Raw genomic sequence first — 72089 nt, forward strand, 5'->3', positions numbered from 1 at the left:
AACACGTAATTTAAACATGAAAAACAATTAGAAATATTTGGAGAGAGAGACGTTTTAGGGATCGGACACGCACAACACGTCAAGGGTCCATCTTATGACGATAATAATCTGATATAAAACCGGAAAAAACTTTTTTGTGTCGCTACACGCTCGGTGAGCGCATACTTCACCCTGCGCAGCAGTGCAGTCGGCACCGGTTTGGATGGAGCTGTGACAGACGGCTGGTGCTTCTGTAACAATATAACCTGCCTATATAACTTCATGTGTTGATACAACCATGCTCCTCTACAGCTGAGGCTGTGAAGAGCCACCCCTTCCCGTCGCTGCAGTAGCTCTGGAGTTGTGTGTATTTTTTTTTTTTTTTTTTTTTCATGTTTCATATCGAACTATTCTGGCTTTACTTCTTAAACGGTTCTTTAATCAACCAAGGATAGGCCTACTTAATTCACTACATCTGTTTATTCCCTCCACGCCTTTGACCTGTCCCAGTCACACCACTACTGACAGAAGAGAATAAAATATTTTTTCTGGACTCCACTTCACCCAAAATGAATTTGATCCGTGATCTCTCTTTTTTTCTCTCTCTCCCTCTTTCCTCGTTTGCGTCATGGCCACAGGTGAGCAGGATGCACCTACCTCCTAATATGGTGGTCAGGATCTCCTTATATGGCTATTCATGTATGGAGATCTATGCTAATTGCTGATCACCGGGGGCGTGTTGTTAGGTTACGATGGGTTGGCATTCATGAAGTTACACACGTGTTTACGATCAAATCTGAGTTTCCCGCACCGTTCATGAATCCGGAGTAGAGTTTTAGTAACGTGAGCTTTTATGTGCAAATCTACACACAGATTTACTCACGTTTCATGAATGAGACCCACTTAACATAATAAAAAGTAATTACCATTTCTGTTCAGTGTTCACTCATACAATGGGTTTTACTTTGAAATTTGTAAGCCTTTCCATTCCATATTGGGTTTATTCTGGGTTGTTTCATACATTTCAATAGCGAGGGGCGCCGGCCTAATGAGTGTGTATGTGGGCTCTTAAACTTTTGGCTTCCATGTGACTTCATGCTGGTCTCTAATTGGTCACTTCAAGATTCTCCTCCGGGCGCAGCTCTCTGCGCCCGTGGCCAATCAGCGCGTTTGGGTCATTTTTTCATCCAATCGGATTGATTCATGATACCTGACCTGTCAATCAAAGTCACTCCCCTGGCAGCGGAGCCGTGCCTGTCACTCAAACAGTTACAGACGCATCCACGTGCACACGGAGCAGACAGACAACAACAACAAGACAGGAGACAATGGCGGCCGCAGCAAAAGAAAAATCAGTTGATTCTTTACGAAATAATCCTTTCACGAGGCGTTCGCTGGAGTAAAAAGGATAAAGGAGCTTGGACCGGAGCAACCTGACTTCAAAATCCTGCAGCAGGCAAGTGACTGTGGATGGAGTTACAGAACGCTTCTCCCGTCTGTGTCATGCCAAACACAGTTGGCTGAATGTGAAGTCAGCAATGCTATTTATTTATCTTATTTATCTGACGCCCCCCCAATTTATTATAGCATGTGCGCATCGCGGGGCCGCACGGAGAGGCAGCCTCTCGGGAATTACGTTAATTGCAACAAAATACCGGAGTTTTCTGTGCAAAGCACCAGTCAATTTAAGCACATGAAAAACAACCAAACCCGGATGTTGTCATGAAATATATATATAAAAACAAAACCAGGTGCCCCAGACAGGACGTGAAGAGGAACACAGATGTCACCCGATGCATGCAGCAACCACGTAATGTTACAGCTGATCACCGGCAGCATTATCAGGGGGCTATTGCACAAAAGTAGAATAAAGAAATCCAGGATAACTGAGCAAGCGCGGCTTGACCTAGTCTGGTCGGAGCATCTTGGCTTAATTGGTTGCACTAACGCCGAGCCAGGCTGAGGAGCAGCGGCTTTGTCAAGCCAGGTGGAACTTATTCTCTCGTCAGTAGACCACAGACATTGATCACAGATTCACTGATGAGAGGACAGGTGTGGCCACTTTCCTCCAATCAACAGGAACTTAGTGCTGACGTCAGGTGACTCACCTCTTAAAAAAAAAAAAAAAAGCACCGCTGTCATAAAGCTCAGAGAGAGCGCAGCGGACAACTGCGGACTGATTGAATAATCCAAAACTATAATCACAACTCAAGTTCCTTTCACAAATGAACAGTTGTGCACTTTGCCTAAATGATGAGCAGTGGAAGTTGATTCATTGTCCAAATTCCTTATAATTTTAAGTACATAACAAGTAATACAAGTTTATACAGCAAAAGTGACCAAAAGTTCAACAGGTGAAAATGAATTACCGGTAAATATAAAAACATTATGCAGTCTGCTGCTTCAATAAATTGCTGATAACAATGTTCACATGAGGTGTATAAATTATTTGGAAGGTGGTTGCTCACAGTCACTCAATTTTATTCTCATTTTCTTACCTCAACCAATATTTAGGCCAATATATTAACATTTTATTTAAAAAAAAATAAAAATAAATCTATATGCCATTTTTGCTACATTGCTTTTTATGAGAAGCCAGTAATATATAGCTACTAGTGGTCATAAAATATCATAGATGGACACAGATTTGTAAATGTATTTAGTTTGTTTATAAATCAGGCCAATATGAACATAAGGACATGGAATAACTGTCTGAAACACGTTGATTTCTGATCAGAGTGGCTGCTGACTTCACAGATAAAGACAACAGAATCAACTAAGCCTGGCTGTTAGCCTGGTCTGGAGCAGGCTAGCTGCAGAGAATGAATCACCATGGTAACTTGACCAGGATAGATTTGAGCTGCTTTCATGCAACCGACTTGAGGCCAAATTAAGCCAGGATAACCAACATATCCCAGCTTAATCCCTTATCTAGGTTTTGTGCAATACCCCTCAGATCTTGATCACGTGATTAACCTCCGGGTACCGAAACTTGGCACCGAAAGACGAGGCATGTTTTGATACTCGGTACTACCGAAGCGTTTCGGTCGGTGCCACAAAAGAACCGAAGTTCGGTACCCAGCCCTAGTGGTGAACATGCGGGTTACACCCCGCCTTTCCGAAGCCCCACCTTTCCGACAATAGACTTCCATTCATCGTAATAGCGGGGTTTTCTATTTTTTCTAAAGACCCCGCTATTCCGAAAAGGCTATTGGGGGAAACCCCCCCACTCCGAACGGACAGACGGACCTAATCAGAAAGGAAACGGAGGCTGTGCAGTGCGCAGTGTGCATTGATCCTTTTTTCCTTTTTGGGGTCAAACGGATCATGTGCATAATTAACTGCAAAACAAGCAAATACTTCATATTAATGACATAATGTTCATTATGCTTCTGGCCTGTCTAGTCAACTCCTTTCTTCATTGCCTAAGCCCAACCAAAGCATCTCCCTCAGTCAGCTGTCAGCACGAGCGGCGGCTGCAACAGCCTCGCGCCCCTGTGAGCTCAAGCCGGGTTCAGCCGCTCTCGAGCGGGGGGGGGGGGGGGGGGGGGAGTGCATTTCTATTATTGTGTGGAGATCTCCAACAACGGAGTCGGGGAGAAAGCAAGTGGGACAGATCTGCCCAGTCCCTGAGCAGCGCACGTTTCACAGACAAGCCACAAAGCAGAATGTAAACAACGTCACGCGGTTCAGCACCTTGGACATTGGACAGCTGCGGGGGGGAGGGTGTCGGAACAGCGGTGTTTCGAAGTGGGGGTATTTCGGAACAGCGGGGTGTCGAAGTGAAGGTGTGTCGGAATGGAGAGCTGTCCCCGAACATGCGCTAACATGTTTGATGCGTTTCTAGTGATGCACCACGCATCCATGAAATAGCGCCGACAGATTTTGTCCAGTGGACCAGTTGCGAGCCGTTGCCCTCGCTGTTGTGTTTCACTGAGAAGCAACACGGTGACATGAATGAAGCAGGCAGCTCCACTAACTTCACACTCTCGTCACTTCTCTTATTTGTCTGTTATGACGGTTGCTGCAGCTTCAAGGCTCATTACCGCCACCTGGATTGGAGTGTGGACTCGACTTAAAAAAAAAAAAAAATTATATTCACTCAGACGAATACATACCGTTACACCCCTAATATTTAATGACCCCTTTCATTCATTTCTTCTTCCTTGGTAGTGTTGTCACGATACCAACATTTTGGTACCGGTATCGGTACCAACATGTTTTTCTATACACACACCTATTGTTTCCCATATGTAGTGCCACAGAATCAAGACCAAACCACAAATTGACTCTGCTTTTTTTTTTTTTCCATCAACGCAATATCGTTCCGTTAATTCATCTCCGTGTAGCGCTCTTTCATTGTGTTCACACACACACACACACAGAGAGAGAGAGAATGCATGTCAGTGATCCGCAGTAAAAATGAAACTTATCAAGCAGCAGTGTTTGCATTAATTAACGAGTCTGTAGCGGCCCGTCTCTCTCGGTGATGTCACCGCATTGTAATTAGTATAGTACCCTTTTAAATGCCTCAGTACCCCGGTACCAATTTAGTACTGGTATACAAACCTATTCCCTATTCGAACAACCAGGGTGCGATTTGCCCAACACAGTCTCACCCCTTTGCGTCAAACGGTTGACGCTTGGTCAAGGCCCCTTACGTCAATATACTGACGTGGAGGGGGTACCCTCGAGGTCGTTTCTCGACGAATAGGGCCACTCATAGACTTGAATGCAAATCCCTCATCGTCGGATTTTGACGAAGGGGGGCAGGACCGTTTCTCCCTCACTCCCAGTGCGTCAACAGCCTGACGAACGGTCACTGTCCCTCCTCGTCACATGCCTGATGGTACAGACACACCAACTCCGGCGGCGACGGATCCGGCCACAACGGACCGGCGAGCGCTGCAGCGAGTGGGCAGGACTATGTGACGTTTATGTGACGTAGTGCCGAGCTTGAGTTTCGCCCTGCCGTTTCCAACATGGCGGCCGGGTCACAAACGATCTCATTTTACAGTTAAACAACACACTAAAGTATGTTTCTGAAAACATTTGAGGCGGGAAATGTGTAGTGCAGTAACAGAATCTGGATTTATATTTGATCAACACCGCCCAGTTTGATAGTTTGAACGAAGTTTCTGGAGCCGGCCGCATTGCGTTGGACGGACCTCATTTGCATAAAGTTCAATCTATCGAACTTTATGCAAATTCACATACGGCGACGGGGCCGTCAACTCCTCCTGCTGTATCCATCTGCCCCGCCCGGCCGGAGCTCCTGCTCCACATAGACATGAATGGAATCCGTTGACTGAACGTCGGTTGACGGAGTTGGTGTGTCTGTACCATTACTCATTAGGTGCCCGTTTTTCGTCAGGTTTTGACGCGCTCGGCTTTCAGTTGATTCCAATGCAGTTCCCTTCGCGGCGATATGTGACGCTCAGAGCAAGTGATCCAGCCGACCCGGCTGCGGCACTGACGGACGCTGTGAGCAGAGAATAACTTTTTTTTTTTTTTTTTTTTTTTTTAACTTTTCCTTAAATCTTTATTGAACCTGATGCTGCTGTGTCTGACGTAGCTTTCGGCAAGGACGTCCTTTCGGTTATTTATTTATTTATTTAGTGATCATGGTGTTTGGTGCAGAATAATCAATCAATAAATAAATAAATTACGTCCTTGTCGGAAGCTGCGTCAGACCAGGAGGGGGGGGGTTGTGGATTCTACAGGTGAAGACCACTTCCGCGTTCAAAAAGCTGCTCTGTTTAATCAATATTCTGAAGAAAGATCTGATTATTAGCCATAACGCTGTAACCATCCAAGGAAGACTGTGTAACAATATTATGTGCTTCTGCTGAGTCCAAAAGCCCTTTGTAATATCAACTTTATTTTAAGAAAACACGCTTTGTTTCCAATGTCATATCACGGAGAAGCACTACATTACCCATTATCCTCATATTTATCAGCGACGTGTCTGATTGGTTGAGCTTGCTGTTGCCAGCAAATGAAAAAATAAAACAAATTGAGCTTATATTATTTTCTTAGTAACTAAAAGGTCTTAACATCTTTTTTGTTTTCAACATTGAATAAAAAAAGGGTGCTATATTGTTAAAATTCAACAATAAAGTGCATAAAAGTTGGCTTGACTTCTTTCTTTTTTTCTTTTTTTTCATAATTTTCACCAGCATCTTTCTGGTCCACATCACATCATATTTATTGTAATTTTTAATTCAATGAGTGACATTTTATTTTTTATCTGAAAAACATTATTATGAATTCAAGGGTCAGAGGTCACTGATTAGTGTTAAATTTAACCTTTTTGACCCTGTTTCCTTGAATAAATCACTAAGACTTTGATGCGGGAAGCTGAGATTTTGATTTGATTTTGTTCAGAGCACTAGGGACAAAGTTTCTGTAGAATTTCAGACCTGTCGGACGTCCAGAAGGGTCACAGCTGACTGTCCAGGCTCGTTTCTCGGCCTTCAAAGCCTAGATTTAGAAGCCTTTTGTCTAATAACGTCTACATCCTTGGGGTTATAAGGCTGAAAGTTTCATGTATTTGTCCGGGGGCCTAAGGCCATCCACCGTGTGCAATTTCAAACCCGTGCGACCTTCACAAGTGTCAAAGGTCACTGATTTGTGACCTTTTTGACCCTGTTTCCTTGAATAAAACACCAAGACTTTGATGCGGGAAGCTGAGATTTTGATAGGTTGTCCAGAATGTCTAGTAGATTGTGTGTGCAAAAGATTCAGAGCTCTGTGACATTCAGAAGGGTCACAAATAGCCAAAAAGCAATGCTCCTTTCTCTGACCTCATATTAAAGGAGAAATGCAATTCTTTAATAGCTTCCAGATGCTTTGGCCTATCAGGCTGAATTTTTAGCTAAAGGAGCTGGTGTACGATCAGGAAGTAGGGGAGCTGTGCATAAAGCCAATTGGTAAGTGTCAAAGGTCACAGGGGTCAAACATCAAAGTGAATCCAGCCATTCCTGCTTTTTCTCAACAAAACATACACGCTTTAAGTTATCATCATGAAATATTAATAGGTTGTATATCAGAGAGTCCTCTATCAGAATATTTTGGTCCCGTTGCTCTAGGGGCCCCAGGGGGCCCCGGGGGGCCACTTGGCTTTCCCATGCTCCCACAGAGTTGGGTCTCGGGGTGATGGATAAGGGCCTCACCATGAGTCCACAGGCCAAGTTTCAAGTGATTTGGTCGGTTTCTATGGAAACGGCGGCCTCAAGGATACAGAGGAATGCGACTGTTTGAAGCCCCGCCTCTCGAAAAGTAATGGCTCGATCAGGACCAAACACACATCTACGCGTTCGTCTTGGGCCCCCGAACCATATATTACGAAATCAGAACTGTACGACTTTTGGAAATGTGTTTTGTCTATTTCGGCTTTTCTGACTAAGAGGGTCTCTCAAGCTTTAAGTCTGACAGACTCTGAGTCAGAGTTCCCGCATCAAAGTCTTAGTGATTTATTCAAGGAAACAGGGTCAAAAAGGTTAAATTTAACACTAATCAGTGACCTCTGACCCTTGAATTCATAATAATGTTTTTCAGATAAAAAATAAAATGTCACTCATTGAATTAAAAATTACAATAAATATGATGTGATGTGGACCAGAAAGATGCTGGTGAAAATTATGAAAAAAAAGAAAAAAAGAAAGAAGTCAAGCCAACTTTTATGCACTTTATTGTTGAATTTTAACAATATAGCACCCTTTTTTTATTCAATGTTGAAAACAAAAAAGATGTTAAGACCTTTTAGTTACTAAGAAAATAATATAAGCTCAATTTGTTTTATTTTTTCATTTGCTGGCAACAGCAAGCTCAACCAATCAGACACGTCGCTGATAAATATGAGGATTATGGGTAATGTAGTGCTTCTCCGTGATATGACATTGGAAACAAAGCGTGTTTTCTTAAAATAAAGTTGATATTACAAAGGGCTTTTGGACTCAGCAGAAGCACATAATATTGTTACACAGTCTTCCTTGGATGGTTACAGCGTTATGGCTAATAATCAGATCTTTCTTCAGAATATTGATTAAACAGAGCAGCTTTTTGAACGCGGAAGTGGTCTTCACCTGTAGAATCCACAACCCCCCCCCCCCCTCCTGGTCTGACGCAGCTTCCGACAAGGACGTAATTTATTTATTTATTTATTGATTGATTATTCTGCACCAAACACCATGATCACTAAATAAATAAATAAATAACCGAAAGGACGTCCTTGCCGAAAGTTACGTCAGACACAGCAGCATCAGGTTCAATAAAGATTTAAGGAAAAGTTAAAAAAAAAAAAAAAAAAAAAAGTTATTCTCTGCTCACAGCGTCCGTCAGTGCCGCAGCCGGGTCGGCTGGATCACTTGCTCTGAGCGTCACATATCGCCGCGAAGGGAACTGCATTGGAATCAACTGAAAGCCGAGCGCGTCAAAACCTGACGAAAAACGGGCACCTAATGAGTCAGGCATGTGACGAGGAGGGACAGTGACCGTTCGTCAGGCTGTTGACGCACTGGGAGTGAGGGAGAAACGGTCCCGCCCCCCTTCGTCAAAATCCGACGATGAGGGATTTGCATTCAAGTCTATGAGTGGCCCTATTCGTCGAGAAACGACCTCGAGGGTACCCCCTCCACGTCAGTATATTGACGTAAGGGGCCTTGACCAAGCGTCAACCGTTTGACGCAAAGGGGTGAGACTGTGTTGATTTGCCGGTGGGGATGGTGGGGATTGTGGGGATTTTCCCCCCCTCTGGTTTACACGTCCTACCCTCCGCTGAATTATTTTTATCCTCGGTGGGGACAAAAATTATCCCCCCCACCCAAAGTATTTTCACCATTACATCGTAATAATTAACAACCAACACAGCATGAAAAGTGGGATTTTCGTCCCCGTAAACGCCCGCAGATTTCCCTAATTACCGGCAATTAACGACAATTTATGGACTGCAAACGTCGCGTTCGTCCGTGCCACATACTGACGGAAACGAACCACTGGTGGAGGGGCTAATTAGCATATGAATCGCGGCGAAACAGCGCCGGGTCAGAAGGTGTTAATGGCTCTAATCAGCATATGAACAGCAGCAGCCAGGCGGGGCTTGAATGGCCTCACTCAGTATTGGTTGAAACCACTACTCTTAAACCAGAAAAATGACTCGGGATTGGTTGATATATATACTTTTAAACTAGGAAAATGACTCGTGATTGGTTGATATGTATACTTTTAAACTAGGAAAATGACTTGTGATTGGTTCATATGTATACTTTTAAACTAGGAAAATGACTTGTGATTGGTTCATATGTATACTTTTAAACTAGAAAAATGACTCGCGATTGGTTGACATATAGGCTACTTTTAAATTAGGAAAATGACTCCTAATTGGTTGAAATATTGTTATCCTATGGACATGAATTTATTGAGCAAAGAAAAATTGCCAGCAACATGTTTATTCACAGAAAGAGCTTTATTGGCATAAATAATAATAAAAAATGTATGTATACATAGCACAAAACACAACACACAGCATTCTCCTCCATGATCATACGGCACAGCTCTGTTTGCTGCGTCTGGGATGTAGGTAACAGATGACACTCTTTTTTAATTTTGTCCATGTTGTAAACATCTGTGGTGTGTTGCCCTGTATTTAGGATTTGCCTCTGAATGTGAGGCTGCAGAGCTCCAGAGACCTTTTCACAGCTTCCGCCTGCGCTGCAAGTATAACACAGATACACTTAGGCACAGCATTAACATGCATCCCCTTACATTGAACAGTAAGCAGAAAGTACTAAACGTTACTTACACACAATAGTGTCTTTATCGGCATCAGGCACAGTGGTCACGAGGTCAGTCTGTGAAAACAAAATGTACGGTTAAGATGAGTATCTGTTTACGTTTTTCCTTATGCAGCAGAATGAACACATAGCCTATTCTTTAAATCTTACCCTTGCTCTGGTTTGTAGCTCCTCCAAGTTGCCTCAGAGTTGTGAAGACGGCGTACTGCATCCTGTAAATACACAGAAACACAGTTTGATAAAGCAACACACTGGTTCAGGCTACTTTTAGCTTGGGCTACGGAAAGAAAGCTTTACTTTGAGGCTACTTAGCTTAGCCAGCAGGCACCGAACATATTCTTACCGCAATTTGGGGATTGCATCCGTCTTTTCCTCTTAGAGTTGGGCTCCTCTGGCCTGTTTTTCATCTCCAAGGCATGAAGGCAGTCAGTCCGAGTCTGTGTCGGCGGTAGTTATCTGACGAGACAGCCCACTAACAGCGTTCAAAAGCACTCTCCTCTCGTCGGTCTGCCGACTTGCTGTGGAAAGGTGTTCGCGTCCACGCAGAGGAGTTGAGGGGGAGGCGAAGTATGTCTATGGTTAAGACGCTGTCCAGCCATTGTAGTCAACGAATCAGCAAAGTTAGAAAAAGTTGTGAAGAAGTCTGTTTACTCCTTGTAGCCTCGCATCACCAGGCTCTTCAGACAAGCGAAGAACTCCTTGCAAGTACTTCCGTGTTAGTCCCGCCCATGACCTCACGTGATTGGATGAGTCTCGTCGGGTCCTCCAATCACAGGGGAGTTCATTGTTATATGGAAGAACTCGCGAGATGTGGTTTGCCCATCTCTCAACACTCATTCCAAAATATATGTTCAAAGTTGTATTCATTTAGACAAACCTGGGAAAAGTCCCATTTAAATTGTCTAGTTAAAATGTGGTTGCTTTTCACTGTTGTGGTTGTTGTATTAATCTTTTTTACATAACATTGTAGTAGATAACACATTTTACATAATTTTTAAAAACCTGTTTAGATGATGATTAAAGTCAATTTGTTTGTTTTTTCTCTGAATATATTTCTTTTAAAATAGTTGGGGGTTTTTTGTTTGTTTGTTTTTGTTTTTTTACATATGGCCCTAATACACCAGCGTACTTCTCAGTATTGACAAAATGTGTTCAAATGCATAAAAACGTTTTGTGGATGTTTTAAATTGACAGTGGGTTTTATAAGGATTAAAATGAAGTTAATACCTTTTAGAAAAATCTTACCTGGAATAACACTCCTCCTGCTACCAAGCTACACTGATTTGCATTTGTATAGCTCACAGCATGATCATTTACATATTAAAGCCTTCCCTTGAATTAGGGAGAGGGGGGTGATGGGGGGGAAACTGCCCAGCACAATTTCTGACAATTCACGACAATTCCCGACAGTTGTGGGTGTTTCCTGCAAATTGTCGTATGCATTCGCAAACCTGAACTTCCACGACAATCTACAGTGCCGCTAACTGTCGAAAATCCCACTTTTCATGCAGTGCAAAATACACAGGGTCCGTCTTCATTTTGATTGTGCTGTGATTTTGATCTACCGGGAGCGAGTCAGAGGCGTCGCGCTCGCAGAAAGCAGTTTTATTTTGAAAACCAACCGGATTTACTTGCGTTTCTATGGTTTCAAAAGTCAACTTCCTGTCCCCGCCGAAACAAAAGTTTAGATCAAATGGAGGAAAAATGAAAAGAATACAGAGCAGCATATCTTCATATTTTACAGGATCACAACAAAAAATTCAGAGAAAAAATATAAGACATATAAGGACAGCAGCATCTCCCTGGCTGAAGAGAGCTCCCAGGCCGATCCGAGTGGACAGGGGTCAGTTGCTAATCCCTCGCCCCCCGAAACTATGGTTGGGGGCTGCATTGAGCTGGGTCGCTTCGCTAAATGGCGAGAGGTTCGACAGTGGCTTACTGTCACCACAGACAGGTCAGTCCAGTACACAGCCTGTTCTGAAATTAAAGATCTGGGTCCCTATACACAAGAGAGGCTCCACATCGACCCTGCATTCATTAATGGTGTAAAAGCAAAGTCAGCGAAAAAACTACATGACAAAATAAACCGACATGGAAAGTGCCACTCCCACCTGAAATGTCTTGATATTTTTCAGACAAGACAACAGGCCGCAATTGAGAAGGCAGTAGCGCCGAGTTGTGGAGAAAACAGAATTAAAAAAAGTTTACAGGCCACTGAAAACTGCATGCGCACTGCCTACATGATGTGCAAAAACAACCTTTCATTCAAAATGCAGCCACAGCTGGTGGAACTTCAGCAACTTAACAGGGTAAATCTCGGATGTATGCTGCATTCAGACAAGGCTTGCCGCAACATAAACATGTTCATTGGAGATAAAATGACAGCACAGCTCGCGGACTTCATCAAAAAACTCACCCGATAAGTTCAGCATCCTAATTGACGAGAGCACCACAGCGTCCAACAAAACATGCTTGATCGTCTATATTAGAATTCCTTATGAGGGCGAGATCTGCAACTTCTTCTTTCATCTTATTGAACTGCAGTCATGCATCTGTGACACCCTGCTACAAAGCCTGGCTGAGCAGGGCATCTCCGAGGACGTGTTGCGCTCCCGGCTAATTGGCATTGCAACTGACGGGGCAGCTTCTATGATGCGCAAATACAGAGGTGCAGCCACACTCCTGCGTGAGAGGATCAACGTGAACCTGACGGTCATTCACTGCATGAATCACAAGCTAGAACTTGCAGTCCACGATGCTGTGAAAAAAACCACAGATGCCACTCATTTCCAAATGTTCATTGACTCTCTATATGCATTTTTCTCTCAAAGCCCCAAACACATGAAAGAGCTTGAGTCTGCGGCTTTTGATTTGGGCATCCAGGCTCGTAGGATTGGGAGAGTGTTTGATGTGCGCTGGCTGTCCTCATCCTGCACGTCAGTGACAGCTCTCTGGGAGAGCTATCCAGCCCTGGTGAAACTTTTTGGAGAGGTGGCCAAAAACCCATCCCGATCCACCAAGGAGAGGGCAAGATGTCAGGGTATACACACTAAAATGACAGAGTGGCTTTTTTCGGTGGAGATGGCACTGATTAAAGATGCGCTGGAGATTCTACAGGCCCTGTCACTTTTCCTTCAGAGGAGAGACGCAACAGCTGTCCGTGCTAACACTGAGGTGGGCGTGGCACTGAGTGCACTGAGATCAATGAGGAAAGCAGGGGCGTCTCTAGGATTTTGACACATCCGGGGCTTAGCCCGGAAGAGTGACACACGCAATATATGCGCGCGCAGAGTGCGCGCCGAAATTTTTAGGCATAGAGACATTCTCCATCATTGGTGAAAAAGGTGAAAACGATGCAATCCACAGATCATCAAATGAATGACCCATTTTGAATTTAGTTCTATGTACTGACATTAGCTAGCTACGTAACAACACATTGTGTTTCCATTTAACACATTAGCAGCTACAGTAAAAGAGGCAGGCTGTGCGGGATCCCTGTCTGCTAACTAGCTGCTATCATGCATGAAAAAGAAAATAAACAAGATGGTTCGATGTTATAGCACATTAACTTCAGCAACTTTCCCCTCTAGAAGAAGCCCAAACTTAGTTATTTCTAGGTACACAATTCTCACACCCTACAATTGCATTTACAGATGCCAATAATTACAGATTGCTTTTTTTCTCATGTAATATCAACCAGAGCAATATCAACTAGCTGCTAGCTAGCTAATGTTAGCTACTACCCTCTTGTAGTTCCAGCTGCAACACTCTTTTCGAAATTTTTACATAATTTCTATTCCCATTACCTTTTTGATTGCTGACCACCTTTGGGGGAAAACATGGAAATCTTTTTTGTGGCATCTTGATACACTTTAGCTGCTACTAGCTACCAAAAGACAGCTGCAGCTTGCTGTTGTCAAACCTGCCTGCTGTCAGGTATTTGTTGTCAAGTTAAATGCGCCGCTGTTTTGGGTGAATGACGTCAAGTGCGACCTGGAGGTGTTAACCACTTGTGTGCCAAAGCCAAAGTAGTGGCTTTTTAAAAATATAATTAATTGTTACTCAAACCTGTCCAAAAACACTGTTTTTATCGAAGCATCAACATAAGAATATTAATTTTTTTTTTTTTAAGATCACATCCTCAAACTACGGTAGTTTGAAAAAAACTACGGTAGTTTGAAAAAAAAAAAAAAAAATTTTTTTTTTTTTTGAAAATTAATATTCAGGGCTAATTAAAAAACATCCGGGGCTTTAGCCCCGAGTGTTTTAGCCTAGGGACGCCACTGGAGGAAAGCCGACGGTGTGAACACAAAATGCATGAGGGAGGAATTTGAAAAATCTTCCACATTCAAGGGGGTCAGTGTGTCTCAGCCAGGTGATGGGGGCCGTCGCAAGGCAGAGGTGTTTCGCGAGCGATTGTTTGTCTCCCTGGCTGACAACATTGAGCGCAAGCTCCGTCCATGTCAAAGTATAAAATGACAAACTTGCAGCGTGCATCGCCCGCGGCGCAGTTAAAGGTGAGGAGAGGAGCTCCTTTGATTGGTGAAGATCCGAATCGGCTGTGTTAATCCCACTTCTCCTCCTCCTGTCTCCTCCCTCTTTGCCGTTTGCGCCGGTAAGAGGGACGAGGGGAGGGCTTGCGCTGGTCTAAGTCTGACTGCGTGGCCCACCAGACTTGCGAAATGGACCTAGCCACGCCTCGTTCGCGTGGCGAAGCTGCGCTGAGGTTAGACTTATATTGAAATTTGTTTATTTGGATAAAACCCCTTGAGATGTATCATCTCGTTTTCGAGGGGGTCCAAACATATAGGCAAACATAGATTCAACAGACAAACATGTTCTCAACAATATAGAAAAACAAACAGACAAATAAACAAACAAAACAAGCAAACCAAAAGACAAGAACAATAGTACAAACAAGGACAAACCACAGTTATTGTAACTACATTGGGACAAAACAAAACAAAACAACCATAGTAGGGCCACAAAGGTCAACACTGGGACTAAAAAGACAGTATATAATGATAAGTAACAGATCAACAAATCAGAAATGCGTCTTCAGTGAAAACAGGAACAGGTCACCATGAGATGAGAAGACAAAGCATGCTTGAAAATACCAAGAGAGGAACTGGATCTGATATTAGCAGGAAGGTTGTTCCAATCTGCAGGTGCTTTAAACATAAAAGCTCTTCTACCAAATGATTTAATGACATTGGGAACAGAAAAAAAGGGCTGTGATGAATGTCTGATATGATAACTTGTTGTATATGGTATAAGATACTGCTGTAGATAGGATGGGTAATTAAAATAAATGCATTTATATATCAGCTGTAACCAGTGCATGTGTCTTCTCATGTTCAATGTTGGCCAGTTGAGTCTAGTGTACATTGTGCAGTGATGAGTAAGAAAAGGACATCCAAGGACAAATCTACAGAGTCTGTTATAGGCTATGTTGAGTGAGGCAAGGTCTGATTTATGGGCACTTTGATATATAACATCACAATAATCTATAATTGGGAGTATAAGTTGAGTGGCCAGTTTCTTACGTACATTAAATGAGAAACAAGTACGAGAACGATACAACATATTAATCCCAAAATTGACTTTGCGTAAAAGATGATTAATGTGAGATTTAAAAGTAAGTTCAGAGTCTAGCCAAACACCGAGATATTTGAAGGTGTCAACTTTATGCAGTGGAGAGCCGTCATTACAATTTATAACACAAGAACCAGGGATGGATTTAAGTTTTTGTCTGGTACCAAATATCATAATATAGGATTTTGATTTGTTAAGAAGGAGTTTATTACAAGACAACCATTCCTGGACAGAAATAAAATCGGACTGAAGGGAGGACTGAATTTGAGTTATGTCAGACTGGGATGTATATATGACGGTGTCATCAGCATAAAGTTGAACACGGCATTTAGTAAGACTTGTTGGGAGATTATTTACATAGATCGAAAATAGAAGTGGGCCAAGAGTTGACCCCTGAGGGACACCACATTGTTGAGTAAGAAAATCAGATTGATATCCATTTAAGACAACACACTGTTTTCTGTTGTGAAGGTAAGAGCTAAACCACTGGACTGCATTGAGAGAGAGACCAATATTGTACAGTTTGTCTAATAGAAAATAACGATCAACAAAATCAAAAGCTTTACTTAAATCAATAAAGATTGCACCAGTGAGTTCACCATTTTCAGCAGCAGAAAACACATCATTTGTAAATTTCAAAAGAGCAGTTGTTGTTGAATAGTTCGACCTGAAACCCGACTGGAAAGGAGTTAATATATTGTTAATTGTGAGATAGTGAGAAAGTTGATTATAAATTAACTTTCGAATACTTTAGCGATGGAACATATGATAGAGATTGGTCTGTAATTATTGGGGTCAAGTACATCGCCTCCTTTATGGAGTGGGGTGATGCGAGCACATTTCCAAACAGCTGGTATCTCACAGGTGGACAATGAAAGGTTAAATAGATCAGCAAGTGGATATATTAGAACATGGGAAGCTAACGTAATATACCTGTTCTCTAAACCATCAAGTCCTGGACTGCTATTCACCTTCAGGTCATTGATGGCATTCTGAACTTCTAATGGTGAGATTTTCCTAAATGAAAAGGAACTAGAACTGGGACAGGCTGAAATATGGCTAGAGGAGGATATAATATTAGATTCAGGTAGCAGTGAGGAACATACAGTCGAGAAGTGCTGATTGAAAGTTTGGGCAATAGTTGGTGAATCATGGATTATAGTATCATCAGCTCTTATTTTATTAATAGAGTGTTTATCTGATGTATTGATAATGGTTTTAATTTGATTCCAGAATTGTTTAGGATTCTTAAAGTTAGATGTGAGAGATTCTTTATAGTAGTTTTTGCGTTCCGTGTTTTTGTTTTGCTCATGTTACGTAGTTGCCGGTACACTTCCCAATCAGCATTGTCACGAGTTCGACGATAAGTTGCCCACGCTTTGTCCCTCTCTCTAAAGAGACTTATAAGATCAGAGTTGATCCATGGGAGATGTTTACCCTTGACTTTGACAGTTCTCCAAGGTGCATGTCTATCAACAACATCAGTAAATTCATCATACAGAAAATCCCAAGCATCCTGAACATTCGGTATAAGTTGGTATCTGTCCCAGTTAATATTAATCAAATCGTTAATAAACTTCACCTGGTCTAAGAAACTAGGGCCCTGAATGTGTCCACACTGCACAATCTGCTTTTCATCTCTGTAAATGCACCAGATGTTGCCTCCTTCCCGGCCCGCAGATTTGCAGAGATGTGGTTGAAGCAGGGTCACCACGCTGCTATCGATCCGCCAACAGGAAAGCAAAAAAAAAAAAGGCTGAAGTGCGTCATCAGAGCGGACTGTTTTCGTAGTCTGACCTATAGTCTACCCGATTAACCCATAAAAAAAACCGTCTTGACAGCACATTGTGGTATTTCATATTTTCTGTTGAACTAATATCGGGAAAAAAATATATTTTTATTTTTATTTGGCACATTTAAAAACAATATTAGCTATGAGAAAATATTTCTGCAAATGCAGTGGTTAAGTTCACGTTCAAAATAGGCCTACCGCCTAAGTTATGAAGCCTAAGTGTAAGGTTTAGCTACACAAGATCACAAGATCAACTGTTTTCATAAATTTTCACACTGTTGTGTGGTAATTTTTCCTGAATAAAATGTTTCTCAAAATTATCCCCCCCTCTGGTTTTTTCACAAATCGCACCCTGCGAACAACCCTATTCCTTGGTGGTGAACGAACAACCTGTGTTTGAGGTTCATTAGACCTACTGCCATAACCCATCAACAGTACCATGTGGAGTCTTCAAACACGATGCTCTCAGAGGGAAGTGCCCACTGAGCTCAGAGTGTCAGTGTCATCATCAGGTTGAGCAGAGACACAGGCTGTGTTCGAAATCATCCACTCACTCACTCACTCCCTATCCACTACATCATGTGCACGATGTAGGGAACGACAGGAGGAGAATTTGGACACTGTAATTTCTGAACATGGTTGAGTCAGCTGATGCGCCAGGTGTTGCTGTGACGGAAGCAGATGCGCCGAGAATCATGTAAATGTGGCGAGATCAGGAGGGAGGATATTAATAACTTAGTTGATTACTTTAAAGAATTTATAATTACAATTTAATCAATAACTAGCGAAAAAGTGTACTAGAGATTAATAGTTGCCACAACGCCACCCCAGGAATTTCACCTGGAGAGTAATGTTACTTCTTGCGAAGTTAAAGCGCACAGGTTCATTATACTAATGAAGGCTTGAGACTGGATCCAGCATACAAAATCAATTCTTTATTTTAACAATAATTTTCTTTAACAATGATTGCATAAAACTCTCCCACACACGTACACACACACACACACGCACACACGCACACACACACACACACACACACACACACACACACACACACACACACACGTATCACTATGTGCAATGTGGATACTTCAACACATTCACTCTTAAAACAATCCCACCCCAAATATAAAGGAAGCAACTAACTAATTTGGTTTGAAATAAGGATTAAATTAATTAAACACACATCACTTGATGAAACCAAACAAATGCAAAACAAAGAAGACTATCAAACAAAAATATTAATCTAATAGAATTTAACAAAAAAACATATATGTAATAATCAAACCCAAACAAACATGCAAAGCAACCCAAAACTTCAAAGAAAGCAAAATTAATCAAACCCAAGCAACATGCAAAAGAACCCCAAATATCAAACAAAATAGTCAAGTCCAAATGAACATGCAGAGCCAAGCAAAGCCAAGCCAAGCAAGTGTAGGGGATTTACATAGGGGTTTGGTTATTGACAATAATTATTAAGCATTGATAATCAATAAGCAGGTTAACTAAGTATTAATTATCAAGTTTAATAGAGGAACTAATAACATTAGGATTAATGATATTGAATAATAATTACTAGAAGAAAGATTAGTTAGGTTATTAATTAAAGTGAATTAATTAATAATAACTGCGGGGCACCACCCTGAAATCAGGGATCAATGACCAAACAATTAGTCTCAATTATAGAAATCTCTTATGGAGTAGAATAATCAATTGAATACGAAGGCGTAAAGTCGAGCACAGACCCTGAAAACCAGCCTTAGCGTCACAATAGAATGCACACAAACAACCACAGAACAACTACTTTAGTTCAAGGACATTTATTAAAAGAAAATCATAGAGTCCACACTCAAGTTACAGGAATTCAGAGGAATAAACAATCCAGCAGACATACACTCTCAATGGCTCAGAATGAGCATATGGTGTGTGTGTGTGTGTGTGTGTGTGTGTGTGTGTGTGTGTGTGTGTGTGTGTGTGTGTGTAGACTATGCGTATGTGTAGGCTATGGGCATGTGTGTGTGTGTGTGTGTGTGTGTGTGTGTATGTGTGTGTGTAGACTATGCGTGTGTGTAGGTGTGTGTGTATGTGTTGGTATAGCCTAAGAGGGACACACTCAAGCTGCAGGAAATCAGAGGAATAAACAATCCAGCAGACATACACTCTCAATGGTTTAGGATGCACATATGGTAGGTGTGTGTGTGTGTGTGTGTGTGTGTGTGTGTGTGTGTGTGTGTGTGTGTGTGTGTGTGTGTGTGTGTGTGTGTGTGTACAGGCTATGCGTGTGTGTGGTCTAGGTGTGGGTGTGTGTGTGTGTGTGTGTGTATGTGTATGTGGGCGTGTGTGTGTGTGTGTGTGTGTGTGTGTGGCCTAAGAGGAGAAGGGGGGAGGCGTCGAGTGACGTCGGATGGCGTCGCGAGTGGCGCGCTCGTTCGAGTGAGACACTGGACACGGTGTGTCTGTTTCCACGTGTTTATGGTATACACACAATGGCTACAGCCACGTCGCCCACACAAATCACTCTACTACGAACCCTCGTGTCTGAACGCTCGTTTTTATGGCGGGGTCCCTAAAGGAGGCCTGCTGTGTTAGGTAGGTAGGTATATATGTGTGTGTGTGTGTGTGTGTGTGTACGTGCGCGTGTGTGTAAGTCAGTAGAGAGAGAAAAAGGAGAGAGAGAGAGGAGGGATAACGACGGCAAAAGGGGACCAATTGGTCACGTTAGTCCAAGATGAACTCAGTCTCACATCCAGCACCACAGTGAAGGCAACAGAACTGACGCCCAGGTGTCCTCACTGATTCTCTGGCGCGGATATGGAGAGTTGTGTTCATACGTGACTAACAGCCTAGTTATAATAACTAATAAACATACAGCAAGATCAACATAATCAACATAACCGGACGCGGCGGTCCTCAAAGATATGCAACACAAATTCACGCTAGTTCTAGTCTCTGCCCAGACAAAAGCTCTCTTACTTTGAATAGAAGCGTGCTTGCCGACGCGATGGATCCGTTGATCTGATGGCGTGCGGGGCGGCTGTAGCGTCCTACAGCGGAATAAACTGGTCGTCCTCTGGAAGGGTGGCAGAGAGGAGGACCGGTGGAGTTAACTCTGGTGACGGCGGAGTCCGACGTCGTCTCGTGAAGAAAGGCGGCTTTCACGACTGCGGCAGATGTGGGGAAGAGGGAGCGGCGATTGCTCGGAGGTCTTCCCCAGGATCCAGGTGGTTCAGAAGAAACTTGGGGCAGTATGCTCGTCCAGCAAGCTAATGGCGGCCCAGGTCTTGAGTTCAAACGTTTGATGTGCCCCCTTAATAGTAACTAGTTGCGCGAAGCTGGAGCTCCTTGCGGTACTTTGTTACACGGGAAAAAGCATTGGGCTGCGCGTCGCCGCAGCATTTAAACCTTCGGTGACGTCACGGGGATCCCTGGGGTTTTTCCCAGGTACTGACCAATGGGAGGCCAGAGTTTGAACGTCTGGGTGGAATCACACCTAGATGTGATTTAACGGGCGTTGTCTGCTGTCGCGCATTCCTTGTCCCCTGCTGGTTTTATGCCCCTTTGTTTGAGAACATGTGGGTGAAGTCCCTACACAAGCAAAGCAAAAGCGAAAGAAAACAAAACAAATCATCAAACAAAAGAAATTCCCTTTAAGAAATCAGTCCATACATACTTTAAGATCTGGAGACATGCGCAGTAGGGATGCAGAGTTGATGCAGCGAAACAAACAGCGCACAAACTGCAAAACAGTAGGAAGCAAGCAGTCAATCAGCAGCAAGCGGTGTCTGAACTCAGGGAGCTCCGGAGAGACACGGTAGCTCCAGCAAGGCAAAGCAGCAGTGGTTTAGCAGTGGTTAGCCGGCGCTGGGCCGCTACATGGACATCTTTACCCTACAATAATAAACAAACACAAATGTAAGAAGCTACAAGTGGCTGGAGGAGGGAGCTACTGTCATTGTACAACATACCGGTCAGGCAGTCCCGGCCAACACGGCGTGGAGGGGAACGTTGGCGCTGTACACGAGCGACCTGTAAACAAACCACACAGGTCGCCACATGTACAACGACAAAGAAGAAGACACATGAGAAGAAAGCTCACTTACCGGCAGCGAGCAGCGAGCGGTGCACGGAGCGGTAGAAGCGGGGGGCGACCGCCATTCCGAAGGACCGCCATTCCGACGGTCTGCCAGTCCGAAAATTCCCGAAGGTCCGTCATTTCGAACTTCCCGAGGGGCCGCCGTTCCGAATGTGTTTTATTTTGAAAATTGACCGGATTCTCTCGTGGTTTGACTTCCTGCCCGGCTTGACACGACGCGCCGCGGGGACAGCGCCCGACCGGCCCCTCCGCCTCCCCCTCCGCCTCCAAAGTTTCACCCAGGTGCGAGTCTGATGCATTACATCCATGGTCTGATGCAGCCGCGGCACTCCTGCTGAAAATAAATGTCCTTGCTCTGTGCTTTGGTTAGGTTTAGGCAATGTAGAAAGGAGTTGGTTAAGTTTAGTAAAAAGGTTAGGTAGAGGCCAATAAAATCGCAGTTAATATGTATCTCCCCCGGGAGTCGAACCCTGATCCACCGCGTCAAAAGCAGATGCTTTGACCACTACGCTACCACCGCAATTAGGCTTGTCCACTCCGTGCCGTAAACCATTCAAGATTTTTTCAGGTTCGGAATGGCACCCTTTCTTTCAGGTTCGTAATGGCACCCTTTTCCCATAAATAATTAAGGGTCGGCATTCCGACAAATTAAAGTAAACGTTCGGAGTGGCGGCCCTTCGGAATGGCACCCTGGAACCGGTAGAAGCAGTGAGCAGCATGAGCAGCGTGCAGCCAGCAGCAACACCCAAACAAGCCTCTATAACTCAAATTAGCACTGGATGGGACAACGTGGAGAGAAGTGCAGCCGCAGCCGACAGCCTACCTGCTACCAGAGGGGCGGAAGTGACGGACGTCAGGAAAAGACGTGGCCTGGCCTCTGGTAAGCAAGAGGAAGACAGGTACTCTACACCCCCCCTTTATGCGGCATTCACCCACCGCAATTGACTGGGGCCGCCTCCCGAGTGACCAAAGACTGCATCCTGCTACATAAACAAACCATGGACGTATGAAACAAACTGGAAACATAAAAATAAAATAATAAAAACCAGGCACTTGCGGGATCATTTTAGGATGTGATTCTGTGTGGTTGTGTTTCTCGGACATTAAACTGTTGAAATATCGGAAGTTTGGTTTGGTAAACTACTGTTGTGTGTCCCAACCGTGAGCCGTTAACGGCTCTGTGGCTATTAGCTTAGCTCGTCAGATCGTATTTACTACATATTCTACTACAGTTTCTTAATTAGATTGATTTAATGCTGCCTGTTAATGTTCGGATGCTGCTCGCCCAACCCCTGCTCCTCGGCGGGGAGCATACGTCAGTCCGACTGCCCACAAGTCCGACGGCTCATTTCTCCGACTACCCATTCTACAGTGTTGAGGTTAGGTTTAGGGTAAGGTTAAGGGTTAGGGCTACTTAAGTCGGAGAAGTGGGAGGTCGGACTGATGGACGCAAAAATAAAGAAATGTATGGTCGGAGTCGGAGAAATGGGTGGTCGGAGAAATGGGTAGTCGGACAGACGTCATGCGCCCCTCCTCGGCAAGGCAAACGGAGCGAAGGCAAATGCGTCTGAGGAGTTTATTTAAGCAATATCACACGAGAGGGAGTGCTTTTATACAACAGTGCTACGAGCGCATTTTAGAACAGTAATAAACTACAAGAGATTATGATTTGTTTGTTTATTTAATCATTTATTTGGCTCCGCCAACAGAAATAGTTCCGCAACTGGAAGGGAGACAAGGCTGTTGCCAGGCAACACATAAACATTTCATACTAGCTTGCTACTAGCTACAAGCTTTTCCACCGAGCTGCTTCCAGTGCTGGTTCTGGTTCTGAGCCCGTGTCTGATTAGCACCGGAGCAACAGGACCAGCGTGAAGACATACAGAGACGTTATCGATACCGTATTACATTTGTTTATCTGCTATGTAATCAATATAAACACAGTTGAAGCTAAGTAGCTGAGCTACGTGGCTAACAACAGCTAACGCTAATATCGAAACACATCGCCGTCAAAACGTAGTTGCCCCGCGGCAATTTTTTTCCAGCCGTGTTTAGTAGAGATTTATCACCAATTAAACGGACCAGGTCAGGTCCGGGTTTTAATGTTCAGGTCCGTTTCTAACTGTAGTAGCAGCAGAGAGGTGGGGCAGCTCCTGTATGGGGAGCGTGGCTCTGACTTAGCTCCTGTCCACTGCTGAACAGCGGAGTGATAATGGCCGCGTTTCCCAGATTCGATCTTTCTTAAGGACTTAAGAAGGCTCTTAAGAAGGGTTCGGCTAAGAAGGAGCGCTAAGATACGGGTGTTTCCCAGATGCGTTCTTAACTGCCTTCTTAAGATCACGCCAAAGAAGCTTCTTAAGAAGCTCTTAACGGGAGCTGTCCACCACCACAGTACTGAAACTGAATCAATCGATGCCAGGCAAATCGATTATTATATCACACGCCACCTAATACACACATAGATCACACACAGTGACCAGCGCAGCTGCACCGACGGGCGATGAATAAACCGAAGACGGGATTTCCACTTGTCAAACACGGGGTTAACACGGGTCCCGGTGTCCGCGGGCCTGATTAGAAACTTCTCCGCTGTTTTTGCTGCATTGGTCACGGGCAGTGACGGACTGGCCTTAGGTGACACGGCACAGCCGCGTAAAGATGCAGCCAGACGGCTGCGTGACCATGTGATTGATGTGTGTGAAAATAAAAAATAAAAACGTGCGCAGGGGCTGGCTGGTTTACAGCCAGACAACTCTGGAAAAGAAAGTGGAAGCATTGCTGTGGTCTGGGTTCGAATCCACCCACTAAAATATTATTTTGGTGATCAACACGTTTTTCTTTTCTCATCATCATTAAATGATCAATGCAAGGCTACATATGTATATAGGCTACATATATATTTAGGCAGTGGAGTGTTTATGCGTGACAGTCTTTTTGGTGCCAGCATAACATGGCACAGGAGGATCAGTGTCACGGCTGCCACACTCCGTGACACTGACCCTTCCTTGCGATGCCCCCACCACACCAAGAAGCTGCCCACTGTGTAAAAACACGATGAAACAGCGACACTAGGGGTTGATTTAAGAACGGTTGTTTTTGATGTTCATGCAGATATGGGACGTGGATGTGTGCGTAAAAAGTTATGATGAATGATGATGATTAATTTTATTTGTGTGCCTGATGTGCAGAGCACATGTTATTCCTCATATTTAGTTTATTATTGTTCTTATTTTATTTTTTTTATCTCTTTATTTTTTATTTCGGCACATAATTTAATGTTTTAATCATACGATGTGCACTGTTAAATATCTTGCTTAGTGTGATATTGATTTGCCTTGAAAACGTGAGCGTTGGTCGCTAAGAAGACTCGTAAGAGTGGGTCCGCTCGATCTTACATTTCCTTCTTAGTGAAAGATCTTCTTAGGCTAAGAGCGACTCTGGGAAACACGTTCTTCTTTCACAGCGTTCTTAAGAGCGCTCCAAAGAAGATCTTAGCGCTAAGAGCTTCTTAACAAATCTGGGAAACGCGGCCATTGTCTGTGAAAAGTCGCAGTGCTGTTATACTGTATATCAGCACTCATGGAACGTCTCTTGTCCAATCAAATTGCTCTGTTGGGACCAGTCGGAACTAACTGTTGTATAATGGTAAATAACCTAAAGAAATCGGAGCTAACATGCTAATTAGCTTGCTCTTCTTCTCTGGCAAAACACGACCGCATTGCATTGTGGGATACGGGAGTAGAAAGTAGTGTACATCGCTTGTTCACTCAATTTTGCAGTGCATTGTGGGTCTTTTGTCGTCCACTACCAAGTGGATGAAATTAATCGCGGAGAATTCGAACGACACTACAAAATGGCAAACACACTATAGTGCACTACATCCGTGATAGGGGGCGATTTCGAACACAGCCACAGAGAGATGGAAGAGTTGGTTATACCCCGCCTTTCCGAATATAGACTTCCATTCTTCGTAATGGTGGGGTTTCCCATTTTTTCTAAAGATCCGCAATTCCAAAAAGGCATTTGGGGAAAACTCTCCATTCCGAACATTTACTTTAATGTTTCGGAATGCCGGCCCTTAATTATTTTTGAAAAAGGGCCACCATTCCGAACCTGAAAAAAGGTCTGCCATTTGGTTAAATGTGCTGTCGCACTGCATGGAGATTGTCTGCTGTGGTAGTACAGTGGGTAGAGTAGTTGCCTCCCACACAGGAGACGGGGGTTCTAATCCCAGAACAGGTTAGTATCTTTTTTGTCTTATTGTATATTAGCCCACTGTACATTATTAGCCGGCCGGGGACACACCGACCCATGTAAACCGATTGTGCTGGCTCGTGCCCTGCAGCGATCGTTGCATCTGGTGTATTTTCCGCGAGTGATCGTGTCAAGCCGGGCAGCAAGTCAAACAAAGAAACACGAGAGAATCTGGTCCCTGACCCTTCAAAACAAAACAACGTGACTGACACCTTCAGAATGGCGGCCCCTCGGAAATGCGGAATGACGGGCCTTTGGAAATTTTCGGAATAGCGGACCATCGGAATGGCAGGCCTTCCCACTTTGTACTTAGTGATTCTATAGCAGTTTACTGAATGAAATATTTTGTTTTCCTTAGTGTGTTCCAGTGAATGACACTGCTGCTGCACACCCAGAGGAGAAGGATGACAGCACGATAGTGGAAGAAGAATCTGAACTAAACACTGCCTGCAATCAGTGTGAAAAGGTAATTTTTAAAAATGATACATTTTCAAGTATTCCCAGTCAGGTAACACCCCGCCTTTCCGGAACCCCACCTTTCCGAAAATAGACTTCCATTCTTCGTAATGGCGGGGGTTCCCATTTTTTTCCCACTCTGGACGGACAGACGGACGCAATGAGAAAGGAAACAGAGGCTGCGCACTGACCCTTGATCATGTGCATGGTTAACCGCAAAACAAGAACATACTTCATATTAATGACATATAACGCTCATTATGCTTCTAGCCTGTCTAGCCTCTACCTGGGCTTTTTACTAAACTTAACAAACTCCTTTCTTCATAACCTAAACCCAACCAAAGCATCGAGCCAAGAATTTTTGTTTTCTCCCCAAGTCTGCTGTCAGCAGGCGCGGCGGCTGCAGCAGGTTCGCGCCAGGGGGAAGTTGGGTGGGGGGTTGATATTCCTGTGTTTATGACTCCGGTCTTGGACTGATAATTTACCGTACTTTCAACAGGCACAAGGTGTGTCAGGGGGACAGACTCAAAACAAAATGTTCCTGGATCAGATCTGATCAAATTATCATCAATAATCACAAACTGGACACGTTAGCTAATACTGACAGTAAACTTATTTTTTTTCTCTTTTTGCTCCTGTCCATTAACAATAAAGAGACCGGCGGAGCTCTCTCTGACTAAGTTTGTTTATCTACTTTTTGTAACACTCCTGTTGCGACGGCATCCCATGAATTTGACTTTATAACGCTATGAACTGTGGGTAATTTCCTTACGGTAAGGGGGCAGAAAGGGCTCATTCACTGACTCACTGACTCGATGATCCGACAATGGAACAGCCCTCACACACTCACGGACTTCCCGTGAACGCGCCTCAGTGAGTCCGTGAGGGGTCGGATTGGAATGGAGCCAAAGACTTCTTTCAGTTGCGAAGCCTTCAGGCCAAAGCAATGGATTACACTAGATCAGCGTTAGCCCCGCCCACTGACTTTGATGGGCAAGTTTGACAGATAAAATTAATTCATGAAGCCCTGCAACACAGAACCATGAAATAATAAATTAAATAGTGAAATATTTTTTTCATAAAGTGAATTGGTATTTTAATTATATGCACTTGTGTGTGTGTATGTATGTATGTATGAATGTGGGTGAGGTTGTATGGTTCTTGGCGGACTGCTAAACAGAATTGCCCGCTGGGATTAATAAAGTTGATCAAATCATTTAATAACACATTTATGTATTTAATTCTCTTTTAATTAATTAATGACACATTTAAGTAATTATTTAATTATGTATTTATTTCATTTTGGCACTTTCAGTCCTCGAAACACGGGCGCATGACGTCTGTCCGACTACCCATTTCTCCGACCCCGACCATACATTTCTTTATTTTTGCGTCATCAGTCCGACCTCCCACTTCTCCGACTTAAGTAGCCCTAACCCTTAACCTTACCCTAAACCTAACCTCAACACTGTAGAATGGGTAGTCGGAGAAATGAGCCGTCGGACTTGTGGGCAGTCGGACTGACGTATGCTCCCCTCGAAACACACCTGCCCAATACACTTAAAGGGATATTCCGGCGTAATTTTTTTTTTAACTCATTGAGTGCCAACCACATAATTTCTCGTTTTTCGTTCCCATGCGTTGAGTGCCAAAAACGAGATTTTACGTTTTTTGCTTCTTTTTTTAAATTATGAAACTAGACACTTTAACACACGTTGGCCGCGTTTCCCAGATTCGATCTTTCTTAAGGACTTAAGAAGGCTCTTAAGAAGGGTTCGGCTAAGAAGGACCGCTAAGATACGGGTGTTTCCCAGATGCGTTCTTAACTGCCTTCTTAAGATCACGCCAAAGAACTGTCCACCACCACGGTACTGAAACTGAATCAATCGATGCCAGGCAAATCGATTATTATATCACACGGCACCTATTACGCGCATAAATCACACACAGTGATAAGCGCAGCTGCACCGGCGGGCGATGAATAAACCGAAAACGGGATTTCCACTTGTCAAACATGGGGTTAACACAGGTGTCGGCGGGCCTGATTAGAAACTTCTCCGCTGTTGCTGCCACGTTAGTCGGGGGGCGACCGCCATTCCGAAGGACCGCCATACCGACGGTCTGCCAGTCCGAAAATTCCCGAAGGTCCGTCATTTCGAACTTCCCGAGGGGCCGCCGTTCCGAATGTGTTTTATTTTGAAAATTGACCGGATTCTCTCGTGGTTTGACTTCCTGCCCGGCTTGACACGACGCACCGCGGGGACAGCGCCCGACCGGCCCCTCCCCCTCCAAAGTTTCACCCAGGTGCGAGTCTGATGCATTACATCCATGGTCTGATGCAGCCGCGGCACTCCTGCTGAAAATAAATGTCCTTGCTCTGTGCTTTGGTTAGGTTTAGGCAATGTAGAAAGGAGTTGGTTAAGTTTAGTAAAAAGGTTAGGTAGAGGCCAATAAAATCGCAGTTAATATGTATCTCCCCCGGGAGTCGAACCCTGATCCACCGCGTTAAAAGCAGATGCTCTGACCACTACGCTACCACCGCAATTAAGCTTGTCCACTCCGTGCCGTAAACCATTCAAGATTTTTTCAGGTTCGGAATGGCACCCTTTCTTTCAGGTTCGTAATGGCACCCTTTTCCCATAAATAATTAAGGGTCGGCATTCCGACAAATTAAAGTAAACGTTCGGAGTGGCGGCCCTTCAGAATGGCACCCTGGAACCACGTTGGTCACGGGCAGCGACAGACTGGCCGTAGGTGACACGGCACAGCCGCGTAAAGATGCGGCCAGACGGCTGCGTGACCATGTGATTGATGTGTGTGAAAATAAAAATAAAAATGTGCGCAGGGGCTGGCTGGTTTACAGCCAGACAACTCTAGAAAGGATGAAAACACAAGGTAGCAAATAGCTCACTTCATAGAGTATCCCCACTGCAAGTTGAAGCATTGCTGTGGTCTGGGTTCAAATCCACCCAATAGAAAATTATTTTGGTGGTCAACACGTTTTTCTTTTCTCATCATCACTGAATGATCAATGCTATACATACCGGTATGTATATAGGCTACATATATATTTAGGCAGTGGAGTGTTAATGCGTGACAGTCTTATTAGTGCCAGTATAAAATGGCACGGGAGGATCGGTGTCACGGCTGCCACACTCCGTGATACTGACCCTTGCTTGCGATGCCCCCACCACACCAAGAAGCTGCCCACTGCATAAAAACACGATGCAACAGCGACACTAGGGGTTGATTTAAGAACGGCTGTTTTTGATGTTCATGCAGATATGGGACGTGGATGTGTGCGTAAAAATTATGATAAATGATAGTCATGATGATTCATTTTATTTGTGTGCCTGATGTACAGAGCACACGTTATTCCTCATATTTAGGTTATTTATTGTTCTTATTTTATTTTTTATCTCTATTTTTTTTATTTCGGCACATATTTAATATGTTTTAAACATATGATGTGCACTGTTTAAATCTTGCTTAGTGTGATATTGATTTGCCTTGAAAAAGTGCTAAAAAGTCGCTAAGAAGACTCGAAAGAGTGGGTCAGCTCGATCTTCTTGGTGAAAGATCTTCTTAAGCTAAGAGCGACTCTGGGAAACACGTTCTTCTTTCACAGCGTTCTTAAGAGCGCTCCAAAGAAGATCTTAGCGTTAAGAGCTTCTTAACAAATCTGGGAAACGCGGCCTTTATGTGTAAATTTGGGGACTCTACGACGAGCAGAACTGAAATAGATGACGATCAAAAACTCATGACAGCTCATGATCTGGAAGTTTTTATCATAACTCGGCTTCTGCAAACCGAGTTCTGCATGTGGATGCAGCAGCTGCTCTACTCTCACCCGCGAGGCTCCAGCAGCTCGGAGCCGAAACAGGAAGCTCTCAGCCAACAGTCCCACCCGGTCTTCATCTGGAGCAACACCGTGTCCTACCCAAGGTCCTCCCGCAGTAAAATCTGATGGTCTCTCGGCCAAAGCAGACCGGCATCACCGACCCGTACCACAGAAGGACCGCGACCACCGGTGGGGCCGGTGTTCCTGACCTGCTGTGGCCAAGAGACCATCACATTCGGCAGCGAGAGGCTGTGACACGGCACGGTGCGTCTGTGTATCTCCCTCTTTCACTTTTCCTTCAGCTTGTCTTCAGTAAACTCGGTCTCAATCTGCCCATCGAAATGAAACCAGTTGTTGTTGTTGTCAAACTGCATAAACTCAGCCGTGTTGTCCCTTCTGTGATGTCTGCTTGTTACAGCCATGGTTACAGGTAGTCCGCTGGCGTGGAAGCGATTACAAATGTGTGATTATAGTTCCTATCCTCCTTGCCTCTCAGTTTATAAAAGTTATTATCGAGCATTCACAGGGAAAAGGACGGAATTGGGCATACGTGTATGTATATATATATATATATATATATATATATATATATATATATGTGTGTGTGTGTGTATTTTTAGGGGCTTTTTCGTCTTTAATGGATAGCAGAGTTCAAAGAGAGACAGGAAATGGGAGGCAGAGAGGGGAGGAATGACACGCAGGATAGGGCTGCTCGACGCGGGATTCGAACCGGGGCCACCTGCAGTGAGGACTACAGCCTCAACACATGGGGCGAGTACCCTACCAACTGAGCTAAACACCACCTGGGATTGGGTCATTCTAACTTTAGATATTTGTGGGAGAGAATCACGTAAACAAGTGCGAGGTTAGACGCAAAGTCATACGCGAGATCAGGACAACGTCTGTTGCAGGAAGAGACTGTAACATAAGGGAAGCAGACATCACAGAAGGGACAACAAGGCTAAGTTTATGCAGTTTGAGAACAACGACTGGTTTCATTTCAATGTGCGCCACTATCAGTTTGAGACCGAGTTTACTGAAGACGAGCTGAAGGAAATGGAGGAGAAAAGTGAAAGAGGGAGAGCTGCTGGTGAAGTCTATGTGCTGGGTCTGGGGGGTTTGAGTGGTCAGGTGTGGTCACTGCCTGCCAGTGGCCACTGAGACTGAATGTTTGTGCTGCCAGTCGGACTCTGACGTGTTTTGTCAGTGTCAGGATGTGGAAAGTTGCTGCATAGCGTATAACTGGAGTAGAATGGGTGAGTTGTTTTCGTCTCTTTTCAATAGAAACCAGGCCAAGCTAACTGATTTATGTGCTGGGACCCTGTTTGGTGATGGAGCTTGGTGCTGTTCTGAGCATTATTTGTGGCTATGAGTGGCTTTTTGATGGTGGTTTGCATGTGGAGAAATTTGCCTTGCTAAAGTTGCTACAACTAGAGAAGCTAGTGGTTAGCAGACTTCATCTCTCGAGGGGGGGTCTGACTCGGTTTCACGGTCCATTGGACCATGAGTTAAATTCATGCCGGAAAATCCCTTTAATGAATATATTTTGGCTGTAGGCTATATGCTCTAATTATTAAATCATGATTCTGGATTTGTATGATTACAGTAACTTAGTTCCACAGAACAGGTAAAAGGTGTTTATGGTAAACCAAGCTTTATTTTCAAAGAGAAAGGTGAGAGATTCTTCCCAGTATGCAATGTAATCACAAAACTCCCCAAACCTCAGTGAGTTGGTGGCTCAGCAGGAGGTCCCCGCTGTGTGTATTCACATGGGAGGTAGGGCTGCCACAAACGATTATTTTGATAGTCGACTAGTCACCGACTATTTTTTTCGATTAGTCGACTAATCGGATCATACGTAAATTGAATGTAAAACATACAGCTTATCGCACCAGCATGCAGCTGCTCTTATATACCATCATTAGCTTTCAGCTTGAAGTGTTTAAGGTATATGCTAACTAAAAATAAAGACAATTAAGATGATAGTTCATTAAACTTTTAATGAAATATGCAGCTTTAACTGTAGCATAAAGTGCAAACAGCTCAGTAAAATAAAGATAAAGCACTGGCCTAAACAACACCAAAATAAATACTTAAAGGTTTTATAGGTTTTTCTTTCCTTCATTTGTCTCTGGCATTAAACAGCTACATTTAAATAAAATGAGGTAGACACCTGAAACTAAGGAATTATTCACAATAATAAAGTTTTGGTAGGCCTATATTCAAATATAACTTGTGCTCAGTGTAAATAATAGGCTAGTCGTTCTGTTAAAAAAAAAAATCGAATAGTTTATAAGACAATCGTCTTGTCTGGAAAAAATGTAAATGTGCCTTTTTACTGTCACAGAAGGAGAAACATGGAAAGACTCAACAGAAAGTTCTGTGTGAAACTGTCAAATGAAAACAAGTGAAACTGAGGTGCAGCTCAAACTCTGCAAGGTGCAGACTGTGATGAGAAGCTACCGGAAAATATTGACGTAGTTTTACACCGGGAGAGAAGACTTGCTCGTTAAGATGAGCGCTCATTACGTGACCAGGACGCTGTGACCAGACGCGGTAACGTTCTAGTATTCTCCAACACGAGTCTCAAAGTCCGCGATTTTATTTTTAAATGACGAACGGCTGTTTTTCAGTCTGTGACTTAAAACGATGGAGCGGCGGTACCGCTGCTAGTAGCGCTTCTCATTTAAAATGACGAGAGAGAGAGAGAGAGGGAGAGAGAGAGGGTGAGGAGCAGTGGCGGCAGCGGCGGCGGCGGCGGTGGGGGAGGGAGGGAGGGGGGTTACACCGGTGCCGCTTGATGAGGAACAAGACAGGTAGAGAGAGAAAAGAGAGAGAACACCTATGTGTACTCGCCTTGAATGAGTGAGTGCACGTGTGTGTGTGATGCGCGGCTGTGGCGGCGGGTGCGTGTGTGGAAGGTGCTGCAGCAGTTTTGAGAGAAAAACAAAGTAAAAAAAAAAAACAACAACGACGCGTCGACTATTAAATTAGTTGTCGACAATTTTAATAGTCGACGTAGTCGTGACTAGTCGACTAATCGTGGCAGCCCTAATGGGAGGTGGGAGATGGATGTAGGGGAAGGAGGGGGTGGAACAACCTACCCTCATACACAGAGTAAATTATGCCAAAAGACCATTTTTTTGGGTCTGCAATGTTTTTTTGGGTATCAAAACCAAGGGAGGAGTTGTCGGTCTGAGAAGTGAAGCTCACTTCCGCGTTCAAAAAACTGCAATCCCCCGGCTTTCTCTGGGGGCTGGTGTCAGAAAGCAGCATTCTCCATAGACCCCCATGTTAAAATCGGCGACTTTACATCCTCAATAAACATGATCAAAGCCTGGTGTCAGAAAGTTTTTTGGTCTCAAACAATAGTTTCTACCCCCGCACACATTGTGAGGGGGGTGAATTTTTTTTTTTTAACTCTACCGTTTTACTATTATTAGGTTTAAAATTCTCGCCAATTAGGGCGCAGAGACAGGCTGCTTCGAGGCCAATGGGCGGGTTCTCGGCCGGTAAATCCAACATGGCGCTGTTCAGGCCGCCATATTTAAGTCACAAAAACGACTCCCCAAAACCAATGGGTGACGTCACGGATGCTACGTCCATATTTTTTACAGTCTATGATCAAAACAGTTATGTTTACACCCATTCTGTTTGTTTGTAGGGATATACACAACATCCAGAAATATATTAGTTAGCAACAAAACTATAATTGTCTTGATGTAGTGATCCAGATTATGTAACAGTTGACTATATAAAATATTTTGTTTCCTTAGTGTGCTCCAGAGAATGACACCGCTGCTGAACACCCAGAAGAGGACGAGGACAATAGTCAAAGAAGAATCTCAACTCAAGCCTTTGCTACATCAGTAATCAGTCAAGGTGACTTTTTATTATTATTATTATTATTATTATTAATTTCCAGTTATTGTTAGTCACTGTCATGCAATTCTCACATCAAAAAGAAGCAACACAGTTACAATTCTTCTACAAATCTACAAAGTTGCAGATGTCTCTCTGATCAAAACTCTGAGTGGACTCTATATAAACATTATTTCATTTATTGAGCATCACATGATGATTCATCAAAAAATGATTCATCCATGTATCCAAATCTGTCATAAAACTTAAAGCAGTACTAAAGAACTTTCAGTTTTGGTTGAGTTTGGCGGCGCCAGTGGCCCAAAGCGGTAGTGTTTTGCCTGAAGGAAGACTCGATTCCCCATGAGCACCAGCGTGTAGCGCCGTAAACATCCTGATCTCCCGGTGCATGGAAATTAACAGAAGACGTCCAAACTAAGTTTCTGTTACCAGCGGATCATTTCTCAGTAAACACACATGCACAATCTGACGGAAAGGTGCCGCATTGCTGCTCCCTCCTCGTCGTGACTCGCGAAAGTGAAAGTGAAACTTAAGTGAGAGCCGGGTTCCTACCATGCTCCTCAAAGCTGCTTAGAGCCAGTGAAGGCGACACAGACCCCTTCAGGCCATGACAGAGGTGTCATTCAACCTGTTGTAAGTCGATGTACCATCACAGAAGTTATGAAAATATTATATGAAGGTTGAAAAGTTCCTTAGTGTTGGTTTAAAGGGGACATATTATGCTAATTTCTGCTTCTTGACATGGTACCTTGATGTCTAAAAGTAATGTTAGTAAAATGCTTTGGTCAGAAAAACCAAAAGATTGAGCACAGCTGGGTTCTCTACACACTAGTTTCACAGACCTGCTCTAACTGGTCGGTTTAGAATCTTCGCTCTGGTAGCTGAGGTAACCATGGTAACTGTGGTGTATGAACGAGAGGGAGGCCGACATGCTGTCCATTGCTTGTTTACTGAGCCATGTTACTTCACTGAACAATGCGCATGTGCACCTTGACCTGTGCTGGTTACACAAAGATCTAGCTAATATAGATCATGAACACAGTTACCGTATAATCACTAGCTGGTAAATCTAATATGTGGTAAATCAGTACACCACATTATCTCCCCTTTTAGCTGAGAATAACCCTGGAAATATTAACAAAATCAATTTTCCTTTTTCATTAGTAAACATCAAATGTCAGGTGACAAGTAACAATGAATGACTACAATTGAACTCCAATTACTCACATTAACATAATGGGCCCTAGTTTTGTAGACCGGGCGAAGTCTAACCTCAGGGCAGCTTCGCCACGTCAACGGGGTGTGGCCCAGGTCCATTTCGCAAGTTTGGTGGGCCACGCAGTCAGACCAGCGCAAGCCCTCCCCTCGTCCCTCCTACCGGCGCAAACGGTGAAGAGGGAGGAGACAGGGCGGGAGGGAGACAGGAGGAGGAGAGAAAGGCGTGGAGTGGGTTTGACACAGCCGAGTCAGATCTTCACCAATCAAAGGAGCTCCTCTCCTCACCTTTAACTGCGTGGAGGGCGATGCGCGCTGCAAGTTTGTCATTTTATACTTGGACATGGACGGAGGAAACAGCGACGCCAGAGGCCGAACCTCTCCCAGGAGGAAACAGCTGTTTTGGTCCGGAGGTCCGAGCTCAGAGTGACCAATAATTAGTTTACTAATATCCTTAATCAGGTTTGATCTGATACACTGAGAACGACTGCCCAGTGTAAGAAACAACAACTAATAAACTAATAAAGAAACTCATATTTATTCAAACCCTGTGTAAGCAAGATGAGAGGTGTAGGCTACACTAATCACAACATAAACAAACACCATGCGGGATGAAATCAGCGTAAAGGACGCTCTCTCTCTCTCTCTCTCCCTCTCTCCCTCTCTCTCTCTCTCTCTCTCTCTCTCTCTCTCTCTGTCCGTCTCTTTTTTTTCTCTTTTTTCTCTGTGATAGAGATGCTGAGTATACTGTAGTAGGCTATATACTGACTATCTGATACCGAGGCTGTTGTGGTGGACTAAGAGAGATGATGATTTGTGTTTTGTTTTTCATTACGGCTGCGTGACGCGGTCGCTCGCGCTTATGAATTAATAAGTAAATAAATAAATAAAGCGATCATCACAAGGGCAGAGTGGTATCTCAACACGGCAGCGACATGCAGTCATCCACCCTCAGTCCTGCTTTTGGGACATCCACAGCTGCTTTTCAGTGCCAGTTCGTCCCTGCTGTGTTAATTCAGGTGGAGTTTCCTTTACGCGCCGACAGCCTTTGATCTCTGCTTTGATCTGACGTCAGATGTGACGGGACAATCTATATAGATATAAATTCACGTGTTGATTCCGTTAGTTGCATTAAATAGTGGTTATTGTGGATATTTATTGCATTGAAATGTGCCTGGAACTGTGGAGATCTGCCTGTGAGGTCTTGGTGACGTGTGTGCACTGCAGGTCAGTCAGCCAAACTTCCACTGCACCTGCTGCGCTCCGCCCTGCGCTGAGAGTAGACCTGGTTTGAGGTGGTGAGCTTTCAGCGCAACCTCGGCGGGACTGCACCAAGCTGAATATGTGACACCTCCCACTGCTGCGTGGCCACGCCTATCTCAGCGCAGCGCGATCTGCCAATCTCCCAATCTGACTTTGCGCTAGGCTGCGCTGGTCGAAACTTGCATTAGACCGGCTGCGTTACCTTGCGCCACCTGCGCTGCGCCAGCAAACTAGGGCCCAAAGTAGCATTTTTGGTGTTATCATTTCTGATTTACATCATACTGTATTAGTAGGGCAAATTGGCAACAACCATTTATGACCATTTACACATGGTGATTTTTTCCATTGCACCTGTAACAGTTCCTGGATCTTTGCAGCTTCACCTCGTGGATGCTTGCAGCTCCGCCTGTGTCGCTCTCCATCCCTCTCAACTGACGTGCGTCCCTGTCAGCCGTCTCCATGTTGAGGGCGATCTCAAATGCTTTGGCAAACGTGAGGTAATTTTCGAAGAGTAGCCTCCGCTGGCAGGCTTCGTTTCTTATTCCACTGACGAACCGATCTCGTAGTGATGAGTCCAGGTTCGCACCGAACTCACAGTTAGCTGCACACTGCTTCAGCTCCGCTACGTACTGTGCAACCGGCTGGGCAGCTTTTTTATTGCACCGGTTGAAGCGGAATCTCTCAGCCACCAACAACAGCTTTGACTCAAAATGTTCCTTTAAAACAGTCACTATCTCGTCAAACGTCTTGTCTTTGGGCTTGTGGGGCTGTACTAAATTACTCAAAAGTCCGTATGTAGTTGCACCCATTACACTCAATAGCGGTTACACCCCGCCTTTCCGAAGCCCCGCCTTTCCGATAATAGACTTCCATTCATCGTAATAGCGGGGTTTTCTATTTTTTCTAAAGACCCCGCTACTCCGAAAAGGCTATTGGGGGAAACCCCCAGCGCAGTGCGCATTGATCCTTTTTGGGGTCGAAATGGATCATGTGCATAATTAACTGCAAAACAAGCAACTACTTCATATTAATGACATAATGTTCATTATGCTTCTGGCCTGTCTAGCCTCTACCTGGTCTTTTTTACTAAACTTAACCAACTCCTTTCTTCATTGCCTAAGCCCAACCAAAGCATCTCCCTCAGTCAGCTGTCAGCACGAGCGGCGGCTGCAGCAGCCTCGCGCCCCTGTGAGCTCAAGCCAGGTCCGGCTGCGCTCGAGCGGAGCGGGGGGGGGGGAGTGTATTTCTTTTACTGTGTGGAGATCTCCAACAACGGAGTCGGGGAGAAAGCAAGTGGGACAAATCTGCCCAGTCCCTGAGTAGCGCAAGTTTCAAAGACAAGCCACAAAGCAGAATGTAAACAACGTCACGCGGTTCAGCACCGTGGACAGCTGCGGGGGGACTGTGTCGGAACAGCGGTGTTTCGAAGTGGGGCTATTTCGGAACAGCGGGGTGTCGAAGTAGAGGTGTGTCGAAATGGAGAGCTGTCCCCCTCAATAGCGTAGCAACTTTCTTCCCGTCTGCAATATCGTTAGCTTCAAAAAACTGTTCAAACCGTTCAATATAAGCCGACCACGGCTCGTTTTCCGGCTTAAACTCATCAATTCTTCCAAACAGGGCCATTGTACTCACTAGCACCGACACCGTGTGTCTTTCCTTCCCCGTAAAGAAAACAGTTTTTTATCCTCGTCGCCAATGTGGTGTATGAACGAGAGGGAGGCCGACATGCTGTTCATTGCTTGTTTACTGAGTCATGTTTCTTCACTGAACAATGCGCATGCGCGCAGCACCTTACCCTGTGCTGGTTACACAAAGATCTAGCTAACATAGATCATGAACACAGTTACCATATCGTCGCTGTCCCAGCTCTCCTCTCCTCTCTGCTGCACCGCCACACAAACCAGCTCCGTAACTGTAAGCCTTTGTTTTTGACAGTTAAGACTACACATCGTAACATTCTATGTGTTAGATAAAGTTATCCACCACTCCGTATTGATTTTTCGCCGGCTTCGTTGTCAACAAACCCACATGGCCAGACGGGGAGAGGAGGGGAGGAGCGGGGGGGACAGCGACAGCGGAAAAGCGGCCAGACTTGCATAGTTTGTTCATTTTAAAACATTTATTTATTGAAATGTGGTGATATCTGATGACCCGCGGCCACCGGTGACGACTCTCTGACCAATCAGCAGTCCGCAATGTTTACACGTCACATTAGTACCGCTTCAGCCGTTTTGGAACCGCGGCTGAGCAGGTACTAAAAAAATAGTACCGGGTACCAGATTCCAGGTACTTTTACGTAATGGAAACGCAAAAAGGCCGAGTCGAGTCGAGTCGAGCCGGTACCATGTAGTGGAAACGCGGCTTATAACTCTGAAATACAGCAGAAGTTTGCTTTATCAGAACTAGCTCTGAGACTGACTTTGAGCTTAACTACACAAAAACAAACATGGGGTGTTGGAAGCAAAGTGTGTAATGTGATAGTAATGATAAGCCACCAACCCTCATTGGCCAATGGTCAGAGTCACTATCAGATGAATCTAAAGAACAATAAAGAGAAACAGGTTTAGTGCACTGAATACAATGTTGACTTTGATGCTCTGGCTATCTCAATCCTAGTTTCCAACAAACCTTCCTCACTACTGACCCTCACATTTGCCGGGAACTGCCCATTGGTCCGACCTCCCATTGGTTCGACCTCCCGTTACTCCGATAAAATCAACCACAAGTCAGACCAATAAGAGGTCGAACCAGTGGGTGGTCCCGTTAGTTCGAACTGTCATCGCTACTTTGTGACAAGCTCTTCCATTGATAGGAGCATGCAGCTTTCTCTCTCTCTCTCTCTCTCTCTCTCTCTCTCTCTCTCTCTCTCTCTCTCTCTCTCTCTACGCACATCACACACATACACGCGCGGCCCAGAATATCACCATATTCAGTCAGAGAGCCAGATCATGTCAGATCGCGCACAACCATCATAAATGCTGATCAAGATGTGTAAACTGATAATCAAAGCCCCCCCTCCCAGAGTACAGAGTAAAAGAAATACACTTTTTTTTCTCCTCCCCCCTCCGCTCGAGCACGGCTGAACCTGGCCGGCTTGAGCTCACTTCACGGGCGCGAGCCTGCTGCAGCCGCCGCTCCTGCTGACAGCAGAGAGAGAGAGAGAGAGAGAGAGAGAAAAAAGTAAATTTCGCTTTGGTTAGGTTCAGGCAATGAAGAAAGTTGTTGGTTAAGTTTAGTAAAAACACCAGGTAGAGGCTAGACAGGCTGGAAGCATAATGAGCGTTATATGTTATTAATATGAAGTGCTTGTTGTGCAGTTAATTATGCACATGATCCGTTTGATCCCAGAAAGGAAAAAAGGATCAATGCGCAGCCTCTGTTTCCTTTCTGATTGCGTCCGTCTGTCTGTTCGGAGTGGGAGAAAGAGACAGAGAACCCAATCCACCTGTCTGTAATGTAAGTTTGATTTGATATGAGTGTCAAGGTTTAATTATGGACACTAATGAGCGCGCAGCAGTGCGTAAAAGTCGTGCGTAATGACAGCTCCTCGTTGGTGCAACACAATAAACTGCACCTCTTCTTCCACGTGTGTCTTATTGACAGGTGGAGCCTATATGAATAATGATATAAATGCATAGTGAACGGTAAGAATGGAGAGTTGGACTAATAACTAGTCCAGTTCGAACTAATGAGGACCTCCCATTAGTTCGAACTCTCATTACTCCGATTGTCGGACCAATGGGAGCTCGAACCAATGGGAGCTCGAACCAATGGGAGGTCGAACCAGTGCCATGGACCCCATTTGCCACAAGTGCCTCATAACTAATGTTGACAAACTCACACATGCCCTTTAATGACACAGACATCCTAAGAGGAGGGAGAAAACAATTGCGTGCGCTACACATAGTACACAACGTTTAAAATACTCGACCACGGAAACCTCGGGGTCAGTATTTATTTATTTATTTTTTATCTGGTCAGTTATAAGTTAGTAGATTGGCGTGAGCTAGCGCGCTACTGCTAATTAGTTACACCAGGGTTTTCACTCAAAGATAAAGCCATTTTACGGTCACGTTCATGACCGCAGTTTTATAAGGTCTCGCTCCTTTGAGTTTGATGGCGAAAATACGTGTTTGAGTGAATCTCATAATAAAACCAAGCTGTTATCAACCAAGTTCATTTGCCTGCTAGCAAGCTAGGTATGCTATGGTGGTATGCTAAATACGTCAGCTAAGCTCTCAATAAAGAGTGTGGCATTACTTCTCTGAACGAAATAAAAGCAATTATTAATAAATGTCAGCTAATGTTAAGTTGAAAATAGTCGACAAACAATAACAATCGTTTTCACGTTACCTTGACATTGTTATGACCAGCTGCTGTTGCTCCCAGCGAGGTTTGTGGGAGGGGGAAAAAATCGCCGACAGGACTGTTCCACAGAAGCTGGAGATACGCGCTTTGATTGACAGCTTTGACATCAAAGGGAGTTACGTGAAAAATAGATGGGGTGATTTCACATCTTTTCACTGGTCATTTTGATTTCCAAAGCTTACTGTTCACGGAGGGACACCTGATCACTCTAATTGTTGAAAAAACTCAAAATCGAAAAAAATGGACATACGTGGTTTTCATTGGACAGCGACGATATAATCACTAGCTGGTAAATCTAATATGTGGTAAATCAATACACCACAGTAATCATGGGAGCGAGGGCTGGAATACTCAAATCAAGCCGGGTGAAATTAAAACGGCTTGTTAAGAGACACATATTCTGACTATGGCAGTTTACAAAATGTTCACGTAGTTGTCAAAACTTATGTTAAAGGGGTGAGGAGGCACTCCGGATACGCAAATACACATACTAAAGCAATGAAAAAGTGAGTTTTGCATAATATGTCCCCTTTAAAGGGATATTCTGGCACAGGTTTATGGTCTAACGCACCGTGACACTTGCCAACTGCAAACGTCTCTAGTTGTAGCAACTTCAGCACAGACCACACAATAGCAAAAATACTGCAGTCTATTTCGCCACTAGCTAACTGCGATCAAAAAATTTGCATATAGGGAGGGATGGCTCTGCAACCAGGTACAAAGGTTTTTGTTTTCCTTTGGTTCTTACATTTAACTAAAGTTACTATTGGAAGTTGGTTTTATTTTGCTTTTTCACAAGGATGAAGTTTTGTGCCAGTGATAATCATAATGTAACTTCTGATCATGATGACAAAATATGAATACATTTTTTACATTTTTAATCTATCAGGTTTATATTAAATCACTTGGTGTTTGACTTTTGAAGCACTGTTGAGAATGTTTGATTCACTGACAGACTCTGCAGATTTGACACATTTGAAGAAGGCCTTGTTTGTTGTATAAGTATTTTTACAGTTGATTTAGTGTGAAGAGAAATGCATCGGTGCTTTGAAAATTGCATTTAGAGCTGTGAGAATGATATTTTGATATGTGAATTGCATCAAAGCGACTAATAAATGTTTTCACTTACAACTGATAGTGAAACTTAAAATAACCAACTTATAATTATTTCTCACTGAACTGGTAAATATATCAATGCCATATTCATCTGGTTCATTGTCCTATAGGTGCTTCGATATGGACATGAGTGAGAATGAGGTAAGAATATTTTGTCTTTTTACAATTTCTGTCTCTTCCCAAAAAGTGAAATTACGTTTTGTTCTGTTTTTTAATGTAAATAATATGTCTGTATTTACTAATTATTTACAGTCATCGGTGAGGACTTCAGAAGAGAAGCTCAAAACTCTTCTTCAGAGACTTCACCTTGCAGACAAACAGAAGTTGTCACCTGCAGATTTTCTTAAAATATGTCAACCAGTGAAACAGGAACATGAAACATCTGAGGAAGATCTAGCTCATACTTTTCTTCAGAGGTTGATGATGTTAGACTATAGAGCCAGATATATCACTGTAAGACAAGACAGTGCTGAGGTGAGCCATTCAAACCCTGTTGCAGCATCTGAAACTGCTGACACAGACAGTGATTTAGATGATTTTTACAGCAACAGTGAAGCTGGTGATTCATCAAACCAGACTCATGTTCATCCAATGGACGTTCAAATGGCAGTGTTTCACTGCTCAGACAGCTTCCTGAAGCAGAACATGGTGACCAAGCTCTCACAGTGTCAGTACGCCTTACCTTTGCTTGTCCCTGACCCAGTCACAATGGAAGTTGAGTGTCCTCTGTGGACATTCAGACAAATAAGAAAAACATGGAAGATATGTGAAATCAAAGATGAATCAAACATCACCATGAAGAGTTTGTCCATCTGTAAAGCTGAGACACCCATGGTGTCATTTTTCCGCCTGGGTTCACTGTCAGTGTCTAAATCTCAGCTGATCAACACTTTGATCAACGACCGCCACAACACCTTCTTCCATAGAGACTGTCCAGGTAGCTCCATGTCTCGCCATCTGATGGATGGTGTGGCAGAGATTGCCTGGTACTGTCCTGCTGGGAAACCCAATGATGCCTTCACTGACTGCACTGCCTTCTGTAATCTTCATGGTGATGCTCTGTCAATGGAAAATCAGCGTGAAATACTGACTGAAAAATCTTCAGTCAATGTTGTTCTTGTGCCAAATCTGAAAAAAGGGGACAAATATAGTAAAGTAATGTCAGCTCTTCTTAAGTCTACAAAGCCTCTCATCTGTCTCATTGCTGATGACTGTCGTACAGTTCAGAAGAAAAAGGGAAATTACCAAATGGGTCTAAAAGGCAAAAACAAGTCAGATGTGTCTGCAGAACTAAAAAGGATCATTAGAGAGATCTTGTCTGGACCACATTCATCCTTCCAGCTAGAAACCATGGCCCAGGTCTCTAGAATCAGAGTGGATGAAGCTGACACACACTGTCAAACAGGGAAATCTGCTGCTATGAAGGTAGTGAATTTACTTGAGGGGATGAATGTTTCAAAAATCAAAGGTAAATTCCTCCCTTGTCATGGTCAACTGTGGAATGAGTGGTGCAGAAAACACAAAGAACTGTATCACCTCAAAGAAATCAAAGGAAACGAGAAGGAGAAAAGTGAAAAAGAAGAACAATTGATGAAAATACGAAAACAACAATGTGATCTTCCCTGCAGTGAACTGGTGAAGTTGTTCATTGAAAGTCTCTCACCTTTGAAATCAATAAACAAAGAGTATTTCCTGAAATGGACTCAGATCTTAATGGATGCCATCTCCACAGATGATCTCACATCAATTCTCCAAACGTATGATGAGAAGTGGTCTGAGGTATTGGCCCTGAAGAAGAAAAATGACAAATCTGATAACCGTGAAGAGAAGCAAAAGTCTGATAGCCGTGATGAGAAGCAGAAGAAGTCTGATAACCGTGAAGAGAAGCAAAAGTCTGATAGCCGTGATGAGAAGCAGAAGAAATCTGATAACCGTGAAGAGAAGCAAAAGTCTGATAGCCGTGATGAGAAGCAGAAGAAATCTGATAACCGTGAAGAGAAGCAAAAGTCTGTCAGCCGTGAAGAGAAGCAGAAGAAGTCTGTCAGCCGTGATGAGAAGCAGAAGAAGTCTGTCAGCCGTGATGAGAAGCAGAAGAAGTCTGTCAGCCGTGATGAGAAGCAGAAGAAGTCTGACAGCCGTGATGAGAAGCAGAAGAAGTCTGTCAGCCGTGATGAGAAGCAGAAGAAGTCTGACAGCCGTGATGAGAAGCAGAAGAAGTCTGACAGCCGTGATGAGAAGCAGAAGAAGTCTGACAGCCGTGATGAGAAGCAGAAGAAGTCTGACAGCCGTGATGAGAAGCAGAAGAAGTCTGTCAGCCGTGATGAGAAGCAGAAGAAGTCTGTCAGCCGTGATGAGAAGCAGAAGAAGTCTGTCAGCCGTGATGAGAAGCAGAAGAAGTCTGATAACCGTGATGAGAAGGAGAAGTCTGATAACCATGATGAGAAGCAGAAGAAGTCTGATAACCATGAGAAGCAGAAGAAGTCTGATAACCGTGATGAGAAGCAGAAGAAGTCTGATAACCCTGATGAGAAGCAGAAGAAGTCTGATAACCCTGATGAGAAGCAGAAGAAGTCTGATAACCCTGATGAGAAGCAGAAGTCTGATAACCATGATGAGAAGCAGAATAAATCTGATAAACATGATGAGAAGCAGAAGTCTGATAACCCTGATGAGAAGCAGAAGTCTGATAACCATGATGAGAAGCAGAATAAATCTGATAACCATGATGAGAAGCAGAAGTCTGATAACCCTGATGAGAAGCAGAATAAATCTGATAAACATGATGAGAAGCAGAAGTCTGATAACCATGATGAGAAGCAGAAGTCTGATAACCCTGATGAGAAGCAGAAGTCTGATAACCGTGATGAGAAGCAGAAGTCTGATAACCATGATGAGAAGCAGAATAAATCTGATAACCCTGATGAGAAGCAGAATAAGTCTGATAACCCTGATGAGAAGCAGAATAAATCGGATAAACATGATGAGAAGGAGAAGTCTGATAACCATGATGAGAAGCAGAATAAATCGGATAAACATGATGAGAAGCAGAAGTCTGATAACCATGATGAGAAGCAGAAGTCTGATAACCCTGATGAGAAGCAGAATAAATCTGATAAACATGATGAGAAGGAGAAGTCTGATAACCCTGATGAGAAGCAGAAGTCTGATAACCATGATGAGAAGCCGAAGTCTGATAACCATGATGAGAAGCAGAAGTCTGATAACCCTGATGAGAAGCAGAATAAGTCTGATAACCATGATGAGAAGCAGAAGTCTGATAACCATGATGAGAAGCAGAAGTCTGATAACCCTGATGAGAAGCAGAATAAGTCTGATAACCATGATGAGAAGCAGAAGTCTGATAACCCTGATGAGAAGCAGAAGTCTGATAACCCTGATGAGAAGGAGAAGTCTGATAACCCTGATGAGAAGCAGAAGTCTGATAACCCTGATGAGAAGCAGAAGTCTGATAACCCTGATGAGAAGCAGAAGTCTGATAACCATGATGAGAAGCAGAATAAATCTGATAAACATGATGAGAAGGAGAAGTCTGATAACCATGATGAGAAGCAGAAGTCTGATAACCCTGATGAGAAGCAGAAGTCTGATAACCATGATGAGAAGGAGAAGTCTGATAACCATGATGAGAAGCAGAAGTCTGATAACCCTGATGAGAAGCAGAAGTCTGATAACCATGATGAGAAGCAGAAGTCTGATTTCCATGATGAGAAGCAGAATAAGTCTGATAAACATGATGAGAAGGAGAAGTCTGATAACCCTGATGAGAAGGAGAAGTCTGATAACCCTGATGATAAGCAGAATAAGTCTGATAACCCTGATGAGAAGCAGAAGTCTGATAACCATGATGAGAAGCAGAAGTCTGATAACCCTGATGAGAAGCAGAAGTCTGATAACCATGATGAGAAGCAGAAGTCTGATAACCATGATGAGAAGCAGAATAAATCTGATAAACATGATGAGAAGGAGAAGTCTGATAACCATGATGAGAAGCAGAAGTCTGATAACCATGATGAGAAGCAGAATAAATCTGATAAACATGATGAGAAGGAGAAGTCTGATAACCCTGATGAGAAGGAGAAGTCTGATAACCCTGATGATAAGCAGAATAAGTCTGATAACCCTGATGAGAAGCAGAAGTCTGATAACCATGATGAGAAGCAGAAGTCTGATAACCCTGATGAGAAGCAGAATAAATCTGATAAACATGATGAGAAGGAGAAGTCTGATAACCCTGATGAGAAGGAGAAGTCTGATAACCCTGATGAGAAGCAGAAGTCTGATAACCCTGATGAGAAGCAGAAGTCTGATAACCATGATGAGAAGCAGAAGTCTGATAACCATGATGAGAAGCAGAATAAATCTGATAAACATGATGAGAAGGAGAAGTCTGATAACCCTGATGAGAAGGAGAAGTCTGATAACCCTGATGAGAAGCAGAAGTCTGATAACCCTGATGAGAAGCAGAAGTCTGATAACCCTGATGAGAAGCAGAATAAGTCTGATTTCCATGATGAGAAGCAGAATAAGTCTGATAACCATGATGAGAAGCAGAAGTCTGATAACCATGATGAGAAGCAGAATAAATCTGATAAACATGATGAGAAGGAGAAGTCTGATAACCATGATGAGAAGCAGAAGTCTGATAAACCTGATGAGAAGCAGAAGTCTGATAAACCTGATAAGAAGCAGAAGTCTGAGAAGGAAGATCATGACACAATGTTAAAAACAAAACAAGTTGAGCTTGAAAAAATATCAACAGAACTGCAGTCAGCCAATTTTGGCTTGGTGCATGTCTTCAGAGAAATGGGACAGATCTATGAAGCCCATAAAGAGATCTATGGAGCCCATACATATTTGGATGGACAAACACAGAGTGAACAGACTGACTGGTCTAAATACCCTGAGCTGGCTGCAGATCTCATGATATCAGGACATCCCATGGAGCTGATGGATGGTGATGCAGGGCATGTACCTCTAACATGGGTCTCTAGTCTTTTAGATGAAGTCATCAAGAAACTGGGCGACAAGAGAGTTTTTGTGTTGTCAGTTTTGGGCGTACAAAGCAGTGGAAAATCAACCATGCTGAATGCCATGTTTGGGTTACAGTTTGCAGTGAGTGCTGGCAGATGCACCAAGGGGGCCTTCATGCAGCTGGTCAAAGTGTCAGAGGAGATGAAGACAGAGTTGAAGTTCGACTATGTTCTGGTGGTGGACACTGAAGGACTGCGTGCTCTTGAATTAGCAGGTAACACCACTCTAAACCACGACAATGAACTGGCAACATTTGTTGTTGGTCTGGGAAACATGACATTGATCAACATCTTTGGAGAGAATCCAGCTGACATGCAAGATGTTCTGCAGATTGTTGTTCAGGCTTTCATGAGGATGAAGAAAGTTAAACTTTCTCCAAGTTGTGTGTTTGTTCACCAGAACGTTACAGATATTTCAGCTGCAGAGATGAACATGGATGGAAAGAGACGCCTACAAGAGAAACTGGACCAGATGGCCCAACTAGCTGCCAAAGAGGAGGTTTGTGATGCAGAGTGTTTCAGTGACGTCATTGCATTTGATGTGCAAAAAGATGTGAAATACTTTGCCCAGCTATGGGAGGGAAGTCCACCTATGGCTCCTCCAAATCCAGATTATAGTGAGAGCATCCAAAAGCTGAAGAACCTCATCCTTTATAAAGCTTCACAGTCTACTGGGTTTACTCTGTCACAGTTCAAAAGCAATGTTCAGGACCTGTGGAATGCTCTACTGAACGAAAACTTTGTCTTCAGTTTCAAAAACTCTGTTGAAATTGCAGTGTACAGAAAACTTGAGGTTCAGTACGCAAACTGGACCTGGGCCCTGAGGAGCAACATGTTGACCGTTGAAGATCGGCTGTATACCAGCATTGAAAAAGGAGAACTTGACAAGGTTGAGCTCAATGACCTTAATAAGGAAATGAGCAAAACATATGAAGAAGTCAAAACAGAAATGACAAAGCACTTTAATGATGACAGAGACAAAGAAATGTTGGTTCAGTGGCAAAACCGATTTGAAATCAAAATCAAGGAGTTTCATGATGAACTGATGGGTGGAGTGAAAAGAAAACTGGATGAAGTTATCCAGCAGAAGAAGGATTGTAAAAAGCTTGATGACCAGAAGACAGAGTTTGAGAAGAACCTGCTACAGAAGAGCAAAAAGCTCGCTAAGCAGTTGAAAGACAAGGCAAAGGATGAAGGGGAACTGAAACAGAACTTTGACACTGTTTGGAGTGACTGGGTGAGAGAACTAACTGCAGATATAAATCCTATTGAAGACATCAACTTGGAGGAAGATCAGACAAAAATCATTCATGAGCTTGGATTTGAATGGGCTCTAATCAGTGAACGCAGAAACAATGGCATATACAAAAACATATCAGTGGTCGGTAATTTCTCTGATTATGTGACTGCCACCAAGTACCAGGAGCAACCTGCGGAGAGTTGGTTTAAAGAGAAATGGGACCAATTTAAGAACATGATTAAAGGCCCTTTACAATACAAAGACCAACAGCTGATCAGATCCATGATTGATGATGTTGACAAACAGTCACTTGACACAATCAAGAACAAACCTGTAGCTACAAGTGGCTACAGTTCAACTTATCTGCTAGAAGTGGCCAAAAATGTCAAAGAGAAAGTGACAGAATTTGAATCAACGAAGAAATATGCTCTGAAGAAGAAGTTTACAGTTGATCTGTTACTGTATGTGTTTGACGGAGCAGGGCGTTGGCTTTCAGAGTCCCACAACAAATTCAAGAAGAAGAATGATCCACGTGCTCATTTGGAAAGCAAAAAGGATGAATATTACAACGTTTTCAGAAGCTTCTGTAAAGGAAGCTCTTCTGCTGTCGTACTCGCAGAACTGATCTGTGACAAACTGAAGGCTGCCATTGTTGAGGCTGTCTTTAACAAGACTGCTATTGGTCTCGCTGGAGAGATGAAGGGAAATGTCCCTGCATTCAATGGGAACAGACTGAACCTGGAGAAACATGTGTTGCAGTCACTTGCAGAGAAAGAAGACTTCTGGGGTTTCATCACCTACATCTATCAACCAAAGAGATATATAGAGAGTTTTATCAGAGAGGAGGTAAATGAATACATCAAATCCAATACAGACAAAGCACAAGATAAACTCAAGGTTAATGTTGAAGATGTGAAAAATCTTGTGAGTGAGGCTTTATCTACTGCAACACGCAAAGTCAAGAATACTCAGAGAGGAGACATAGACATGTGGCTGAAGGAATTTTCCAGTGTGATAAAAGTGTTTACATTTCATGTCATTGGTTCTGAAAACTTCAAAGACATAAAGAGTTTTGACTTTCTCAAAGAAGAGATAGAGAAAGGCCTTGGACCCGTCATGAAGGTGGTGAGCGAACTCCCATTGGAAATGTTGAATCTATTCAGACGGAAGCCTGATGAAATCCTGATTGAACAGCTGTGCAAGTGTTGCTGGGAAACATGTCCATTCTGTGGAGCTGTTTGCATCAACTCCGTGGAAAATCACAGTGAGGATCACAATGCCCACTTTCATCGATCCCCCGCAGTTAAAGGGTGGCACTACCGAAAGACACAGATATTTAGTCTTGACTTCTGCACAACAAAGGTTAGAACTAATGGCAGATTTTACCCTCAAAATGAAGAGAACTCTGTTCCCTATAAAAAGTACCGAGATGCTGGAGCACCTTACAAAGACTGGAACATTACCCCTGATTATTCAAACCTGGTGTTCTGGAAATGGTTTGTGCATAGATTTAAAGATCAACTGGAAGAATTCTACTCATGTAAATTTGAAGGTCATGGAGCAATTCCAGAGGGGTGGAAGGCACATGATAAAGAAGAGGCAGTAAAAAGCCTGGATAACCTGTAAACCAACAGGCAGATATGGGGACTCAAGTTTGCGACTCGAACTCGAGTCGCACACACAGAGACTTCAGACTTGACTTGGACTCGTGCCCGAAAGACTTCAGACTCGACTTGGACTCGTGTTTTGGGACTCGTGAACGATCATTATTTTCCTGGCTTGTGCTTCCATCCTGACAGGATGACTGACAATGCTACAGCCTAGCAGTGCCACATGGCCGGTATTCAGATGGAGGTTAGATTATATTGAACTCCTTTTATACAGAGTGCAGCCAAACACCAAGCTAAAGAAAGAGGAACAGCAGAGCTCCTCTGACAACGCAGTCAGCTGCGGGTGAGTGACAGGTGACCGGCTGTTTTTTTTTTAATCATTATTATTAGAGCGGCACCGTCTGTACAGGTTGTCAGACCTTCCTTCATGGGGACTGCTGCATAACTGGTCTGGCACATACCAGACTACTGTAGGTGAAGTCCTCCTGTTTATTTATTATTTTGCTGTGAAATGTGACTGAAGGCGTATGGAAGTCTGCATGTGTCGACACGCCCCCAGGAGTTGACGACATGAGGATCTAATGAAAAAAAAAACAACAACAACAAAAAAACAAACAGTTCCAGAAAGGTTTTGCTACACATAAAAATGTTCACTAAACCATCCAGATCTTATGACCTACTATAATTAACAGTCTAAATCATTTTCCACGTTGTTCATCTAAGGTTTTCTGAATTCAACAAAGCAAAAAAAGAAAAGGCCAGTGCAGAGGGGCAGAGCAGCCTTGAATCTTTCTTGACTCAGAATACAGTTTCCTTTAGAGGAAAGCTTTCATTGTGTGTTTTCTTCATATTGCATTACAATAGCCTGTTTAAAGTGGTCATATAATAAACAATTAATCAATACTGTATGCTAATAGATAAAGGAGTGATAATAATACAGTAAATGCTTTGAATTTCTTAGATATAGCTGTACAGTACTCTTAGCAGACCAGATAGCAGCAGATGATAGACGGATCATTACAACCAGAAGAGACTTATTTAGAGACTTGAGACTTGACTTGGACTCTTGACCAGAGACTTGACTTGGACTAGCAAAAACGACTCGTGGACATCTCTGCCCACAGGTTTACTCAGCTGAGAAGGATGTATGATGAGCCTTCTTTTATTACTGTGTCTGGTTTGTGTGCTTGCCTTTAGAGTCCTCTTTACAGGAAGTAACCAAGTAGATTGAAGGCCATCAGGCTGAAGTAGTTCACCTTTTAAAAACTGGCATGCTCAGCTTGTCTCTCTCTTCCACCAGAAACATCAATTTTCTTTGTTTCATTTGTTTAGTTACTTACCACCACAAAACATTTTCCCTTTTTCCATATCCACTACTGATCCAACATATTCAACAAGTAGTTTTGATTTAGTTATGTGACTACATGACTTAAAGGTAGGGTTGGAGATCCTGGAAAAACTGTTCTATCAGGCCACATTTTAAAAACAAAAAGTCCCAGTCTCTTTCCTCAGACTTCTCTCTGAAGCCACAGCTTCACCTTTCCACGGATGTAGGTGAAGACTCTGATTGCGCATGCGAGAGGAGAGAGAGGGAGAGACGGCAGCTTGATTGACACATCACGATCCAATTGATTTTTATGTGACATTAAAGATGATTGGATGCTGTTTTCACAGGAAATGTCCCATAGGTGACTGACTTTTTCCATTTTTGTGAGAAAGCATTCAATTAATTGGTAGCAATCAAAGTGTGGAGAGGGTTTCAAACAAGTTAGTAAAAAAATTTGCTCCGGAATAGGATCACCAACCCAGCCTTTAAAGAAATATTTTTATTTTGTGAATTCAACCATGTGTGATCTCTCCTTTCTTATCTGACCCTTGAGCAAGTTCATGACAGGTCACACTTGTTTTCATGTTAATGTTCATCAATCACTGTAATTATTGATTTGTTACTGACAAGTCATCATTACAAATTACAGAATTCACAACTGAAGAGCAAGTAATATGGAGAATGCATGTATACGTATCTTGAAGTTTTGCTGATTTAAAATACATTAAATCTGAATTTCTCAAGTGAATCACAGATGGAGGCTTTCTGTTGTAAAAGTATTTTAAGTGTTCTGCTGTGTAATGGAAAGAAATATGTCTATGTGATTTTATCATTTATGAAACTATATAAATACAATTTAAAACAAAAGTTGGGTTTAACTTTATGTAATGACAAGAATAAAATACCATCATATGTATTGAAAGACTCTCTTTTTTTCTGGTAACCCATGGTGTTCTTCCAGCTCAAGCAGTTCATGATTTGTAAAGGCAAACTCCTCTTCCAAAATTCAATTTATTAACTACCAAATTACAATCTTTTCACTGTGAGTAAACCCCATGTCCTTTGACATTACTTTTGGGACACTTCCTGTGGTTCCAGATGGTCACAATCAAGGGGGTGGTTTGGACTACACGCTGGTGTAGCTCACGGTCGGCCATATTGGGACGGGCAACTCGCACAGACACTTAGATTAGTTCCGGTGGGTGATCCTGTCCTCTGCACTAAAAAAACTATTCATAACTCTGAAAAATAAATCAGTATGTAGCTATTACTTAACTATTTGCATAATGTTACTATAATGTGACTTTTACAAAAAAAGAGTAATGATTATTATTATTATAATTTTAAGTATGCAGCATCATAACTGCATAGACGTTCATAAAAAATAAAACCGTTTGGAAATCGGACAAAAACTGAGCAAGTTCTGGTCATTATAGCAGAACATGCACCATGCTCTGCACTGAAAAAAGAAAATAGTTGGACCAACTTAATTGAATTGTTTCAATTGGTAACACCTGATTGAATTAAGTTGTTTGAAATTAAGTTATTGAATTAGATTAACACAATGGATTTAAGTCACATGGACCTAATAAATTAATTGTTCTCAAATCAAGATTTTGCATTACTCTAACTTAAAATTAAGGTAAGTCAACTTAAAGTTTTCAGTTTTTCCAACTAAATAATTTACATAACCCCAAAGTAAAATATTACTCTTTTCTAACCTAATAATATGATTTAGTGTAAATTACTTTTTGTAGTAACCCTAAAATGAAATTTCAGTTTGGTTAATAAATACTAAAATTACAATTTTAAGTTGGATGAAAATATTTTAATAAAAAATCAAAATCCAATGTTTTTTTTTAAATAGTTTATTGTATAAATGTAATAAACCATTAACTTTATGGCCATCAACACAGCTTTTGGGCCAACACATAACACATTTGTCCCTTTTAAAAACACATATGCACAAAATGCACAAGTAACTGGACCACAAACCAAAGTGTAAAATAGTGCAACAAAGTATTACACAAATATGTCCAACAATTTCAACACAGACTGTTATCACAACTATGAAAAATTGCCCTAAGAGTATTCAGAAACTTCTCTTCAGCTATTCCCAATGAATATTATGCATCTGTACATGTAGCTGACCAATGGAGATGATTTTAAAAACACATATGCACAAAATGCACAAGTAACTGGACCACAAACCTGTTGGCAAAGTGTAAAATAGTGCAACAAAGTATTACACAAATATGTCCAACAATTTCAACACAGACTGTTATCACAAATTGCCCTAAGAGTATTCAGAAACTTCTCTTCAGCTACACCAATGGAGATGAAAAAATATGAACACCTCTTTTAGAGTTGTATTTAACACTGTTACACACTGTCACAACAGTTTGTTGTAAAACTGAACACATTAAAACTGAAATTCTACCTTTCCCTACAAATGGAGGAATATAGGAATACACAGGAAATTATGCCTGGGAAAAAAAAAACATACCCATTACGAAGTATGTGTAAAAGCACTTTAAATTGTCGTTTGAGGAATATTTGAGTGTATTCATTGTCTCTTGGAGCATAAAAGCGGCCCAACATCCGAAAGAGACTAGACTTGAATGTCCAAACACCATTGTTCCTTCACAGTTTGGCACAAGGCCATTTGTTGGTCATCGTTGTGTGTCGTTACTTGGAGCTTATAAGTTTGTTATACAGATGTTGGACTTTGGGGGACATCTTGTGCTGATCAAGCTCCATGAAGATTTTCTGTAGCACTTCAAAAGTGAAGCGGAAGGGTTTTGGATAAGCTAGGTTGATTGCATAAATCAAACCTAGAAGCATGGCACAAGCTGAGGCAACTGAAGTCAGTTCATGTAACACTTGCACGCCCTCAATGACGATGCCGATGTCGGCAGGTGGCTCCTCCAATCCTTCTCCCTCCTTCCGAATCACAAAGACTGCCATAGTGAGCTGCTCCAGGTCCCTCTGAATATCTTCTCTGTCAGAGTCCTATAGAGGGGTACCGGACACAAACGAATCATCATTAGCCTCACTTCTTACTGTGATGAAGTGTTTGGGTGATGTACCAATATGTGTTATGTGCTGGGCTATTTCTTGGCTGGGTGTCATCTAGGGCGGGGGCTTCGATTTTTTTGGGGTCAGCACTAGTGTCATTACACACCAGAAACAGCAGAGAGAGGTGTATCATCTGGTAATCTAATTGTAACCCAGAAAGATAAGATTTCCAACATGTCAAACTATTGCTTTGAACTTGTATAATCTTACTGAAATAAAAAATATTCAATCCAATATGTTGTGTATTGTTGCTGGGAATTACATAATGTCCAATATGGTCATGATAATAAATACATGTCAGCAATCAAACCATGGTTCAGGTGTTATGGGTGTTCTAAAAAACAACTAACAAAAATCTCTCTTTTTTACACTAAATCTAGGAGAAGGCAAAGAGAGATGAAGAGGTGAGGAGGAGAAGAAGATGAGACAAAGGCAAAGAGAGAAGGAAAAGAAAGTAGAAGAGAGGGGGCTAAGAGACGAGAAAGGGGGAGAAGAAGGGATGAGGTGAAGATGGGAGACAAAGAGAGGAGAGAAAGCAAAGAGCAGATGGGAGGAAAAGAAGAGGAGATGAGGAGAAGATGGAAGGAAAAGAGGAGGAGATGGGAGAAGAAGAGGAAAATTAGCAGTAGAGAGGGGAGGAGAAATATGGCCATGATAATAAATACATGTCAAAAATCCAACTATGGTTCAGTTGTTGTTTTTCTTCTAACAGTTCAGTTTTTTCTGTCCCTTTGACAAGATGTGCTGACATATAAACTGTTGAAACTTACAAGATATTCTTTGATAAGGTCATCTGCCTCTTCTCCCAGGAAGATGGTGAGCGCTTTCAGCACACATTCCCTCCTAAGATTAATGTCCACAGCCTAGAACAACAAATGTTTATTAATTTTAAGTTGTAAATTTCAAGACAGACATCCTTACTCTTATTGCTTAACTCTTACACATACTTTATTTAAAAACAGTCAGTCAAACTAGAGGTAAGATCTTAAGCCCGAGCCCGAGCCCGAAAATGTCAATCATTACGTTCGGGTCGGGTCAGGCCGGGCTTCTCTCTCGCTGACTTTTTTTTTTTTTTTAATATATGTTTATAGAAATGTATAAACGATGTGTGGAGATACTAAACTGAGGAATACTTGTTATAAAATAAATAATTAGGGGAAAAAAACACAGAGGGCGCTGTAAAACAGGACAGGATGCTTAACTTCGTCAGATGGAGTTAGAACGGGCAGACAGAGAGAGGAGGGACAGGGAAGTGAGAAGCTAAAGTTAGACCACAGCTGTGACAGACAGGGTGACCGGGTGATGATCAGTAATGCAGCGCAGTCCGTGATGGAAGATCAGCCCGACAAATACACACACACATAGGCTACTATCAGACAATCAGCGATTGAGGACGATTATTTTTTTTCTTGCCGTTACAGTATAAAATAGCGAGGCTACACACCAGCCACGTCCACTGTGCTCTGGCTCAGCTCAGCTGACCTGATCAGCTGAACTTTTAAAGTGCAGGTCAGAGAGAGAACTAGTGAGGCTCCTCTGACAGCTGCAGGTGAGCTGCAGGTGAACTACACGTCAGCTGGCTGGAGAGCGCAGCGTCTCTCTCTCTCTCTCTCTCTCTCTCTCTCTCTCTGCAGCACCGGCCTTGGAGGTGATGCGCGCTGTCTGTCTGTGTGTTTGTCGGTCTGATCTTCCACATGGACTCTGCTATAGGAACCAACATCAGGAACCAATGTCAATTTGATGTTTACAATCGAGCAATTATAGAGCAGCACAAATCTCAGCGGCATCGCAGGGTAATCGTGGTGGGGAGCAATCGTAGAACAACGTGCAATTAGTGGTATGGGGGTCTGAGACTGATCTGAGACGTAGGACTGAAGAGGGACGCTCGTGCAGTTTGAGATGTGAACAGACGAATAGTCTTGCAGTGTAAACCCAAGATCTTAAGCCCAAGTCTGTCTATTATCCACCCCATCATTGCTCTTCTTTGTCTCTCTGCGCGCTCTCTCTCTCTCTCTGCGCTCTCTCTCTCTCCCTCTCCCCGTCTCTCTCTGCGCTCTCTCTCTCTCCCTCTCCCCGTCTCTCTCTGCGCGCTCTCTCTCTCTCTCTGCGCTCTCTCTCTCTCCCTCTCCCCGTCTCTCTCTGCGCGCTCTCTCTCTCTCCCCCTCCCCATCTCTCTCTCTCCCTCTCCCCGTCTCTCTCTCTGCGCTCTCTCTCTCTCTCTCTCTCTCTCTCTCTTAAAGTGCCGCGCTAGATTAAGGACGTACTCTGAGTCCTCACAAATAAAATATGAAATTTCGGGTTTGGTTCGGGCTCGGGCCTGCAAATCAAGTTAATTGCTCGGGTTTGGGCCGGGTCGGGCTTTAATCCTGTGGGCCTGGGTCGGGTCGGGCTGGATTTTTTAGGCCCGATCTTACCTCTAAGTCAAACCCAGAGCTTCATTATAGAAAGAAAGGAGGATGAGTTCAGTGGTGTAGTTTTTGAGTCGCTAACAACATTCATACAAATGAAAGCCATGATAAGCATTGGCCTGCCCATATTAATATATTTATGAAGGGTTCAGGTATATTTTGACAGCCCTCTTAGTTACGACGTCTCTCAGTATATGGTACAGATTTACCTGGTCCAATGTGTCCATAATCTTTGCTGTCTTTTGCCGTGTTGCTCCTCCTCTGGCACGAATCACTTTAATCACCTGATGTGAAAGCATGTCTAACTGGGCCATGAACTTCCCCTCAAGAGGAACAGCCATGAGCCTCTGGAACTCTGAATTTATCTAAAAACAAAACACAAATGACAGTAGATATTATATTAGATATTAGTATTATGGAATAAAATGCAACTGCAACTGTCATTCTGTATGTCAAAATGTCTATATCCCAACAAGTGCAACACATGTGGAAATTCAAAATGTAAATTCTGTCATCAAGTTCATTGTTATAAAATCTCAACCACATCCAAGTTATGACCGATTCATGACAGTTAACTGCAATAAATCCTGAAGCACACAGACTTTCAGCACTTTGGTTCCATTCTTACCTCTTTCTGCGTGAAGAGTGCAGGCCATCTGTCGCTGAAGTCCTGAATACTTGGTTCTTGGTTTACCACCTCATGCCGTCTGTAGGCAAACGTGTTTGCCATTTTGTCTGCGACGACCCTTTCATTGTCCCTTATCCCGATCTCTGTCAGAAGTTCTAGTCTCACTTTTTCCTGGCTGTCCAGAGTCTCACCAGTAGGAAAGGGTGGATAAAAGTTAGCTTCAGAACGTTTTGGCTTCTTCACTTTTTTAGCAGGGAAAGCATCTGTAGTAGCTTTAGATTTCAAGGAGTTTACACACAGCTCTGGACACCCCTGCATTTTGAGCTGAGTCCTGTAGTTTGCCATTTTGTACTTGAGTCGTTGTTTCCAACCATAGCAGCCATTGAATGAGCCAGGTTCTTTCAAACATGGGTGCTTTTTGATTAGGGCCTCTGCAGCTGCGCAGAAATGTGCATCCTCTGGATAGGCCTTGTAACGGTAAATTTCTTCTGCTACTCTTTTCAGGATGTCAGACAGCATTCGGGAGCTGACTGTCAACATTTTTTGGCTCACACGGTACTCAGTATTCCCCCTCTCTAATTGTAACTCTGTCTCATATGAAAATTGGGGAATTGAAAAGTCTTCTGGCCACTGTTGTGTTCGAGATGACACAGATTCAGGGGATGAGAGGATAATTGTGTCATTGGATGCCAACGAAGCACCGTCATCAGACTCAAATGAAATAGACAGTGATGAAGTGGACTGAGGGTCACTGATCAAAGTTGGACTTTGGTGGATCACTTTGATTGTTCCCAAATTCTGGAGTTCAGTGGTGGTATGCAGATTGAAAAAGTCATTGCCAAAGTCTTGGTCCATATACTGCAATCTGACGTCATCCTTTAACCCAAAGGTGGTCTTTATCGTGCCGAGTAGGTCTTCGAGTGACTCTGGGATGCCATTTGGAAGCGTAAGCTTTTCAATATTGTTCTCTCCTAAGATGACTTTCAGTCGTGTGGGTGTTGCACCAGCCATGGTGGTCTGAGAAGAGAGCACAAGCACAGTTAGTAAGGATGAACATGTAAACCACTGACATATATCAAATTAGGAGAATTTAATGAACTAGAGGAAAAGAGAGAAGGCAAAGAGGGAGAAAAAGAAGAGAGGTGGAGGAGAAGAGCTGGGGAAGCAATGAGGAAGGCAAACTGAAGAGGGGAGGAGAAGAGAGAAGGCAAGAAGATGGGAGACAGCGATGAGTAGAGAAAAGAAGAGGTGGAGGACAGGAAAGGAGGAGAGAGAAGGAAAAGACAGGAGAAGTAAAGGGGTGAGGAGAAGATGGGAGACAACAAGGAGAGGAGGAAAGAGGGGGAGAGAAAGAAGAAGAGAGGTGGAGGAGAAGAGCTGGGGAAGCAAGGAGAGAAGGCAAACTTAGGAGGGGAGGAGAAGAGAGAAGGCAAGAAGATGGGAGACAGCGATGAGTAGAGAAAAGAAGAGGTGGAGGACAGGAAAGGAGGAGAGAGAAGGAAAAGACAGGAGAAGTAGAGGGGTGAGGAGAAGATGGGAGACAACAAGGAGAGGAGGAAAGAGGAGGAGAGAAAGAAGAGGAGAGGTGGAGGAGAAGAGCTGAGGAAGCAAGGAGAGAAGGCAAACTGAGGAGGGGAGGAGAAGAGAGAAGGCAAGACGATGGGAGACAGCGATGAGTAGAGAAAAGAAGAGGTGGAAGACAGGAAAGGAGGAGAGAAGAGAAAGGGAAAGGAGGGGAGGAGAAGAGAGAAGGAAAGGAGAGAAGTAGAGGTGGAGGAAAGGAGACGAAGTGAGGAGAAGATGGGAGACAAGGAGAGATGACTGGCACTCAGCAACCTACATTAAAAAAATATAACATAGTTGCCAATGACATCATCACACCACATTGGCTTAAAGTATAAAATCAATATGTTTTGAGAACACATAGGTATTGTATGGGTCTGGGTTTTGTTTTCCCACTTAAGAGAATAACTTATCACATTTTGAGGCCTCACCCTTTAAACGTGGACATATCTTTTCAAAGTGACAAGACGCATCCCTCTAATTTTGTAGTCTGATAGTGGGTAAGTATCATGCAGTTCCTGTGGCTCAACAAGTTCCACTTCTTTACTTGGTGATGTTTTGAGATCATAAGCTCTGAAGTGTTCCATATACCATCCACTGAGCTTTTTCACAATGAAGATTAGTTTGTCCTGCAGTATCACCATTTGAATGATTTCACCAAATTCTGGCAGTCCTCCCAGTGAGCCGTGGATCAAGATCATCCCACACTTGTATATTAGTCCATTATATGCTACACTTTTAGCCAAACACACATTGTCCATATCTGGAGACTTCTGTCTCAGTGCATTTGAGATGTCCTTGTTAAGAACATCAATGTGGACAGAGGAAACATCTGTTACTTCCAGTGCGGGTTTGGAAAAGCTACTTGCATGCAAATGATGTGCAATCTGATACTGATGTCTCTGTGAAAGGGAAAGAAGCACATTTTTGAAGCATCTGATATTCCTTGCAACTCTTTTAAAAAAGCTATGCTTCGCTTCAAAGCGCATAGTCCATAGTGCAACTAGTGGCCCAAACTTCCGGATCAAGTCCGGATAATGTTCCAAGAAATGGTGCTTTGGTTTAAGATCAACGTCCGGGAAAACCTCTTGAAACTTAATTCTGTGCTCGGAGATCTTAAAACCAAGATATGCGATGGAATCCTCAGTATGAACAGGACTGACAACGAGATCAACAATGTCCTTCAGGTCTGTTAAGATGTGCCAAGCAGGCTCCTCACAGGGTACACTCTGCCCAACGAACAAAGGCAAAAATCTGATAAGACACCAGTTCTCATGTGCATTCCCCCCCACAGTTTTTTTGGATGCAAAATTGAGGGCCACAGGATGAGGTCGATTTGTTTTGTCAGCCCACTTGAAGTTGAAAGATGATATTGCTTCATTCAATGTACATAATGTGAAATACTTTTTTTTGATTAACAAACTGAGGCAAAGAGCAAGTTCAAAAGGAACGATGCCCTCAAAAAGATCATGTACAGCATCTGGTGGAAAACCAGTGGTAACATCAAAATATGAGAGGTGCTTTGACAAAATACACTTTGATTTCACACCATAATAACTGGGCAATTTGTTTTCCTCAAGAATTCGTAAATGATCTGCATGAATGTCTTTTGTTCTTAAAGTAAAGGCTTCACTTTTTACTTCAATAGCCTGGAACTCTGATCTTTCTGCAGTGCAAAATCTACATACATATGTCCCAGAGAAATTTTCAACAAATCCAGCAATACCGTGTGCACCGAGGTTGTCGGCAACAACACACTGAACGGTGCCTTTGACTGTTTTGCCCAACTTTGACAGAAATATCCCACTCTGCTCCAAAATTACAAGATCATTAATTACAGGTTTTAACACTTTCTCAAACCCATAGCACTTCAGATCATTACTTTTGATTAAAGCAGCCAAATAGATGGAGGATAAAGCAGAATTACAGCCTGGTGGCAAATTACCTAATATCCAGTACAATCCACAAATTTTATGCTTCCTCCTTGATGTGCCAAGGGGATTACAGATTTCAAAATCGTCAATGTATAATATCAATGAAATGCTTTCCTGCTTAGACAACAGTCCATTTTCATGGAAGTAGGCACCATCAAAGATAGTTTTGTAGTGCACAGTAGTTTTTTGAGGGTGATTGTCAACAGTATTCAAATTAACAGCCTGATCCAAGATTGCCTGGCAGTCAAGAATATGCTGCAAAGACTTTAAAATTGAAATATATTGGAATGACTTGTTATTTTTTCTGTCAAGTATATATTCCACTGGTTCCACTACTTTAAAGTGGCTCCTATAGTAAGCTTTTCGCCTCCAAGCACTGGAAAGTGGACCTTTATCTCCAATTGCTTTCTTTACAGGGTTTGTCTCACAGAGTACACTGGCTAGCTTTTCAACAACTGACTGGTCAAATTGGCATCCATTGTCTTGTAATACTTGGCTAATAGTCTTTTGGGTAACTGGCAGAGAAAGAGAACCAATCAAATAGTTTAACTCCTGCAAAAGCTCATCTACAGCTGCATTAGACACAAGAAAGATGTGTTCCAACTTAAGGAGCACTGAAGCAATTTTAAGCTCAATATCCTTCTCTAAGTTTTCAGAATGCCCATTGTCAAAAGCAGAATTTAAATTTACATTACTCTCTATAATTTCCACATCTGAAATATCACTGGCAACACTGGCACAGGTTTCTTCAACAGAACTTACTTCAGGCTTAAAGGTGTTCACTGTACCAGAGTGTTTTCTGTATTTATGACTTTTGAAGTTCTCATAGACATTGGTTTTATATTCACAGTTTTGGAACACACATGTTACAGTCTCCTTATTTTTAAGATGCTGATAGATATGTTGAAAATATTCTCTTTCTGTGGAGAGTTGATTATGGCCACAAATATGGCATATGAACGTGGACGCAGTTTTGGTGCCTGCTTGTTGGGCAGAGTGATTTCTTGATAGATGGCTCAGTAGGGCGTTCCAAGTCTTGAACCTACATGCACAATTTAAATAAGTGCATGGATATGTGTGGCCTCGTCCGTAATGCCTATGAATCAGTTTGTAGTGCTTGAGCAGTTCAGATCTTTTTGTTAATGTCGTCCCACAGTCCTTGCATCTCCACATGAAGCATAACACTGGAGAAACAAAGAGATGCGCTTTACTGGGTGTATATAGATAATTTTGGAAAAACACAGAGGTAGGGTTGGGCAATATTAAAATCTGTCAATATGGTGATATGAGACTAGATCTCATCTCAGCTTTTGGATAGCATGAATACGATTGTAATGTGATCCCCCCCCCCCCACATAGCCCAACACAAAGCAAATCATTTAAACACAAAATGTGTTCATCAAATGTAGCCAGCCCTCTCTTATTAGATTTTAAGGGAGAAGTTAAAAACAAAACCCAGTGCCCATATGTACATTAAAAGCATTTTTTTTGCAATTTATTCCTCAATCAATACTAGTTGTAAAGATAAAGTTAAAATGAGACATTACTATTTTTTACAATTTTGAGCTTGCATACCTTTGTTGTTGATGAAGTGAAAGTACGCAGGTTCACAGATAAAACGGGCTGCCTGGCACGCCTCCACACAGGAATGCCCCTCTTGAAGTAGTCACAGAGATGAGAATTAGTTAGGCCAGGTGATGGTGGGGAGGGGCATCACATTGGACACCCAGCCAAAGGTTGCGGCACTGTCCAGGTTCTCTTCTGCCATCAGCAGACACTCCTCTGGAGAGATTGACCGGAAGGAAAGGAAGCTCTACTCAAAGTCCTGAGGGTTAAAGATATGTTTGAGTTAGTCTGTGTAATCATATTATGACAGTGTGTCTTTCATCATGTTTACAGTGTTCATCAGCATCTATTTACTTAAATAAATGTATTCAGACAGAGACTGGAAGTGTGCTGGGTCTACAAGAAATCTGACGGCTGTATTTTCTGTGTTCAATAGCGTAAGTTCTATGATTTCTAATTTTGATTTATAGACATTTGTCCTCCATTTTACAAAGACAGAGTTGTGTTGATTATAACAGTAAAACTATTAGTACTGTACATTATAATGTGTTGTAATATGTTGAAAAAGGCCTACAAACAATCACCTGCATTCCACATTTACTGTAAGTGTTGAATTTATATTAATTTTTTCAAATATTTTTTCACTTTAACACACCATCCTGTAAGTTACATACAGCCACATTTCAGCCTGGTCTGTAGCAGTGCAACTTACTTTAGGTGGTCCAAATGAGTTGTGTACAGCCCGAGACCACCGCCGTCATGGAGAAAAAGAAGAAGAAGAAAGGAATCAATACAGCTCTGGAAAAAATTAAGAGACCACTCCCCAAATGATCAGTTTCTCGTTCTCACTACTATTTATGTGTGTTTGTGTTTGAGTAAAATTATTATTATTATTTTTTAGTTTAGTTATATTCAACTACCGACAACATTTCTCCCAAAACTGAAATAAAAATATTGTCATTTAGAGCTTTTATTAGCTAGTCAAAATTACAAAAAATATCAAGTCAAGTTTTCAGACCTTGAATAATAATAATGTAAAGAAAACATGTTCATATTTATTCCTAAACAACACAGCAAGAATATTTTAACTCAGGAGGAGTTTAAAAAACAGTTTTTGTGAGATAATGTCAATGTTTAATCCCAGCAGTGCACACACACACACAAGGAAATTCTCATTCCAGTGTTAAGTTTGATTTGTGTACAAAATATATAACTGTCACTGCTCATTACACCACCTGGCAACTGATTTCGGACAGGAAAGACAGGAGTCTGCAGCAGCAGCAGGCACAAACAGGTGCTGGCACAACAACACTGAGCTGGTTAACTCATCACACAGCAAACATTTATGAAAATATAAAGCATAAATACGAAGGCAGTCCTGTCACCGGCACCGTGAACCGCACACCAGAGCGGAGGCGGTTTCAGACAGGTGTATTTATCAGTTGCGTCTGAACACAACACACACACGTTTAACGTGTGTGTGGAAAACCGAGTGAATACGTGTATGGACGACTGCAGTCGATGTCTGACGGGCGCGGAGAGAGGAGGAGAAGTCGTTAATATAATACATCCATGGGCAGTGCAACCACCCAAGCGCCCAGCTGCACGCACGCTTTCTCCTCTACATATACATTGAAAACAATGCATGCGGCAGTAAATGCACGCTTCCTGGAGGTACCACAGTTAAAGCTTAGTTAACCTTACCTCCCACATCACCCGTGGCCGCATGAACTGTGCTCGCCGACAGGCATGTGAAGCAACATGTGCGCGTGCCCGAACACGGCCCAGCTTGCCGCTATAATATGCTAATGTTAATGAATAACTAACAGTGAGCCAAACACCAACACACTGCATGAACACTCAACTTTAAGCTAACGTTCCGATATTACCTTAAACCAAGGGGAGCGTGCCTATGTTCCCACAGCCCTATGTTCCCTCAGCCCTATGTTCCCTCTGGACTCTCTCTACCTATCTGGACTCTACCTATCTGGCCTGTCTAGCCTCTACCTGGTCTTTTTACTAAACTTAACCAACTCCTTTCTTCATTGCCTAAACCCAACCAATGGTGGGACCAAAGGGCTGAGGGAACATAGGGCCTAATTTTCAGTGACAACAAAAGTTAGAAATGAGGGAACATAGGGCTGAGGGAACATAGGGCTGTGGGAACATAGGCATGACCCCAAACCGGGAGAGTCCCGCCCGCAAACTACTAACCTACATGTCCAAGCACAAACTACCAACAGGTCTGATATTTAACTTTAGGCTAACGTACATTTCGCTAATGTTAGCAGGGCTGAATGATAGCTGGTGTGGTTAGGTCCGTTTACTAAACATTTAACGGACTTAACAATACAGTTGGAGTATTTTTATATTTAACATATTAAAATATTTGTTCTACATTTGACTTACCTTCAAAGACGATGGAAAAAGTTATATCTTCGGTCCTTATTCCCAAATTGTTGGAGCCGAAAAAATGGCGTCCCAACCGTCCACAGGTAGAAAATTCTGGAGAAGGCGGAGACGTCATGACGTCAGACGCACAGCGTCACGACAAAACCTAATTGATGCAGGTTCACTCAAATGAGAATTGCAGGTTAGATGTGTACTGAGGGAACAACACATAATAACAAGTTGATATACCCCACAAATTTAGATTGCCTCCACTAAAGCAGAAATCTGAATGAAACTCACTCAGAACCTTACGTAACTTCAACTACTGCTGAAATACACTTTTTAGAGTGTGAGGGGGGTTGTCTGTAATATGGGATGCTGACTTTGGGTCTGTGGGAAATTACCCACAGTGAATAGCGTTGTGAAGTCAAACACATGGGATGCCGTCGGAACGCGAGAGTTAAAAAAAAAAAAAAAAAAAAGTAAATTAACACACGTAGTCAGAGAGAGCTGCGCCAGTCTGTTTATTGTTAATGGACAGGAGCAACAACAAAGAAAGAAAGAAAAGTTTACTGTCAGTATTAACGTGCAGTTTGTGATTATTGATGATAATTTGATCAGATCTGATCCAGGAACATTTTGTTTTGAGTCTGTCCCCCTCACACACCTTGTGCGTGTTGGAAGTACGTATGATCGGTGCAGACTGGAGTCAACAACATTTTGTTGTCAAGATAATGTGTTGTCAAAGTGGGTAAGTGCTGTTCCATTCATGTTTACAGCATCTGGACCCTCACAGACTCTCACACTCTGTCACTCTGTCACTTAAGTCAGCGAGGGTTCAGGCCTGGAGCAACAGGATAGAACCACCAGCTGATGAGTCCGACATACTTAACAGCAAAAATTGTATCATCAGTTCTAAACCTAACCTTAACCCTCCTGTTGACCTAACATTGGGGCATACATCCCCTGATCTTTAGGGTCAAACTGTCTTCCCTCTAGGTCAGAATTACCCAGCTATGGCACAGGCCCGTGTGTGTGTGTGTGTGTGTGTGTGTGTGTGTGTGTGTGTGTGTGTGTGTGTGTGTGTGTGTGTGAGAGAGAGAGTGTGAGTGTGACTGTGACTGTGTGAGAGAGAGAGAGAGAGGTGCAACATTGTTACCCACCAAGGGCAAAGGAAGATATTATTATTATCATCATCATCATCATCATCATTATCATCAGTCTCTCCTATTCTCTCTGGGTCTCATTTACCCAGCCAGGGCACAGGACTTTGTGTATGAAAGGAAAAGTCAGGAAACACACGCGTGTCCTCTCGGGTCAGTGTCCCATTTCTCCTGTCCGGGTCAAATGTGGGGACTGTGTGTGTGTGTGTGTTGTGTCTGTGTCTGTGTGTGTAAGACAGAAGACACATGCACGTCTCTAGGGTCAGAGTGTCCACCGTGTCCTCCCCCGGGTCATAGGTTCCACTTACTGCAGGGGACAGTGTGTGTGTGTGTGTGTGTGACCGCATCTATCTATCTCTCTCTCTCTCTCTCTCTCTCTCTCTCTCTCTCTCTGTGTAAGACAGAAGACACATGCACGTCTCTAGGGTCAGAGTGTCCACTTTCTCCCGGCTGGGTCATACGTTCCACTTACTACTGGAGGGACTGTGTGTGTGTGTGTGTGTGTGTGTGTGTGTGTGTGTGTTGTGTGTGTCTGGTGGTTTTCCCATCGAGGACAGAGAGTGGTGAAAGATAGAGATGACACAAAACACAAATACTTTGGTTTCTCTTTTCAAATCAATGTTTTTATTTTATTTTTTGTTTCATTCTTGGTTTATTCCTACATGGTAACACATCACTTATCATCACTATTGCCAGCAGAATCATCAGCTGTAGCCCTGAGGGTCAGACAGTCAGTCAGTCAGTCAGTCAGGCAGGCAGGCAGGCAGGCAGGCACTCAGCCAGGCAGGCAGGCAGGCAGGCACTCAGCCAGGCAGGCAGGCAGGCAGGCACTCAGCCAGGCAGGCAGGCAGGCACTCAGGCAGGCAGTCAGTCAGTCCCACAGACTCACAGACACACAGAGACACCGAAGCGCAGGGACGTGGAGTGAGAGAAAGAGAATGGGAGGGGGAGGGGGCGAGGGAAGCGAATGTGTGAGATTCACACACAGCAGGCCGCTGCTGCTGCTGCTGCTGCTGCTGCTACCTCTAAGTGCTGAGACACACAGAGACACAGAAGCGCGGGGACATGGAGTGAGAGAAAGAGAAGGGGAGGGGGCGAGGGAAGCGAATGTGTGAGATTCACACACACGCACACACAGCAGGCTGCTCCCACTGCTGCTGCTGCCTCTAACCGCTGAGACACACAGAGACACAGAGACACAGACTCACAGACACACAGAGACACAGAAGCGCAGGGACATGGAGTGAGAGAAAGAGAAGGGGAGGGGGCGAGGGAAGCGAATGTGTGAGATACACACACACAGCAGGCTGCTCCCGCTGCTGCTGCTGCTGCTACTGCTACTACCTCTAAGTGCTGAGACACACAGAGACACAGAAGCGCGGGGACATGGAGTGAGAGAAAGAGAAGGGGAGGGGGCGAGGGAAGCGAATACTCCCACTGCTGCTGCTTCCTCTAACCGCTGAGACACACAGAGACACAGAGACACAGACTCACAGACACACACAGAGACACAGAAGCGCAGGGACATGGAGTGAGAGAAAGAGAAGGGGAGGGGGCGAGGGAAGCGAATGTGTGAGATACACACACACAGCAGGCTGCTCTCGCTGCTGCTGCTGCCTCTAACCGCTGAGACACATAGAGACACAGAGACACAGACACGCAGAGACACCGACTCACAGACACACAGAGACACAGAAGCGCAGGGACATGGAGTGAGAGAAAGAGAAGGGGAGGGGGAGTGGGATACACACACAGCAGGCCGCCGCTGCTACTGCTGCTGCTACTGCTGCTACTGCCTCTAACCGCTGAGACACAGAGACGTAGAGACACAGACTCACAGACACACAGAGACACAGAAGCGCAGGGACATGGAATGAGAGAAAGAGAAGGGGAGGGGGCGAGGGAAACGAATGTTTGAGATACACACACAGCAGGCCGCTGCTGCTGCTGCTGCTGCTGCTGCTGCTACCTCTAAGTGCTGAGACACACAGAGACACAAGCACAGGGACATGGAATGAGAGAAAGAGAAGGGGAGGGGGCGAGGGAAGCGAATGTGTGAGATTTACACACACACACAGCAGGCTGCTCCCACTGCTGCTGCTGCCTCTAACCGCTGAGACACACAGAGACACAGAGACACAGACTCACAGACACACAGAGACACAGAAGCGCGGGGGCATGGAGTGCGAGAAAGAGAAAGGGAAGGGGAGGGGGCGAGGGAAGCGAATGTGTGAGATACACACACAGCAGGCTGCTCCCGCTGCTGCTGCTGCTGCTACTGCTGCCTCTAACTGCTGAGACACACAGAGACACAGAAGCGCAGGGACATGGAGTGAGAGAAAGAGAAGGGGAGGGGGAGTGGGATACACACACAGCAGGCCGCCGCTGCTGCTGCTGCCTCTAACCGCTGAGACACACAGAGACACAGAGACGTAGAGACGCAGACTCACAGACACACAGAGACACAGAAGCGCAGGGACATGGAATGAGAGAAAGAGAAGGGGAGGGGGCGAGGGAAGCGAATGTGTGAGATACACACACAGCAGGCCGCTGCTGCTGCTACCTCTAAGTGCTGAGACACACAGAGACACAGAAGCGCGGGGACATGGAGTGAGAGAAAGAGAAGGGGAGGGGGCGAGGGAAGCGAATGTGTGAGATACACGCACACACACACAGCAGGCTGCTGCCGCTGCTGCTGCTGCCTCTAACCCGGGGGCAGAGGCGCTGCTTGTGAACAGGCAAGGCAGGCAACTGCTTGGGGCCCCGAGCCATTAGGGGGCCCCCGAGGGTCGGGGCCGGAGGGCAGTTTTATCGACAGAAATATCTCAAAATGCGCTACCCGCAGTGACCGCACCCCCCTCCCCGTATCGTCGTATAGCGTCGTTTTGCAATGACATGTCATTGGGAAACCCCCCTGACGGGGCCCCATGTCATTCTCCGGACCTGATCCCATCTAACGTCAACCTGTATGATGCACCTTATCACTGGGAGTTTCTAATGAAGCCGAGGGAAAAAGAAGAGTCCACCTGGGAGCAAGACGTGAAGAAAAAAGAGGCTGAAGTAAAAATGAATGCAAGACAGTGGTGGTAAGTGGAGCAGAGTGTAACGTGAACAGTAAATAACTGTTGAACAAATGCTAATAGTCTAATGTTAGCTTCAGACCAGTGGTGACCAGTTAGTTAACGTTAGCGAGTGGGACTGCACTGGACTGAGGGACTCGGTGCGGGCGGTTCTGGTGCTCCACTCGGTTACGGTCGTTAAGTGACAAAAAAAAAAAAAAAAAGAGCAAGATTAACTTAACGTTATCTGCTGGCCTTCTTGGCAGCAAGTAACAACACTATTAACTTGCTAGCTAGCAGGGTGACATAGTAAAGTTATGTTACAGTATTGAAGTGAGCCTATTATTATTATAATAATATGAAAGTGTAATCTATTGGTGCTATGAAAGCTATGCCCAAGGAAAACATTTAAAAATCACTCTCTTATCTCTCCTCAGGATTATTATTTAGGTTTCTGACAGCAGCAAATCAGAAGGACAAAGTGCCCCCTCCCAGTGCTGACAGTGAAAACTGTAAGTGTATTGTCATAAAGAATCTTTAGAGGGCATGGCATATGTTATCAATTAAAGTAAAACTGTCTTTTGTTTTTTGTCATATCAGTTGAACGTACACCTCCAGTGAGACAGCAACACCTGCCCATCATGAAGACGACATGTCACCAGCTTACACCATAACTGGACATTTGGAATAAAAAAAGTTTAAATTTCATAAATTTTTTGTTGGTGTTAGATTATTTATAAAATTATGGTGATAAACACTGGTTGGAGGGCCCCCTGGGGATTTTTGCTTAGGGCCCCAGCAGACTCTAAAATCGCCTCTGGTTGTGCAGTATTCTGCCCCCTTGGATTTTGCCAGTTCACTAATATTTATAATTTTCCGATGCTTTCCAGTGCCGATATCTATATAGATGGTCAGCGGGATAGACTGGGCGTGGTGCAGTAGGATGAAGAAAATATCAGTGTCTGGTGTCCGCACTACAGCTGTCTTGTGCAGCAACAGATACAATACCACACGTGTATCTGTCTCTTCCTGCGTTGACTCTAGCTCTTGGATTTCACATGTGGTCACCTGAAACAAGTTATTGTGTAAGGTTTGATTTTATACATTACGGCTGTTCAATTACCCCCAAACGTGTCTAATTAAATGGTTATAGTGAATCATGCATATCAGTATACTCACATTGCCACCAGATGATTCCAGCTGATAGGCTTTGCCTTCCACAAATACCAACGCTGTCCCACATTTCTCAAGTCGTGATGCAGATGCTTTGCTGCCCCACACTTCTAATAGCAGTCTGCAGAGTTGTGTTTTGTTTTCATCATTTCCTAGAAAGAGTTTGAAATCACTTGGCTTCCTTGTTGCAGGACCACCAATGATGTACCGCTGGGACATGCCACGACGCAATCTCTCCTGAGATTTGACAGAGTCAACATAGTATGAATCAGTAGAGAAGAAGAAATGCTTCTTAGCCACCATACGATCTAAAGCCTGGAGGCAAATTCCCTCGAATGTCTGTGGGAGGTTCTTCAGGGCATGGAAAAGGGCATTGCCATCCTGAATGTAAAAAGCATCTTTTGGATAAGGCACATCTTCAAGAGCGTCTTCCATCATGAAATGAAGCATTGCAGCCTTGTTGGTTTTGCTGAAAAACCCATCAGATGTGCCTAGGCTGGGAGGAACTGGGAAGAGTGAGTACTGCATCAGCTCGTCAAGGTTAAGGGGTTCATCCACGTTCTGCGACTTGATGAGCAGCAAGAATGCAAGGTCACTTTGTTGACAGTACTGCACTACCTGCAAAGATGAAAAGGTAAACAATACAATTTACCACAGTCTGCCCTGCATGTCAAAAATGGCAACAATAATATTATCTATATTAGGAGTGTGTGGTCTCACACCTTTCCCTGGGAGGCAGTGAGCTTGACTGTCTTGCTGGAGGCCTCCATAGTCTTCAGCTTCAACTTCTTGATTGGCTCAAAGAACAGCTTCTCAGAAGAACCATTCACAAAGCGACCTTGGATGAAAGCTTCCTTGGACTCTTTACCAGCTGCCTCAGCACGAAGGACATCAAACCCTAACCCTCTGGAGAAGCAGGGGCACCAGATGCTAGGTTGTACAGATGTTCTTTGTCAACCAAGGAGAACGGATTGTTGAAGCTTTGAACAGCAGAGATGGTACGCTGAACTGCCTCTTCTGATTTTTTTATTTCAGCTCTCTCTAGTTCTCGATGTCTTCCGGCCTTTGGACAGTCAGGGTCATTGACGAGGTCGCACATCTCCAGCATCTTTTGGAAGTATTGAACCCGCATTGATGTAGTGCGACACCATCGCTGGTAGGCACCAAACATGGAGAAGAGCCCTGTGAACCCACCTGAAAAGATAAAATACTGTAATTATATTTTTAGTAATGCCAACAGTTTTTAGCAATACTTAAATTGTGTTATAATCATAGAAGCAGTGGTACTAATAGTTTGTTTATGTGGCCTACCTGCTGACTTGGCAAATTTCATGAATGTCTCCTCCATTGTCTTGTCCACTGCACAAAGTGAACCAGGAATGAGCGATCGTGCCACTGCAATGCCACCTTTCTTCAACAGCTCTTTGGCACCAGGATGAGACAGATCAATATTTGTCAGGAATACCTCCAGCCACACCAAGTACCTGCAAAGGAGTAAAATATTATTGATAGTTACTTCAACACCACTATGACATTGTCTACTAGATTACTCATCATATTGCATGTCAGTTTTGGCTAAAAATGTGAATTACCTTGAGTAGTTTGGTCCATCATATGCAAAGAATAGATCTGCCATATCCCCATTGCACTTGTGGAATAGGGCCAAGTTGTTAGTCTTCACAGAAAACTGCAACATCAGGATCAGATGGGTATGATCTATCACACTGAGCCAGAATGTGGCGGTCTTCCCAAGGTGGCCGGCATGCACCTTGTTTTCATATGCCTCATGCTTCTTGAGGATGTTGAGAGTGGAGGGATCCTTCAATGCAAGGTCTAGGTTCTCACGACTACAGGTCTGGACTAGATCAAAGAGGGCTTTGGGATTTGTTATCTCAATGTTCTCCTCCTCAATGAATCTCTCAAGTAACAATCGTTCCATGGCCTCACTGACTGTTTTGAGACAGAACAGGGCTTTTGCATATGCTTTCCCCTTCAGAACACTATCCAGACAGCCACTAGTGACAAGTTCTGCCTCAATGAGGATTTCGGCGTAGCCTGAACCCTTGCATTTGTGCCCCGTCACCATGCCCATGTAGTTCATCCCGGTATGGAAGGGCCCTGGGGTGACAACATGCTTTTTGTACTCGTCTGGGAATTTCCAAATGACAGGTAAGGCTTTCATACAACCACCAAGGTCAAATGTGTTGAGGACATACTCCTGACCTACCTCCATGGTGGCCTTCTCAGACT

At 43.5% G+C, this 72089-nt stretch overlaps 2 protein-coding genes and 1 long non-coding RNA gene across 4 annotated transcripts; 1 reads left to right on the top strand and 2 right to left on the bottom strand.

Moving 5' to 3' along the window:
* Positions 1-9438: 9438 nt before the first annotated feature.
* Positions 9439-10497, bottom strand: LOC146971408 (uncharacterized). 2 transcript variants are annotated; one of them, XR_015037916.1, is made up of 4 exons: positions 10117-10497; positions 9924-9985; positions 9782-9830; positions 9439-9685 (listed from the first exon to the last, which is right to left on the bottom strand). It is a non-coding gene; the product is annotated as an uncharacterized LOC146971408 (long non-coding RNA). The 2 variants fall into 2 exon arrangements; XR_015037915.1 differs by having other exon boundaries at positions 9439-9690.
* Positions 10498-41937: 31440 nt separating this feature from the next.
* On the top strand, positions 41938-49565 carry LOC146971409 (interferon-induced very large GTPase 1-like). The gene is made up of 3 exons (XM_085802335.1): positions 41938-42140; positions 42225-43467; positions 46375-49565. The coding sequence occupies exons 1-3, from the start codon at positions 42069-42071 to the stop codon at positions 49563-49565; spliced, it is 4506 nt and encodes a 1501-aa protein (XP_085658461.1). The 5' UTR covers positions 41938-42068.
* A 3990-nt stretch (positions 49566-53555) lies between these two features.
* On the bottom strand, positions 53556-57198 carry LOC146971410 (uncharacterized). Its single transcript, XM_085803286.1, has 4 exons — positions 56991-57198; positions 56572-56727; positions 54725-54817; positions 53556-53888 (listed from the first exon to the last, which is right to left on the bottom strand). Exons 1-4 carry the CDS (start codon positions 57090-57092, stop codon positions 53565-53567), a joined length of 675 nt encoding a protein of 224 aa, XP_085659412.1. The 5' UTR covers positions 57093-57198; the 3' UTR covers positions 53556-53564.
* Positions 57199-72089: the final 14891 nt, after the last annotated feature.

Source organism: Trachurus japonicus, chromosome 16 (assembly GCF_045865225.1).
Source record: "Trachurus japonicus isolate A0001 chromosome 16, Traja_1.0".
Lineage (NCBI taxonomy): Eukaryota > Metazoa > Chordata > Actinopteri > Carangiformes > Carangidae > Trachurus > Trachurus japonicus.

Bases quoted from the DNA above. Each gene is read 5' to 3' on its own strand.
- LOC146971409 (XM_085802335.1), top strand. From the start codon at position 42,069: ATGATGTTAGACTATAGAGCCAGATATATCACTGTAAGACAAGACAGT. The intron at 42,141-42,224 runs GTTGCAGCATCT...TCATCAAACCAG, and splicing joins AGGTGAGCCATTCAAACCCT to ACTCATGTTCATCCAATGGA. The intron at 43,468-46,374 runs GTGAAGAGAAGC...CTGAGAAGGAAG, and splicing joins AAATGACAAATCTGATAACC to ATCATGACACAATGTTAAAA.
- LOC146971410 (XM_085803286.1), bottom strand. From the start codon at position 57,092: ATGGCAAACACGTTTGCCTACAGACGGCATGAGGTGGTAAACCAAGAA. The intron at 56,728-56,990 runs GTAAGAATGGAA...TTTTGTTTTTAG, and splicing joins CACTCTTCACGCAGAAAGAG to ATAAATTCAGAGTTCCAGAG. The intron at 53,889-54,724 runs GTAAGTTTCAAC...ACCCCTCTATAG, and splicing joins ACCTTATCAAAGAATATCTT to GACTCTGACAGAGAAGATAT.